Source organism: Schistocerca gregaria, chromosome X, assembly GCF_023897955.1.
Source record: "Schistocerca gregaria isolate iqSchGreg1 chromosome X, iqSchGreg1.2, whole genome shotgun sequence".
NCBI classification, from domain to species: Eukaryota; Metazoa; Arthropoda; class Insecta; order Orthoptera; family Acrididae; genus Schistocerca; species Schistocerca gregaria.
In genome coordinates, this window is record NC_064931.1 from 423,745,710 (window position 1) to 423,817,798 (window position 72,089).

The following is a 72,089-nucleotide window of genomic DNA, read 5'->3' on the forward strand; positions in this document are numbered from 1 at the left end:
CGGAAACAGTAACACAGCCAGTAACAAAAAACACACCACAGTCAGCCAACGCACACAAACAGAAAACAGGGGTGGTGAAATAGCAACAGACAGTACCAGTGAAGTGTTAAACTACCCTCATAATGTAGTCGACAGCATTTTGAACACTTTAGAAAAATGGGTCAAGAAAGAGAAACCAAACGCAATAGTCAATAGGGAGGCAGAAATTAACGGGTTTGATTCTGGTATGGACGAAGATGAGGTAAAAGCTTACATCTTCGACAGTAATGGTAGTCTGAAGGCAAAAGTTGTGGTAGAGAAAGTAGAGTCGATTTTGCAAAGTTTTAAGGTGAAGGAATTGATGAATGAAGGGGGTAGCAATAATAATGAGCTCAAGAAACCTGATAGCTATATTAACTATTAACTTTCCACAAACTGTAAAAGCCGAGGACAGTATTATAGGTAACAATGCAACGTAGGGACGCAGTTGCTTACTGGTAGAAAATAGTTTAGATGATGTTCAGCAAACGGAAGTAGACGCAGTCTTCCAGTGCTTTGACTTAAAATTAGTGGAGAGATTGGAAAAGGCAGCTACAAATGTAGAAATTGATGCAACCCAGAATCTAAGTGTGAATGTACTTGCAACTGAACAAAACTACTTTAGCTGGAAACAAATTGCGAAGGATTTATTAGAAGATGTTAATGAAAGACCTATTCAGAGTAAAATAAGTCACCCTATAATAGAAATTAACATCTCAGGAGTAACAATGCGTTATATTCTTTACAGTGGGAGTTAGCAAGTACTTCATCACAAGCATTTTTTGATTCTATTCATAATAAGAGTAAATCAACTGTTATGGAAGTAGGTGGTTTCTAATTAATAGGTGCTACTGCAAAACTTTCTAGACTAGTGCAGCACGAAGCATTGATACCCACTGGTTCAGGTGACGTGATAATAGATCATCCTTGTTTAATCGTGCTCGGGCTAAGTGTTAAGATATTAATAGGTACAGATTTCTGAAAGTATCAGAGGAGGATTGATTTTGACAACTTACATTTAACCTTACCTGAATCTCAGACAATGAAAGAGCTTTTTATAGTAAATTATATAAGCAACAGTAACGAAACTTAGGAACTGCCTATTTGGGTGAAGAGGAATACAGGCTACTTACAGGAAGATACTGAATTCAATAATAATGTGCAAGATGCTAATGCAGAAGGGAGCTATATCCTAGAAGAAGTAGAAGCAAAGGTAGAGTCAACAGAGCGAATTTCAGATAAACAAAGAGCAGAATTAAGGAAAGTATTAACCACGCACCACAATGTATTCCAGAATACACATAAAGTAAAAGGGTATGAATGGCGTTTGAATCTAAAGCCTGGGCAGGTATTTTTCAAGAAACATTGCTAGATACATGTTTCAAGAAACGAACGGTTAAGAACGAAATTCAACGTATTTTGGCATGGGGTTTCATTAAGCAAGCAGTTAATGAATATAATAATCCTCTTATTTTGCTTAAGCATGATGTAAGTGTTAAATTAGTACTAGATGCGCACTGGTTAAATGAAATTGTAATAAGAAAGGGTGACCGTCTCCATAATATGGATGAGCTAATTCAAAAATCCTGAGGAGTTAGGTACCTTACATCCATGGAAATAACTTCTAGATACTGGAATTTGCCCCAGGCGAAAGAATCACGTAAATATACAGCCTTTTTGTATGAAGGAGTGTGCTGCCAGTATAAAGTAGTCCCATTTGGATAAAATATTTCTGTGTGTACCTTCGTAAGACTAATGGCTCGTGTATTGGCGCAGGAATTGTTAGATCAGGTATCTATTTATGTACATGATATACTTTTGGCAACTCACACATTGGAAGAACATGTCAGTCTACTGGACAGGGTGCTAGGAGTTATAGAAAAAGGAGGTATGAAACTGAAGTTAGAGAAGACTGAATGTATAAGGGACAAAATAAGATTCCTGGACCATGAAATTAGCAGGGATGGTATATTACGTGATCCATCCAAACTATCAGTCATTGAAAACTTTGAAGCGCAACGAAATAAAAGCAGGTCAAGTCAATGTTCGGTTTGTTCAGATTCTACCGCCGTTTTGTTAAAGATCGCTTGTTTAATGCTCCTGGTTACTCAACTTGTTGAAGAATACCCCAAGGGTTTGGACTGTAGAGAGCCAGTCAGCTTTTGAAGAATTAAAAAACTGTTTAATAAATAGTCTGCTCTTACACCATCCAGATTTTTCAAGAGCTTTTGGCATGTCTGTTGACGCAAGTGGTTATGGGACTGCAGTAGAGGCGTTTCAGATGGTAACTGAAGGCGACCAAGAGGTTCATAAAACCATCGCTTTTGCGAGTCGTTCACTGCAACCTGCTGAGCGAAATTATGGAATTTCATAATTAGAGGCACTGGCCATCGCGTTTGGTAAGCAGAAGTTTGGGCATTATTTGTTAGGGCACAAGATGATAATCTATAGTGATCAAAAGGCACTTACGTTTTTAAAAACATGCAAATTGAGACATCCAAGACTAACCAGGTGGGCTATGTACCTTCAGCAGTTTGATCTCGAAATGAAATACGTACAAGGAGAGAACCATCTGGTAGCAGATGGGCTATCAAGAAGTGCTTTGTTATCAGAATTTTCCTTAACAGATAGGAATGAAGAAATTATGTTGGTCATATGTGAGCTCAAGGAGGACAGGGCCTTGAAGAAAATATTTAAAAACTTAATACGGGAGCATAATGATGGTGATGACAAATTGAGGTTAGTCAAAAGACATTTAGGAGTCCCTAATTATCGAAAAGTAGTATAATACTGCTGCTTACATAAAGGAATTTTATTCCGAAAAAGAAAATTAGATCCGGCAGAATGGAAAATTTAGGGGTCAAGAAATGCATTTCTAAATTAAGTGAGACAGTAATTTTCGATAAGATGCACAGTAGAGTAGCAAAGAAACTGGCATCTTGTGTGTTCGTTCTTTAAATAGTACAGTGCGGGGAGATATACACAATGTAGAACCAAGTGAATCCCTGGAATATTGTGCAGCCGATCATTTTGGCACCTTCTCGACAACTAAAAGAGGATGTAGCCATGTTTTTATGGTGATTGACGGTTTTAGCAAATGTGTCACTCTTTATTCAATAAAGAGGGCTAATGCGAAAACGCTTTGTAGACAAGCTAGAGAAGAACTATTTTGCAAAGGCTTGCAAGCCAAAGAATCAGTTAGATAATGGTCCTCTATTAGTACCTGAAAAATTTAAGGAGTGTCTTGGAAAAGCCGGAATTCGCCACATAAGGATCTGACCGTATTCTCCACAGGGACGGATGAGCTAGAGAGGTATGCGCAAATTAAACAGACTATGTAGAACTTGCTGTGCCAGGAAGCATTCGACTTGGGCCGATCATATCAGTAATTTAGAAGAAATCGTCACTAATCTTAGACACGACGCCACAGGCTTTGCGCCTTGTGAACTAAAGATTAATCAGGAACCCTAGATCATCATATCAAGCATAGTTGATTGTCCAGTCCCAACTGACAGCCCTTTCGACAAGAAGAAGGCACAAGCTAGGGCAAACATAAATAAAGAGACGTGGACAGAAAAAGAGGGCATGACGCAAAAGCCTCCTCACTAGTTTTAGCATTGGTGTACTAGTATTGGTCAAAACTAAACGAAAATATACAAAAATTTCGGCATAAACAAAGAAGTTTATGCATGTTTATCCAGAACCATTCAGGGTAATAGGTAAGCCTCATGCAAACGCATACCACTTGAAATACCCGAAGAGTAAGAAAGAACTATTTCTACATAATATTGCAGATTTAGAGAAATTTAAAAATAACAGTGACCAGTTACTGTAGGGAATCTGCCACTCTTTGGTGGATACACGGTTTGGCGTACTATGCGGTCCCAGCTGGCTGAAACTTTATTTCCCTTTCAAGTTTCATTCCCTTCTTCTGTTCTATTATAATAAGTAAATAATGTATGTCTTCATGTCGTATATAGGCTATTAGTTTGTAACGTCTTCATAGTGAATCAGGATGATTCCGAAACATGACTACCCAAATGAAGACTTACAAAAGAATGTGACAGGTAATTTGCAGTAGCAAATTATACAGTTTTAAATAACAATGGGTAATAATAGACAAAGCGTAGCTAAACTAAATAAATAATAAATAACATACGTAAAAAAGAGGAATTAGTAAGTAAGAAACACGGAACACTATGTATTAAGAGAAGTTATGAAAGCTGGAATTTCCTAACATCTGAACCAATAGCCTCCGCATAAAATAATATTGTCATTTGTGAGGAAGGTTGTCTGAAGGTAAAAGAGAGTAATAATTTGGTACCATTGGAGGCAAGCCAAAGCTTTTTAATAATAATTAAAGGAGATGTGTGGAAGTGGTGTGATGATCACCCCAAATGTGTAAGTAAATAATTTCAGTAGGCTGACGGAGGTAAAAGAGAGAGAATCGTCGAAATGTGTGTCTAAATGAGAATCGGGAGAAACAGCAGAAATGAAGTCTGTAGGATGACGTATTTGGTAAAAAGGTGAAAAGTTGATGAGTATCTCCCACATATCTCGTGAAAAGGTTTGAGAAACGCGTAGATGGTCATTTAGCCGATCAATACAGACAACAAAATACAGAGAAACGAAAGTCTTAAGAAATGGAGATCGTAAAGTTGATATGTTATAATAGAAACAGTTTTCTAATGATGCTGCAAAGTAACTTCTGTAAAACAAAAGTCTCTTTACCATACTAGCCGCGCGGAGTGGCCATGTCACTGTCTGCGCAGCCCCTCCCGCAGGGGGTTCGAGTCCTCCTTCGGGCATGGGTGTGTGTGTTGTTCTTAGCATAGGTTAGCTTAAGTTAGTTTAAGTAGTGTGTAAGTCCAGGGAGGGATGACCTCTGCACTTTGGTCCGTTAAGAACTCACACACATTTGTACATTTTTACCATACTAATACGTACGATAATTGAGCCAACAGGAAGGAAAAACTAAAAAAAAGTTACTCAATTTTCTAATTAAAGCAATGTGTAAGCAATAAAACAAATTGCAAACTAACTTCGAAAGCTACAATGTAAGAACGTAAATTGACCGTCAGTAAAAAATACCTATGGTCCAGGTATAAAAGAAAAGGGACCTGCAAAGTTTGTGATTCATGCTTAATAATGAAGGTGAATCTCACGCTTTTCTGATGTAACTTATTGCCAATAGTACTTTCTGGTAACTTTTCAGTTATTGGAACTATTTCAAGAAAATGGATTAGAAAATTTGTTTTGTCCTCCCTTAGATGTAAGTTGAAAACAGAAGCTTAGGCTATGTTATCTGTTTCTCAGGGACATAGAGACTTCATGAAAGGCTGCCTACAAGCTATAGTGGAGAGGGAAAAGCAAGGGCGACACGAGCTTCAGTGTATCTCCTCCTTCCTTTCCCTTCTTGTAATAAGATATAATGGAGCAGTAACTTCCCACCACCTGTTTCAAAGGATTTAGTGAAAGTGTCGTTTGGGCGCTCACATTGGTGTCTATGATTGTGATTCAATATATGAGTACTGATACTGAAAAATTTTGTCTCCCCTCTTTCAGGTACCGACGGAAAAATTTACGTTGAAAAAGAAGAATTCTGTAATTATCGAAATTTTATTCTATGTTTTTATATAATTCATGTACATGAATTGTAAAAGTTCATTTGATCAATAAGTACAGTGTTAAAAAATATTACTATAAATCAAGAGGTCAGCTAAAATAACATCTTATTTCTCATTTTTAATTTTGTTTAAAAACAAAATTTTTCATAGGAATAAATAGGGGTTATGTGGCGAAACAAACGCTGTTATCATAGGAGACAAAGACACGAGAGAGTGTGACGGGACTTACCCCAGTTCACTGCTAGTAGCGCCAAGACACCACAGCGCGTTGGTGCGTAGCACACAAGTATTGCACAATCATTTAAGAATGGAATTAAAAGTTAAAGCTGCTCTCCCAAACTTGGTTAGCATGTGCTTTAGCATATTAATTTGTAAATTGTCAAATCTCAGAATGATCAGGTCAATATTTTTCCCTAAATATATCGTTTGAAGAAAAAAAGTGGCACTAAATAATAAAGCTTGAACAACAAAAATTGGTCATAATGTGCAGATGTGAGTCGAAATTATCTGCTACAAGTCTCAAAGTGATTAAACAATTATTTTTGTCAGAATCCTCATTTTTAACGAAAATTGAAGGAGCTAAATATTGGACTTAGAAATATGAAAATTTTCATGAAGCTTCAGTTCAGCACAAAAACATCAATTATGTAACTCCATTGAGCTACCTCTAATACTTTCCGTTTAGTTTGCAGAAAACTAAATTTGGAACTAAAATATCCTTATTGGCAGTAGATTCAGAATCTATTATATTAATGGTAGAAAGTTTACGTTACAGCACGTGATGAAACCTATAAAATAGTAGAGCTATAACAAGTTTTAAAGCGTGGATGTAAATAATAACAAATACAAGATCTCTTAAAGTTGTAGTTCAGAGGCAAGGTTCTCCAGTCACTTCCGTTGTGAAAATTCTAGACGGCAAGGTTTAAATGCAGGCGAGCTAAATCTTTTTCTGTGATTTTAACCAACTTAACTACATGCATACAAAAATTACAAAGATTATAAATTAATACAAAACAGTGTTATAAAATATTATGAGTCTGAGAAAGCGGCCGTTTGGAGGCTGCTACCGTGGGCATAGACCGGATGACAGCAAGTGTTCCCTTGACCGTCCGCTGCTCCACATGTATAAATACAGCCCAAGAGGCAAGACGAGCCTCCACTTCCCACCAAGCCACTGTACGATCCGCCTTAGTCAAACACTGGAGTGCGTGCTGCCTCGGATAACGTCAGACAGGCTGTTAATAAACACTTATTTTCAGTTAAAGTAGAACGTGAACTGGCGAGGACTGTACAGCGCCATGGATCGCTTAGATTTCGTAGAAGTAACTCTTAATGTGCCGCCCATAAGATTATCAAATCTGCATCACAAGTGGTTACAGTTATTTTCCACTTTTGTGGTGAGCAATTATTTTGATTATCAGGAGTCAGGACGAAAGAAGATTAAATAAGAACTTGCCGTAAAGGTCGCCTCCGAACGTCTCCTACTAATGTTTATGATAGAGAAGTTTATTATTAGTATTAACATAATGAACATTACAATGTTGTACGTGTGAGAATTTTGCAAATACATCTGTCAATTAATCTTCATTTATAATCATAGTCCTGATGCCACTGAATCCCACAGAATAGAAAGATTCCTTTCAGTGGGCTGGACAAGAATGTGGACTTGAAGACTGGGAATTATGGTCAGTATGTTCTCCATCACTTTCTGACTAACCACATATATAGTTGCCAGGGTCTTTTAAAGGTAGTAAACAATACTTCCATTATTTCCTCCTACTACTTATTAAATTATTATTAATATTATTATTATTACAATGGTTGGAACTTTAGTAGTGGCAACTGTTTATTCACAACCGATACAAAAGGTTTACATGTTTGTAGCTGTTACTGTCCTTCAAAGCAGTCACCAGTGTTATGTAGAACCCGTTGCCAGTGATGTGGAAGGCGTAGTATACCTAAAGCAGAGCCTGTTCTGCTGATGGTGCGAATGGAGCGGTCTACTGTCTGTCGAATCTCTGGAACAGTTCTAAAGCGAATGCCACGAATTGCTTACTGTTCATTTTTGGAGTATCACCTGCCACCAGCTTTGCTAAAGAAGCGGCGACACTTTCTGCGCAACCCACCCATCATTTTGCACAACAATGCGCGTTCGCATACAGCGCAAGCTGTGGCTGCTCTGTTGGGCCGATGGGACTGCGGAGTACTGTACCATCCACCATACTCCCCAGACTTGAGTCCTTGTGACTTTGATTTGATTCCGAAGATGAAAGAACCACTTCGTGGCATTCGTTTCAGGACTGTTCCAGAGATTCGACATGTAGTAGGCCGCTCCATTCGCACCATCAACAGAACAGGCTCTGCTAACGGTTTACTACGCCTTCCACATCGCTGGCAACGGATTCTACCCAACGCTGTTGACTACTTTCAAGCCGCATGGGATTAGCCGAGCGGTCTAGGGAGCTGCAGTCATCGACTGTGCGGCTGATCCCATCGGAGGTTCGAGTCCTCCCTCGGGCATGGGTTTGTGTGTTTGTCCCTAGGATAGTTACGGTTAAGTAGTGTGTAAGCTTAGGGACTGATGACCGTAGTAGGTAAGTCCCATAAGATTTCACACACATGCGAACATTTTTGAACTACCTTGAAGGACAGGAACAGGTGCAAACATGTAACTCATTTGTATCGGGTGTCAATAAATAGTTGCCACTATTTAAGTTCCTATCCTCGTATTATTATTATTATTATTATTATTATTATTATTATCAACCCGCCGCCCCACTAGGTGCCTGTGACAATTTGACTCTCTGCACTAAGCTCATGGAGGGCTGTGTTACACTTATCTTCTGTAATACGTCTGGAGTCACCGCTTACAACTAACAACACGTCATCTGCAAATACTACAAGTCCGCTTACGCTACCGCTGTCGAGTAGTGACTTCAGAGTTAAGGGTTCCAATGGTATATCATGAGACATTGGGCCACACAATGATTCCTGTGCAGAGCCATTTGTTATTGTCTTTCCTATTTCCTTTTCTGGGCATATTAAAGATGCTAATCTCTTGCGAAAATACTCGCTCTGGTAGTTCTACAGTGCCTCTGAACCCTCTAACTCTCTAAGGCAGCCAAAGAAAGGTGACCATCATATCTTATCAAAAGTACCAGTAATGTCGATCACAATCGCTAGAGCGCACACAAAATCAGTATTTTTCGCCATTCAGCTCTCCTTGTTAATTGCATCTTCATTTGACTTGCCTCTTCTAAACCTGTAGTAGTCCTTGATCTTGTAATCTCTTACGTGATATTCTCTCAAGTAACTTACTAAGAAAGTTCACAAGACATATTCTTCGGTTACAATTTGGTCTCAGTGTCTTCCACTTTACCAGTAGTCATTGCGTCGGCATTCTTCCACGGCGCAAGAATCCCTCCTTGCCAGAGAAACCTGTAGTACAGTTTACACAAATACATAACTATTTGAAACTTCCTGGCAGATTAAAACTGTGTGCCCAACCGAGACTCGAACTCGGGACCTTTGCCTTTCGCGGGAAAGTGCTCGACCAACTGAACTACCGAGGCACGACTCACGCCCGGTACCCACAGCCAGTACCACAGCCAGTACCTCGTCTCCTACCTTCCAAACTGTACAGAAGCTCTCCTGCGAAACATGGCAGAAGTAAAGCTGTGTGTACCCGACGTGAGTCGTGCTTCGGTAGCTCAGTTGGTAGAGCACTTGCCCGCGAAAAGCAGAGGTCCCGAGTTCGAGTCTCGGTCGGGCACACAGTTTTAATCTGCCAGGAAGTTTCATATCAGCGCACACTTCGCTGCAGAGTGAAAATCTCATTCGGGAAACATACCTATTTGGTCACATGAGGTTTGTATTACTTTGGCAGTGATCCCATCCGGCACGAGAGATTCTGAGTTTCATCCTGAGAATTATTTGCCTTATTTCTTCTTATGCGAAGGGGTACACAAGCTTATTGTGGTATAGTCCGTAATCTACGCTCATCTTCGTCGTCAGGAAGCAATGTTTCCATTATCAGAGCAGTCAACAGTTCAAAACATTCTATTACTGTTCCATAATTTCTTCCGAGCGGCGAAAAAGTTGTTGGTGATAGTATTTTCTGGAAGACTATTTTGTGTAGTATTCCTCAGGGATCAGTTTCTAAGTTAGTTTCCATTAATCCATAATTCCATTTTTGTTTTTCATACCTCTTACTCAAAACTTTGTTAAACGCCCCTGTATCTAGTCAGCTTTCGGATACTGTCTTCTTGGGTCATGCTTTTCTGGCGTAGCTTCCTCGCTCTTCATATTTCACATCACAATTTTGGCAGCTCCTCGATCCAGATGGAAGGTACTGGTCTTCGAAGCACCTCTACTGATAGGTATTGACGCATACGTTGCAGTATGTATGGCTGCAGTCAGTCTATACGCTTCAATATCTACATCATCACCCAGTGATGGACATCTTGGACACTGAAATACTCTGAGTTCTTCCCAGGTAGCCTCCTTGGCGTCGTATTTGGGCCTACAGCGCACGTTTACTGAAGTACGTTGAATTTTCCTTCCAGTCATAAAATAGCGCGTGATACTGTGATTCCTCTATGTCATTCCACTCTCAATGTTCCACCCTTTGACGCGGCCCATCGCTGCCATATGTGCTTGAGTGACGTCTGTGTTTGACGTTGTTCTGACTCTCCCGTCACACGATGGCGGGTTGTGAGGGGTATTCAATACCTGTGTATTGAGTTCAGTGATGGTTTCTTCTACACTCCTGGAAATGGAAAAAAGAACACATTGACACCGGTCTGTCAGACCCACCATACTTGCTCCGGACACTGCGAGAGGGCTGTACAAGCACTGATCACACGCACGGCACAGCGCACACACCAGGGACCGCGGTGTTGGCACCACCGCCGTCAGTGTCAGCCAGTTTTCCGTGGCATACGGAGCTCCATCGCAGTCTTTAACACTGGTAGCATGCCGCGACAGTGAGGACGTGAACCGTATGTGCAGCTGACGGACTTTGAGCGAGGGCATATAGTGGGCATGCGGGAGGCCGGGTGGACGTACCGCCAAATTGCTCAACACGTGGGGCGTGAGGTCTCCACAGTACATCGATGTTGTCGCCAGTGGTCGGCGGAAGGTGCACGTGCCCGTCGACCTGGGACCGGACCGCAGCGACGCACGGATGCACGCCAAGACCGTAGGATCCTACGCAGTGCCGTAGGGGACCGCACCGCCACTTCCCAGCAAATTAGGGACACTGTTGCTCCTGGGGTATCGGCGAGGACCATTCGCAACCGTCTCCATGAAGCTGGGCTACGGTCCCGCACACCGTTAGGCCGTCTTCCGCTCACGCCCCAACATCGTGCAGCCCGCCTCCAGTGGTGTCGCAACAGGCGTGAATGGAGGGACGAATGGAGACGTGTCGTCTTCAGCGATGAGAGTCGCTTCTGCCTTGGTGCCAATGATGGTCGTATGCGTGTTTGGCGCCGTGCAGGTGAGCGCCACAATCAGGACTGCATACGACCGAGGCACACAGGGCCAACACCCGGCATCATGGTGTGGGGAGCGATCTCCTACACTGGCCGTACACCTCTGGTGATCGTCGAGGGGACACTGAATAGTGCACGGTACATCCAAACCGTCATTGAACCCATCGTTCTACCATTCCTAGACCGGCAAGGGAACTTGCTGTCCAACAGGACAATGCACGTCCGCATGTATCCCGTGCCACCCAACGTGCTCCAGAAGGTGTAGGTCAACTACCCTGGCCAGCAAGATCTCCGGATCTGTCCCCCATTGAGCATGTTTGGGACTGGATGAAGCGTCGTCTCACGCGGTCTGCACGTCCAGCACGAACGCTGGTCCAACTGAGGCGCCAGGTGGAAATGGCATGGCAAGCCGTTCCACAGGACTACATCCAGCATCTCTACGATCGTCTCCATGGGAGAATAGCAGCCTGCATTGCTGCGAAGGATGGATATACACTGTACTAGTGCCGACATTGTGCATGCTCTGTTGCCTGTGTCTATGTGACTGTGGTTCTGTCAGTGTGATCATGTGATGTATCTGACCCCAGGAAGGTGTCAATAAAGTTTCCCCTTCCTGGGACAATGAATTCACGGTGTTCTTATTTCAATTTCCAGGAGTGTATTTATCTTTCACGGTCATCAGTCTGGCCGTACAGAAGAGGGATAATTCGTTCTAGGTGATGAATATCCTTTAACTTTAGCAGATACTCAATGATCTCGTCACCAAATTGAAAATACGTCGAAACCGGGATACAACTCTCCATTCCGGTTAACTCCTCCACACAGATTACGTGTTCTGAAGAATACTGCGATATTTTTTTCACTGTGATGGTCCAGATAAATACTATTATTGCTGCCCTTAGGTGACTATCTGTGGAGTCATCGCCTTCCAGTGACCTTTCCAGCCTTAGTATGCTGTTCTTGGAGACACAATACATCTAATTGCAACTCTTCTGTCTGTCTTCTTCTCTAGTGTATTATGCTGCCTCTTCTCTTGACATTAAGCAGTCCTAATATTACTCGCATTGGATGGTGGTATGAAGTATATGTCTTCGAGTCGCACCCCCGACATGATTTTCATGTGACAAGTCAGGCCTGTAAGGCTAGTCAATGATTTGCATATTTCGCAATGGGTTTGAGGTGTGAAATGCAGTGGAGGATCCCGCATTATTTTGGTATAATATACCAAAACAGGGTTTACAGTTATTCGCCAGCTACAGTCGAGCTTTCACCCTCCATTCAACAATTACCGTATCACGCGGGGTGATCTGAGAAGTGGGAGACATACGGGCCTCGAGAATTACAGCTTACTGTGATCTATCATATAGTCGACATAATTGTTAACATCAATCTGAGCGCCACAAACAAAAGCCAGACTCATCATTGAATACCGTAGTATTACACTCAATGTTCCAGTACAGTGACTTCGGACTCAACTGTCACCGATTAAGAACGTTCTATATCTGAATTTATCTTCCAACAAATTGTACTCGACGGTTAATGGTGAAATGTAACCACTGGAGTGTAAGTTTGATAGCGTTCGGTAAGGGCATTTGTGCGTTTCCGTCAGACGATATGCTACTAAATCTTTTCATACTAATTAATGTAACTGACCACCCATTTCGGCAAGATGTGCCACTAATGTTATCAGAAACTATTACCACGCTACCAGAAGTCGTCTTCAACTTACAAATGTACAGCATTTTGATGTTTAGGAATAATGTCAAAACCAACTATAGAGGAAGGAATTTTTATTAGTATGTAGTTGGTATGGAATAATTTTATAGAACCTAATATACTAGGTAGCTGCATCCGCAAGCTGCTACGCACTGCAGTTTTTCTTTTAACCCTGCCAATATGTTGTTTGGATCATTTCCCACCGTCACCACCTCGCCCGTTTTCCAAACCGTAGCAACTGGCAGACTGTATGTGCTACCAGTTCGCCCGTTTTCCGAGGCGTAGCGACCGGCAGAGTGTACGCGATACCCGTGAATACTTTACTCAATGGCCCGTCTTTATCGTCAGACTAACTTTCGGCGTCTCGGTAACTTGAGCGCAATATTGTGCGCAGCTTCAGTCGGTGGGCGAGCTCAGTACCTTTAAAGGTCTCGTTATCGAGGCACTATGGCAGAATAAGGGCTTCCTCTGCAGCAAACTCCGGGACAGAGACGTGGCTAACATTTCACCCTTCCCTGCAGTCTCAATAGGTGGTTCGCTTTTACGACTATAAGCTGAACCTGCGCCCGAATACTTTTCTTTTCAGAGGTGAAAAACCTTGCTGCGTTACGTCATCAGCAAAAGAAAGAAATCTAATTTAGAAACAGGACTGCAGCTCGGCTCCCTGCCTCAGGAATCTCGTAATTGCATGTTGTGTTATTAACTTTCACGCAGCAGCTCCAATGTACAGAATTAAACAAAATCGATTTAATTTGGGTTTCTTGTAATTTCAGTTTTTTGTGGCTTTCTTTGAGTTTTTACGACGACGATCACAGCGTTAGGAATATGCAGTCCGTGACGAACAAAGATCCTGACTGCAAATCTTAATCACGGCTAAACCTAGTCCCAAGACGACTAGTCACATTTGAATACTGATACCAAGAAGGACGGTACTGCATTTGTAATTAATGTTGTTAGTTACTAAAATTTTTATTTTGTAAGGCAATCTAATAATATTATGTAGTGTCTTTTTCTAATAACTCAAAGTAACAATCGACGGTGAAATTTCTGAGGCACTACTGACAAAAGAACGTAATGTTTCGTCAAAGTGTAGCTCACTTCAAAGCAAATTGCATGCAGTTGGTTTATAAATACAATTATTTATGCCCACACATTTGACAAACTATTGTTTCTCATGCAAAGAAAGTGACTCTACATCACTTCAATCTTTCTGTTAAACTACCGAAATACTGCTACATTACGTTCGAGTCTGTAATCTTCTTACTTGTTTGCAAAATTAAGACAAACATTGGGGTCTGCAGCTCGTGGTCTAGTGGCTTGCATTGCTACCTCTGGATCACGGGCTCCTGAGTTCGATTTCCGGCAGGGTTAGGGAGTTTCTCTGCCTGCGGACTGGGTCTTGGTGTTGTCCTCGTCATTTCACCGTCATTCGTGACAGTGACTAGATTGAACTGTGTAAAAAGTGGGACTGCGTAAAATTTGAGAATTTGTACAGGCGTTGATGGCCACGCAGGTGAACGCCTCACAAACCAAACATCACCCACACTGGGGAGCCAAATTTTAGCGGAAATGTTTGGTTCTTTTATGTACGAGGGCGTGCTGAAAAGTACAGCCTCGGAGAATTTTTATTTGTCAATAGTATCCCAAATTGGCCCCATCCGATTTTCATCTGTTGGGGTCTTCGGGAATACCTTCGAGGGCGCTACTTCATTAGTGATAAAGGCTGCAGGTAGAGGAAAGCTTGTGGCTCCGTCAACAAAGTCAGACATTCTACATTAACGGCATCAACAAACGGGCCTCTTCTTGGCAGAGATGGGTTTGTCGCCAGAGTGACTACGTTGAGAAATAAATATGTAGACATGAAGAACAAAGATGCAGAATGTTTATAACTTTTGTTTTATTCAAAAAACTTAATGAGTTTAGACATTAAAAATTCTAAGGTATTACCTCTCAGAAATCCCTCGTATACATCCTTGGGTAATTCAAAAGTGTTTCGCCGAGCAGGGTGGCGCAGTGATTAGCGCACTGGACGCGTATTCGGGAGGACGACTGTTCAAACGCACATATGGTCATCCTGATTTAGGTTTCCCTTGTATGTTTTGTTTTGCTTTAGGGCGCAAAAAACAGCGGTGAGCATATGAGCTCAAGTCACAACTAGAGAGCACGAACACAGAGTGGAGTTAAACGACTATGCGTCAATCCCAATGGACAGAATGGGAGACAGCTAATAACTGGCAAGGGGGGAAAACGGCTAAAAAACCATAGTGTAATGGAGGTGCTAAACAAAAAATAAAATTGCCTTCGCCATATTGCTCCGGCGGATAAAAAGTAAAACGTTGTCGACAGCCCGCGCGTCATTCGCTAAAACGGCTGATAAATCAGGCGGCAAACCCAAGCTGGAACGCAAACGAATTAAAAAAGGGAATTCCAGCTGGAAGTGGTGGACAGTTAAGATTTGTGAGCAATGTGGACAAAGTGGTGGGGTAGCGCCACTGAACAAATGACGATGGCTTAAAAGGCAGTGCCCATTACGCATACGAGATAAAATAATCTCCTCCCGGTGGGAGGGCCGAGAGGAGGGTGTCCAAGGCGCTGAGAGAGGCTTAATAAGCCGAAGCTTAATCCCACGAAGGGAGGACCATTGGTGATGCCAATGGGACTCCACGTCCTGACAGACAGCAACGCAGACGTCATTGGAGGGAATAAAGGTGCTCGTGGGCTGAGGTACGAGGGCTGCAGCCTTGACAGCAGCGTCAGCAGCCTCGTTTCCTGGCAGATAGACATGACCAGGGACCCACAGAAACATGACACTGGCTCCACGAAGAGTGAGCAAGGGACAGGTTTCCTGGAATCACTGCACTAAGGGATGGGCGGTGTACATCGCACATAGACTTTGAAGGGCACTTAGTGAGTCAGAGCCGAGAACACAATTGGAAAGGCTGTGGTTATGGATGCACTCTAAGGCCTGATACAAGACGAAGAGCTCGGCTGTAAATACTGAGGATTGTGCTGGAAGCCGATATCTAAAGACACGGGCGCCAATGACGAAGGTACATCCTACCCCACGGTCAGTCCAAGAGCCATCAGTGTATACAAACGTACTATCGCGAAATTATACGCGAAGCTCGTGAAACTGGAGGCGGTAGACCGAGGCTGGAGTAGTGTCCTTAGGAAGTGGATGGAGGCCAAGGTTAACGTGGGCCGCTTCATGAAACCAAGGTGGCGAAAGTTTCACACCCACTGGGAAAGTTGCAGGTAGTGTGAAGGTAGACAGCCACAGTAAGTGACGAATGCGGACTCCAGGACGTACCAGAGAAGAGGGACGATCACCATTCTGATGATCAAAGGATTCATCAAAGAAGGAGGCATAGGATGGTTGGCAAAGCATGGCAAACAAACGGCATGCATACCTGCTGAGGAGAAAGTCATGGCGATAGGACAGTTGTAGTTCAGCAGCTTCAGCATGCAGACTCTCAACTGGGCTGGTGCAAAAGGTGCCCACGGCCAAACGAATGCCGTGATAGTGGACAGTGTTGAGATGGCATAAGAGGGATGCGCGTGCCGATGCATAAACAAAACGCTCATAGTCGAGTTTCGAACGGACAAGGGACTGGTACAAAGCCGCGCGGGATTAGCTGAGCGGTCTTAGGCGCTGCAGTCATGGACTGTGCGTCTAATCTCGGAGGAGTTTCCAGTCCTCCCTCGGACATGGATGTGTGTGTTTGTCCTTAAGATAATTTAGGTTAAGTAGCGTGTAAGCTTAGGGACTGATGACCTTAGCAGTTAAGTCCCATAAGTTTCACACACATTTGAACATTTTTGAACAGGTACAAATGTTGGGGGACATGTAAGAGATTGAGGGGCCACATACAGCGAGCTGCCAGGCAAGACACATGGGAGGACCAAGAATGTTTGCTATCGAGCAGGAGCCCCAGAAAAGACTTAGTTTCAACATGTCCAAAATGTAAAGATGTGGAAGAAACAATTTGAGCCGCCAGAAATTCAGGCAGTTTTGTCGGTGTAAAAGCAAATAACCATTGTCGATGCTCCAGGAGTAAAGACGATCAAGACAGCGCTGAAGACGCCGGTCATTGAGACCGGTCCGTGTAGAACTGCAATAGATGGCAAAATCATCAACAAGAGAGCCGGAGATGCCTGATGGGAGACAGGCCATTATAGGGTTAATGGCGATAACAAAGAAGATGACACTTAGTACGTAACCCTGAGGTACACCATTTTCCTGGATAAAGGTGTGGGACAAGAACCCACACGCACCCTGGAAACTCGGTCTTGTCAAAATGCCTGAAGCAAACAGGGCAGGTGCCCACGGAAGCCCCACGTGCAAAAAGTACGGAGGATACCAGTTGAACAGCAGGTGCCGTAGGCCTTCTCCAAATCGAAAAACACGGCCACAGATTGGAATTTCGCAGAAAAACTTTCCTGGCATGAGTGGACAAAGTAACGAGATGGTCAACTGCAGAACGCCCCGCACCCGCACGAAATCCACACTTGTGCATTCGTTAGTAAATGGCGAGACTCGAGCGACAACACCAGCCAGGCATGAATCATACGTTCCATCGCCTTGCAAACGCAGCTGGTAAGAAAGATGGGTCGGTAGATAGAAGGAACGTTTTTGCCCATCCCAGGCTTAGATATAGGTATGACGGTTGCTTCACGCCAGCGTCTGGGAAATGTGCCCTCCGCCCAGATGTGGTTGTACGTGTTAAGTAGAAAGTGCTTGCCCACAAGAGAAAGGTGCTGCAACATCTGAACGTGGATGGCGTCTGGGCCTGGGACAGAGGATCGGGATGAACTGAATGATCTAGCTCCCTCATAGTGAAGGCAGGGACGGCGAAGAGAGGGGTATCGCCCCAGCCTCCTCGACTCGTTTCCAATGGAGGAAGGCAAGGTGATAGTGGTAAGAGCTCAAAACGTCGGCAAAATGGCGGCCCAAGGTGTTGGAGAAAGCAAGAGGGTCCACGATAACTTCGTCAGCGACTGTCAGGCCGAGAATTGGGGAATGGATCTCTGTGCCAGAGAGCCGTCGGAGGTTGGCTCACACGACAGATGAAGGTGTGGAACTGTTAAAAGAACTAGTAAATGAAAGCCAGCTACCTCTTTTGATATCCCGAAAAACGTGACGACAATTCGCACGCATCTTTTTATAATGAATGCAATTCACCAGCGTAGGCTGGCGGTTAAAAACGCTGAGAGCTCGTCGACGTGCGCGAATTTCGTAGCGCCATGCCTCAGTCCTCCAAGTTACTGGGACACGACGTGGTAAAGAGAAAGTGCGAGGAATGGAACGTTCTGCAGCAGTAAGGATAACGTTGGTGAGAAAGTCTACATCTACATACATATTCCTCAACCCACCATACGGTGCGTGGCGGATGGTACCTCGTACCACAATTAGGTTCTTCTCTCCTTGTTCCACTCCCAAACATAAGGAAGGAAGAATGACTGCCTATATGCGTCTCTACGAGCCCTAATGTCTCTTTTCTTATCTTTGTGGTCTTTCCGAGAAATGTAAGTTGAAGGCAGTAAAATTGTACTGCAGTCAGCCTCAAATGCTGGTTCTCAAAATTTCCTCAGTAGCGATTCACGAAAAGAACGCCACCTTTCCTCTAGAGACTCCCACGCGAGTTCCTGATGCATTTCCGTAAGACACGCGTGATGACCAAACCTACCAGTAACAAATCTAGCAGCCCGCATCTGAATTGCTTCGATGTCCTCCCTCAATCCGACCTGATAGGGGTCCCTAACACTCAAGCAGTACTCAAGAATGGGTCGTATTAGTGTTTTATAAGCGGTCTCCTTTACAGATGAAGCACGTCTTCCCAAAATTCTACCAATGAAACGAAGACGACTATCCGCTTTCCCCACAACTGCCATTACATGCTTGTCCCACTTCATATCGCTCTGCAATGTTACGCCCAAATATTTAATCGACGTGACTGTGTCAAGCGCTACACTACTAATGGAGCACTCAAACATTACAGGATTCTTTTTCCTATTCGTCTGCATTAATTGACATTTATCTATATTTAGAGTTAGCTGCCATTCTGTACACCAATCACAGATCCTGTCCAAGTCATCATGTATCCTCCTACAGTCACTCAACGACGACACCTTCCCGTACACCACAGCATCATCAGCAAACAGCCACACATTGCTATCCACCCTATCCAAAAGGTCATTTATGTAGATAGAAAACAACAGCGGACCTACCACACTTCCCAGGGGCAATGCAGATGATACCCTCACCTCCGATGAACACTCACCATCGAGGGCAACGTACTGGGTTCCATTACTTAAGAAGTCTTCGAGCCACTCACATACTTGGGAACCAATCACATATGCTGGTACCTTAGTCAGGAGTCTGCAGTGGGGCACCGAGTCAAACGCTTTCCGGAAGTCAAGAAATATGGCATCCGTCTGATACCCTTCATTCATGGTTCGCAAGATATCATGTGAAAAAAGGGCGAGTTGCGTCTCGCAGAAGCGATTCTTTCTAAAGCAATGCTGATGCATGGACAGTAACTTCTCTGTCTCCAGGAAATACATTATATTCAAACTGAGAATATGTTCGAGAATCCTGCAACAAACCGATGTTAAGGATATTGGTCTGTAATTTTGAGGATCCGTCCTGCTACCCTTCTTATATACAGGCGTCACTTGCGCTTTTTTCCAGTCTCTCGGGACTTTACGTTCGAATAGAGATTCGCGATAAATACAGGCTAAGTAAGGAGCCAATGCAGTAGAGTACTCTCAGTAAAACCGAACTGGAATCCCATCAGGGCCATCCACCTCGTCATCACAACTGGGGAAATCTTGTTTTTCGAAGGTCGCCAGGGAGAAGTAAAGCTGCCAGCCAGCTTTAGCAAGCTGCCATTTGGGAATGCACGCAGGTGAGGTAGGAGTCAACAAACGGATAGCACACGGGAAATGACGCTGGAGTAGGTGTCAGAAAGAACGGACCACTGAAGATGATGGGCTAAATGGCTCTGAGCACTATGGAACTTAACATATGAGGTCATAAGTCCCCTAGAACTTACAATTACTTAAACCTAACTAACCTGAGGACATCACACACATCCATGCCCGAGGTAGAATTCCAACCTGCGACCGTAGCGGTCGAGTTGTTCCAGAGTTAAGCGCCTAGAACCGCTCGGCCACATAGGCAGGTGAAGATGATGGGCAAGCTGGGCAGTGCAACAGAATAGTCAAAATGGGAATAGGTGTTCGAGGAGTCAGAAAGGAAAGTGGGTGCTAGAGTATTAAGGAAGGAAGGAGAGGTTAAGTTGGTTAAGAAGGTCAGCCGAGACGGCACATCCATGGCAGATCCTGGGAGAACCCCAAAGTGTATTATGCACATTAAAGTCACCTAGTAGCAAAAATGGGTAACGTAGCTGCTCAATAAGCTGAATGAAGTATGCCCTGGTGACGTCGAATGATGGAGGTACATGAATGGTACAGAGGGAAAAAGTCAGACAGGGAAGGAAACGGCGAACTGCAACTGCTTGAAGACTGGTAGTCAGTGAAAAGGGTTGACAGTGAAGGTCATCCCGTATGAGCAGCATGACGCGCCCATGAGTTGGAATGTCAACCTCAGGGCGAAGGTGAAAACGAATCGGTAAGTAATGTGAAAACTCAAAACAGTCATGAGGAAGCAATTTCGTTCACTGAAGGCAGAGTACATGGGGATGCTGCGATGCTAAAAGCAACCATAAATCCTCTTTGTGGGACCGAAGGCCGCGAGCGTTCGATTGAAGGAGAGCTATGAGGGGGACGAGATGTAAGGGTGTCAACTCGGCGGCCGCCGAGTGACAGCCGATGTGGATTCGCTACTACAGGGCACAGAGGCAGGGGGATGCTGCTCCATGGGGTCCACAGAAGCATCGTCATGCTTGTGCGGTTGGTCCGTGAAGTGCAACGCTGAAAAACTGTTGGTGGTGCGCACCGGCGAGACAGAGGCCGACCGGGCTAAGGTACTACACATTGACACAATCGAACAGGATCTTCAAGTTGTGAAAGTAGAAGACCGTTTGCCTTTAGCGGACTTCTTCAAGCTTTTCCGGTTAGAGGAAGACTCGAGTGATGTTTGGCAGGAGGGATGGAGGCAGTCTTCTCAAGAGTACTCCTTCTGTCTTTTCCTGCCTACTGATTATGTAGCTGGTGGCTTCACCTTTGATCAGAGAGTTTGACGGTTTATTGCACAGTGGGATGGGGGGATGGCAATGCTACCTTGACACTGGGTGACTTCACAACCTCAGAGCCGAATTTCAGGTGTGACCATGTCTGTGTGGCGATGTCCTTCAGGGAGCGAGGGGTAACAAGAACAGACCTATAGGTTCCACAGAATAGACCACAGGGTTTACGACTAGCCAATAACTTGCGAGTTACTGGGTAAGGCACCTGTTCCTTTACCCAAATCTCTTGGCCAGCCTGCTCCTCTAGGTACACGGAACAATCCCGAGAGGAGGCAGCGTGGCCGCCATTGCAGTTCATACAGAGAGGAGAAGGAGGCAGACAATCATGTGCATCCTTGCCACAGGTTAAACTTTTGGCTGGATGTCTATAAAACGTTCTAGTGTGATTGAACCGTTGACACCAGTAGCAGCGCATCGGCATTGGAATGTACGGCCGAACTGTGATAATTTCATAGCCTACTATGATCTTTGACAGCAGCACCACTATCAAAGCTGAGGAAAAGAGTGTGGATTGAAAGGGGCACTAAGGAAGAATCTACCTATTTCAACACACGATGGACGGCAATGACATCCTAATCGGAGAGGTAAGATTGTATTTCGGCATCAGTTAGACCGTCGTGCAGCCTGGTGTAAATTACACCACAGGAAGAATTCAAAGAGCGATGGGCCTCGACACGAACAGGGTAGCCATGAAGAAACAAGGCAGCAAGCAGTTGTTACGTTTGAGAATCAGAAGCTGTCTCCAAAAGCAAAGTGCCATTCCATAAACGAGAGCAGTATTTCACAGGGCCAGCAACTGCATAAACACTTTTCTGAATAATAAACGGATTGACCGTGGTGAAGGGCTGACTCTCTTCATTATGTGGGAACACAAGGAACCGTGGTGCAGCGGGAAGGGCCTTTTAATCAGTAGATCAGTAGCAACATTAGGTTTACGTTTGATAGACGTTGAATGGGGAGATGATTGACTCATCGTGAGAAAATCCACCATGATTGCCAGAATTTCTGATGGCGTGTTCCTTCCAACTGGGTACTCCTTTCACAAGGGGGCGTACCCACCTTTGATGACTGTTCACAACTCGGGTCACACCTCCCAAACATCTGACAGAGGGACTAATCGGCAATTTGGGAAGGTTGCAGCTCAGGCAGTCATCCCTCCCTGGGCCTGGCCTGTACCAGGGGGTATGTGCGAACCCCACCTGTCAACCAAGGGCTGGGAATTACGCGTTACCTTGTCACCTATTACTTATCAGATGCGTGGACCTGCCTTCGGAAGCGCACATGGAGGAAGGAGAAAAAAGAGGACCCTCAAACGCTGAAGCGGAGGAACGAGAGAAGAAGGTAAACAAAGAAAGGAAAAGGGATTCGAAACAAAGGTGAGACTGATCGTACGTCAGCGACAGAATACAGAATATTCCCAAGAATTCCCCAGACACGTTCCCCAGGGGAGAGGAAAAGAATATCAAGACGATAGACATGCTGCACAGAATGGAAAAATGCTGCTAAGGCTGGGGCCCTATGTAGCGAAGCACATACCTGCCAAAGAGTGGCGAGCCCCCTGAGGGGCGGGGATGATTCCTTTGAAAGGGCACAGCAGATTTCCTTCCCCAACCTTGAAACAAGCCGAGTTTTTGCTCCATCTCTAATGACTTCGATATCGATGGGGCCTTAAACCCTAATCTTCCTTCCTTATTCATTGCTTTGGCATATCACCTGAGGAGCATTATATGAAGGGTAGGTTTGTAGGCCTGTGTACAATTATGTCAAAGAGATAACAAAACGAAGTGATGGAATACTACTGATGGCGACTATCGGATCTGCTGTCCTAACTGTAATTCCCAACTGCTATCTTCAAATAAATAATAGATTAACAGAGATATCTCCTATGTCCTTGACCGTTGTGACATCGAAGAATGTAACCTACAGCTGGTGTGTCGACTGGAAGGAGCAGTACAATCAGGGATTCAGGGAAGGACGGCATACGCGGCAAATCTCATCAAATCAGCATCGGCATGTGGTGTAAAGTTGGTTCAGCAGAGCTGGCGATGTGCGCGCCTTGTGTCGGTGATTGCGGTAGCCGTGTTCATCCTCTAACACGACAGGTTTCCTACTGTGAGTACTCTATACACATCTGACTCCAAGGTGGTGAAGGTCAGAACATAATGACAGCTAAGATGGTGGAAGGCTTCCACGCTAATTTTAACGAACTCTCCAAACAAAAGAGCATCGACGGCAGCCAGCGTCAGAGTATTGCCTAGGTGATGTACCTCCACCAGGAAAACACAGTCCGCGCACTCATCCTTACAGAAGAGGCGCCCTGACCACGCTTAATGTTTTTTTAAGTGAGGCTGGACGGAGGGGATTTCCATGTTATTAGTTTGGCCATTCTAAATTGAAACCGTTCGAGGATACAAAAAAAATTAATGTCTTCCTATGTGCCAGCTCGGCCTCTGAGCCAATCTGAATCAAACGGTTCTTTTTCTTTCATCAGTCCACATATTTTGGGGACATTGTTAACAAAATTCTTGACAGGTATTAAAATTATTAAAAGCGGTTCCTTGTTTTTATTTAGCCTCATTGGTGCAGATATTTCGATGGATAGATTAATAAGGAGGCTGAATGAATAGGCTAAGCAAAGATTATCTCTAACACTGTTTTTGCTCCAAAACCCTAACAGTTATTATCGCCTAATCGGAGCAAGACACTGCTTTCACCACATCAAGTGGATTTCACTCACGACTCTGAGTGAGCCATGACCTTTCATTTACCTCGGGAATGAAAGAATATGACTTGCTATAGGCGGTTCCGCAAGTGCAATGGTCGAGTGGATCTCACGAAACAAACGCAGCACTAATTAGTAAAAGCAAGAGAGAGACCCGCACGACCTTACGGGAAGCTGCCTACGTAATTCGTCTGACTGTCTACTAAATTTGCCAACAAAAACGTTTTTCTACTGAGGGCTTTTCGAGCCATTCTTATGTGGGAATGTAGTGCAAATTTTAATGAAGGAAGCAAAGCAGATTGAAATTATCACCACATTTTTATTACAAAAAAGGCAGAGAAAATGAGTCCTTTACAAATACAAAGAAGATACCTCATATGTTGATTCTAATAGCATCAGAAATCTACCCTCTCCACAAGGACGAGGAAAAGGGATGATTGGAAAATAACATGGAAACTGATCGCTTTCTCAAAACGTTATGTTACTCCTTAACAAGAGAGTGGAATTAGCCACATTCAATTGCTACTACTGTAAAAAAGACGGAACAAGTTATGATGCTTGAAAAGAAAAAGCCGAAGTGGCCTCACGTCCGAAAATCAAGTAACTGTCATTAATTCCTGTGATAATTATTTTCGCAAAAATCAACGAGCTCCATTTATTGCGAAACTATGGCTATGAAATCATCATACTGTGTGAACAACCGCTCTCCATGTGGCTGTGTGACCCAGCACAACGGATCCTAGGTTCATTCCATGAAAGCGACAAGTTCATAAATTTTAACTTCGCACACATATTACGATAAAACAAGAGCAAAGTCACCGACAGCGGAAGTATGTCTCCACTAGTGGTAGTTCTTACCCTAATATAAGCTATGGCCGACTTCGCGATCCTTACGGACAAGAGACAGACGCCAAGTGAAGCATGGCAAAGAAATCTTTACATTTACGGGATAAAAAATCGCACAAAACCAAAGCTATTAATGCGTCTTAAATCACGGAGTTCCTATTGTTCTTACTGCCTTGCAGGCACCGAAGTTGGTCCTCACAGAGAACACACATGTTTATCTACAACAGGAACTCATCACCATGCTACCAGCCACGGTCAACAGCAGGCTAGAGACGACAAAGATCCCTCGCCTTCCGAGGGGAGCCGGGAACGTTGGACAGCGAAATTGGTGCGCTCTTAAACTAGCCAATCAGAAGACCCGAAATTGCCGTGGAACTGACAGGGAGGCTACTTCACGCAGTTAAGAGAGAGTGAAAGTGAAGTTTAACAGTTTGGAGTACTACTTGTGAGACTGAGAGGAGTGTTACCTTTGGCCTCTAGAAAATACTCAAACTGGTAGCCTACGCTTAACGAAAGCAACGATCTTGGAGGTAAAGGAAAACCAACATGGCTATGCAGAGGAGATTGCTCAGCAGAGTATCACATACATCTTGCACCCATACCCTCTTACTAATTAGCGTGATCGTAAAGTGAAAAATTATTGAAGCAACTGAGGTCTTCCAATACAATTATAATAGCATAAAGAGAATTTGATTTCGTTATTAAAATAATTAAATATGAAAGGCGTGCTAGTGGATGAGAAAGAAACGAACGTGTTTCATTATTCTGGCCTTATGATCCAATGATCAAATCAGTAACTCATTGGTGGGTCTAGAACAGCGGAAAAATTTGTTAACATAGGAGAAATCGGCGTATTAAGTTTTTCAGTTCATTTAACAAGCCCAAACTGGACTTGTGATTGTGGTCACTTTCTTCGTAACTTTTCCTTCTGTACGAAATTGAGAGTCAATCTATAGCAGTTGGATAATTCAGCACTGTTTCTTTGTATAGGCTGGACCCAACATACACTAAGACGTCTCCATGTGTGTGTGTGTGACACATCTAGGAAAGGTCTCATGTATATAAACTGTGCATTGTTTTATTTCTCAACAGAGTTCTTACGAAGTGAATCTGCTAAGTCACGTTTGACAACTGCAATTGTGGGTAGGCGACAATTTAATTATCAGGAGAGTCCAAAAATCACTGCCGTCGTAACATGTCAGAATGAGAACTCATTTTGTGATCAGTGTAATTGGTGGAAGTGCACCAATTGTCGTGATAGCAGTGTGGTCCTAGGCGCCTTGCCACGGTTCGCGAGGCTGCCCACGTCGGAGGTTCGAGTCCTCCCTGGGGCATGGGTGCGTGTGTTGTCATTACCGTAAGTGAGTTTAAGTTAGATTAAGTAGTGTGTAAGACTAGGGACAGATGACCTCAGCCGTTTCGTCCCATAGGAACTTATTTACCGTCTAGTATAATTATCAGACCATCATTCCAATTAAAAAACGATCTACAGAGAATTTCTGTATGGTGCGAAAAGTGGCAATTGGCACTAAACAAAGAAAAGTGCGAGGTCATCCACATCGGCACTAATAGAAATCCGATAAATTTTGGGTATCCGATAAATCGCACAAATCTAAGGGCTGTCAATAAGACTATATACCTAGGAATTACAATTACGATCAACGTAAATTGGAAAGACCACATAGATAATATTGTGGGGAAGGCGAAACAAAGACTACGTTTTGTTCGCAGAACACATAGAAGAGGCGACAAACCCACTAAAGAGATTACATTACGCTTGTCCGTCCTCTGCTTGAATACTGCTGCGCCGTATGGGATCCTTACCAGGTAGGATTGACGGAGGACATCGAAAAAGTGCAAAGAAGGGCAGCTCGTTTCGTGTTATCGCGCAGTAGGGGTGAGAGTGTCACTGATATGATACGCGAGTTCGGGTGGCAGTCACTGAAGCAAAGGCGGTTTTCTTTGCTGCGAGATCTATTTACGAAATTTCAATCATAAACTTTCTCTTCAGAATGAGGAAATATTTTGTTGACAACCACCTAATTAGGGAGAAATTAACATCACAATAAAATAAGAGATATCAAAGCTCGAATGGAAAGATTTAGGTGTTTCTTTTTCCCAAGCGCCTTTCGAGAGCGGAATGGTAGAGAAGCACTATGAAAATGGTTCGATGAACCCTCTGCCAGGCACTTAAGTGTGAATTGCAGATGAACCATGCAGATGTAGATGTACATGTAAATGTACACTCCTGGAAATTGAAATAAGAACACCGTGAATTCATTGTCCCAGGAAGGGGAAACTTTATTTACACATTCCTGGGGTCAGATACATCACATGATCACACTGACACAACCACAGGCACATAGACACAGGCAACAGAGCATGCACAATGTCGGCACTAGTACAGTGTATATCCACCTTTCGCAGCAATGCAGGCTGCTATTCTCCCATGGAGACGATCGTAGAGATGCTGGATGTAGTCCTGTGGAACGGCTTGCCATGCCATTTCCACCTGGCACCTCAGTTGGACCAGCGTTCGTGCTGGACGTGCAGACCGCGTGAGACGACGCTTCATCCAGTCCCAAACATGCTCAATGGGGGACAGATCCGGAGATCTTGCTGGCCAGGGTAGTTGACTTACACCTTCTAGAGCACGTTGGGTGGCACGGGATACATGCGGACGTGCATAGTCCTGTTGGAACAGCAAGTTCCCTTGCCGGTCTAGGAATGGTAGAACGATGGGTTCGATGACGGTTTGGATGTACCGTGCACTATTCAGTGTCCCCTCGACGATCACCAGAGGTGTATGGCCAGTGTAGGAGATCGCTCCCCACACCATGATGCCGGGTGTTGGCCCTGTGTGTCTCGGTCGTATGCAGTTCTGATTGTGGCGCTCACCTGCACGGCGCCAAACACGCATACGACCATCATTGGCACCAAGGCAGAAGCGACTCTCATCGCTGAAGACGACACGTCTCCATTCGTCCCTCCATTCACGCCTGTCGCGACACCACTGGAGGCGTGCCGCACGATGTTGGGGCGTGAGCGGAAGACGGCCTAACGATGTGCGTGACCGTAGCCCAGCTTCATGGAGACGGTTGCGAATGGTCCTCGCCGATACCCCAGGAGCAACAGTGTCCCTAATTTGCTGGGAAGTGGCGGTGCGGTCCCCTATGGCACTGCGTAGGATCCTACGGTCTTTGCGTGCATCCGTGCGTCGCTGCGGTCCGGTCCCAGGTCGACGGCACGTGCACCTACCGCCGACCACTGGCGACAACATCGATGTACTGTGGAGACCTCACGCCCCACGTGTTGAGCAATTCGGCGGTACGTCCACCCGGCCTGCCGCATGCCCACTATACGCCCTCGCTCAAAGTCCGTCAACTGCACATACGGTTCACGTCCACGCTGTCGCGGCATGCTACCAGTGTTAATGACTGCGATGGAGCTCCGTATGCCACGGCAAACTGGCTGACACTGACGGCGGCGGTGCACAAATGCTGCGCAGCTAGCGCCATTCGACGGCCAACACCGCGGTTCCTGGTGTGTCCGCTGTGCCGTGCGTGTGATCATTGCTTGTACAGCCCTCTCGCAGTGTCCGGAGCAAGTATGGTGGGTCTGAGACACCGGTGTCAATGTGTTCTTTTTTCCATTTCCAGGAGTGTAGATGTAGACCATAGATTTCCAGATTTGCACCAATTCCACTACGGTCATTGAATCCGAATATAGAGATAAACTCGTACAGAGGTTGGACACAGACATGGAAAGAGCAAAAGCAAATCATATTACCATGCCTAATACTGTGTAGGAAACCCGTTTACATTCACAATAGCTTTCAAACGTCTGAGGATGGTTGAATACAGGTCCTGTGCGATTCTAAAGACAATCTTGTACCATTCTTCCCATAAAATAGTGGCAGGTTTAGGTAACGTTGATGAAGGAGGATAGCGATCACATTCCCTTCTCTCCAAGATAGACCTAAAAGGCTAGTGACTATGGTAACCGGGGGGGGGGGGATGTGACAGTTCTTCCCCGTGCTCACAAAACGAGACGTGGACGATGTGAGCTGCGAGAACAGAGCCTCTGTAGTCTTCCAACACAGTAACGCAACGGGGGAGCAAACGTGGCGCCATGGACGTGATCAGCCAGAATGGTCACATAGTCCTTAGCAGTAATGTGATCTTCCAGCGTAACCATGGGGCCCATGATGTACCATGGTATGTCTGCCCAAATCAACGCCGGATCTCTGTTATGTTTCACTCTTAGGACATAAACGCTGCTACAGGTGGGACACAAGGTGAAACAAGATTCATCTGAACAAATGACTTTCTTCCATTGCTCATTGTACAGTGCGACGGGTCAGGCTCTTATCGCGCAGTTTCCTTTCCCTGAAAGAAAATCCACCTACCTCGTTTCTTAGGTAGTTGCTGCACTCGCCTCTCCTGATAGCAGCTACTGGAAAAATTGCAGAAAAGCAGTGTTGAAGAAATTGCAATTTAATAGCCGCTCACCGGAGGCCGCGATACATGTTTGCTGAAATACAATCTATGAGCAATCTTCCTAAATAAATTGAGTTATTGGAATGGTAGTAATTGTTTACTCAAACGAGAACGCGAAGTTGGTAATTCTATTTAAGCTCTTTATTGTCTTTAAGCCTGATCATCAGCCCGCTAATCTACGTTTGAAGAAAGTTCAGTTCACAATTCTATCCACACTCAAACCCCGCCAGAATTAGCTTTCAAAGTTACGGAATTTACTTAACTGCAACACAGACGATTTTCTAACATACACGTTTGCAGTCGATGTTCAATAATAGTTCGTTTTTTAACGTTAATGCTCGCCATAAGCACTTAGTAAAAGTTTACGAAGTACCGCCACGCTTTTAATTATTAAAGTTACTCGCGTCTTTCGCGGAACGAAAAGTCACAACTCGCTCAAACTCACACTACGCGTTACTGGACTCTTCCAGTCTCAAATCGCACAGTACCGAACCGATGAAGCCGTTTTATGACTTCATTTTACACATTATTCGCGAGGACACATCAAGCATGTCTCTTCTCGATCACAGTTCCTTCGCGACTCCTCCTCCACTCGCGACTCACTCTCCTAGTCTGCTAACCGTCCTCGCATCTCATTGGCTCACACATCACACAGCCAATCAGAATTAACTCTTTGGGTGCGCCTCGCGCCAAAATCTAGCACGCACCAGTCATGACTTCTGAATCATTTACGTCATGATTTCTTGTTACACAAAATTTACTGTATAATTTAACAAACCGAAAGGAAAACTAGACTTTACTTTATTTCCAGAAATTATTTAAATACTCGCGAACGTTCTGGCTGCTTGTACAATACCATACACTCTTGGACATCCGACATTCACTAAGATGGGGAACCACTGGCGACTCTGTTCCCACGGTTACATCGTCTGAACACTTGCGAGTTCCAACCTAGATTTTATACACTTGCAAAGAATGGCGAATGTCCCTCTTTCATTCACTCAGGCACACTCATTCACTCTCACCTACTCATATAAAATAACTGTTCACAAAAATTCAAAACATTTATGGTTTTAACAAAGTTATAGGTGAATTTCTAAAAGTAAAATTCTCAAAATAAATACAAAAGCACGGAAGGTGATTTTGTTTCATAGTTGGATGGTCACTGAAGGTGATCTATACATAATGGTATTTATTTAGACTCGAAAATTGTAGAAATTTGCGTTTTCTGTAAGATTTTTCTAATTTCCAAAATATGCAGGTTTCAAAGCTCAAATTTGGATGACTTATTTTTATTCATAACAGAAACTAGTATATTAACTTTTAATTTCCTCAGGTTCCTCAGTTAGAAGTTATTAAAGATGAAAGTTCCACGTTATACACTCGGCTAGTTAGCGCACAGGTCTTACATTCTCACGGTACAGACATGCCATATGGTCGTGACGTCAGACGAACGTACACCGGTAATCTGCCCGCTACAGCACATATGCTAATCTGATGGCTACTTTACAGTCTGTCTACATTTCACAGTAAATATTTGATAGAAAACTGTGCGCTCGCACTAGTTGCGACGCCACACACCTCCTGAGGAAACTAAATTTTTTCATTCATGACAAACTTTTAGTTTTCTAAAAAAATTTCTATTAAAGATTTACTCAAACAGCTATTTAACATTTATAGTTCCTGTACATCAATCATCCACTTATACCTAGGGCTGACGACCTACAAAACATCTTATATCTAAACATGCACTTTTATCATCATTCAAAAAAAATTTTTCAGATTACAAAATTCTATTTACAAATTCCTGAAAGAGAAAACAAACCTAAATACTATCTTGATGTACGTCACACGCACACTAACACTACTATCGCTATGGTGAGCGTCACTTTTTTACCACTTACACTTAAGATTTTGATAGCACTCGTAGTTCGACCGGGTCCTGCTTGGGAGGTCCATTTCAAGTCTCGTGCTACCACCTCTGTTTACTTCGGCGCACCTGAAACATCAGCTGGCCTCAGTTCCCTTTCTAACTGCTACGTCTTAACCTACAGCAGCGATAAATGGCGCTATCTGCTTGACTCTAAAGTCTCATATTTTTGATAAAATTTACTTTACAGTATGTACAATTTTCAAATTTTTTTTTTTTTTTTTTTTTTTTTTAAGTGAAAAGTGAATTGACTTTCCTAATGCAGTACCGAAGTGGCACATTTACTCTTTAATTACTTCTTCATCTCAAAATCAAACAAGTTATGGTTACATAAGAAATACTAAGAAAAACAATTCCTACAAATAGTTCACAAATACATAATAAATCTCCGCCAGCACTGGTGACTCTCCAGTTCCTGTACAATACACAACAATATAAAATATACACAAAATTATCAATATTACAATTCTGTCTCCAGGCAATCTCCTGTAGTCCTGTATCACAAAATAAACACTGAAAAATACATATTTACTTATTCATTTATCAACACTACAATCCTTATACTAATCTCTACGACAAACTTGGGGAGCTTTGTGTGTCTCTGGTCAAAAATGGAATCGATGTCATGGGTACTTTCCTCATCTCACATATCTGGAGTTACTTCAATTTCTTGTCAACATCAGGTTTTCTCTAGTCACATTCGGGTTTAATTTACAACTCTCATACTCATACTTCACACACTCAGGTTAGTATTTGTTAAAGCGTTTCCTACTAATCTGTGAAACCTCGTTACCCATACTTTCTAACATACATCCACCTCCTGAGTTACCAACGTCGCCTCAGCTCTGTTTACATTCGTAGCCTCACTTCCTTTTGTTTACAAACATCTCCTCTGTTTACCAACAAACGCCACCTCTGGTTACCAACATTAAGCTTTTTATTTACTCACCTTCGTAGCCTCACTTTTTCCTAATATCGAGCTAGCCAAACACTATGCTCATTCTTTCTCCTTTTCTCACATATTTCTCTTCATTTGACAGTCAGTCCTGCTGCACTGTCCCTTTAACTTAACTTCCTTTACCCCTTTGACAGTCAACCTTGTTGCACTGTACCTTTACTCATTTTACCACTAAATCACCTCCTGAGGCTCTGACTTCATTGAACAGACAGTTTTGCTGTACTGCTCCATTTCCTTTCCTAAACATTAGCTTAATGCTACGTCTTAACATATCGTTCTGTTACTTAACAAACAGCTTCAATGTTCGTCACCATATTTTCTGAGGCTCTTACATTTCTTAGTTATTTTACCTTTCTAAGGGCATTACTCACACCTTAGGCCAAACATTTACTTTACTGAGACTTATTACTTATCTGAGGTATCTTAATCCTTTTTGATTTTCTCTTACACTCATTCCTTACGCTTAACCTATACTGCACTGAGGTTCTTTCCTACTCATTACTTAAACACTTTATCACTTAAAAACTACGATAGAGAAGAAGGAAAGACGATAGAATTTTAGTTCTGAATGAAAGAAGAGGTAGGTTGACAATACGGAAAAGAAAGTGGAAGAAATATTGTCAAACGACTCGAGACCTAGTGCTCGTCACGCACTTAGCTCTGCAAAGAGTGCAAAGCTCTCTGAGGTATCTACTCACTCCTGGCCACGTCTCTCTTTTGAACATATCTTTTCAAATCCACAATGTTCCTAAGCCCTAACACCTTATGTGATTTCACAAACTCCAGTCTATAAGCATTTGGGTGAGGCTTCTCTACGATTCTAAATGGGCCCACGTACTCATCGGTAAACTTCTTTGTTTCTGACGTAAGTTTCTTAGATCTTTCCCTAGTTTTCACTAGCACTAGATCCCCTACCTGAAAACTAGTGGGATCAGCTCTTGCGTCATGCCTTCTCTTTCTTTCCAGGGCCTTCTTTCTTATATTAATACGTGCCAGTCTCTCCTTCTCTTCGATGGCTATGTCTGTGAGATTTGGAAACTCGACCAGGTCGAATAAAATATTATTCGGCCTAATGTCACACATTAGCTCTACTGGTGCATATCCTGTGGCTTCATGCTTCAGATGGTTTATTACTTCTTCGAAGTATTCAATATAATTGGCCCAAGCGGAGTGTTTTTTATGACAATATGTTCTACACAATCTGTTTAACTCCTTCATAATTCGCTCACACATGTTCCCTTGAGGAAAGTACGCGGAGATTTTTATGTGATCGATACCTCTCTGTTGTAAACATTCACTAAATTTCTTAGAGATAAACTGGGGCCCATTGTCTGACAATATTGCCTTTGGCACTCCTATCTTCCCAAAATAGTCCTTCTCCAACTTATTCACTAATACTTTAGAGTTGGCTTTCTTAATTGGGTAAAATTTTACGTACTTAGTAAACCCATCCACCATCACAAACACATATTCACATCCCCCTCTAGACACTGGTAGTGGACCAAATAAATCTACAGCTACTAAATCCAGCCGATTTTGTGGTTCTACTGAATACATCTGTCCTTGGATAGTTCTATTGTTGGCCCTAACTTTCTGGCAACGATCACAGGATTCTAATCGCTGTTGCACCCTTCTCCACATATTATCAAAAATTACCACTTCACTTAACTTAGCTATACATTTACGAGCGCCATAATGCCCATACTTACAATGTACGTAGTCTATAAGTGCATCTACATGTTGCTCCGGAAAACATATTTTCCAATTCTCCTCACTGTCTTTCCTGCGCCTAAATAAGACATCTTTATGCACTTTATAGTAGACCAGTAATTTTGGGTAGTCTGGATGACCTAATCTACTCTTTACTAATTTAATGTTGTCATCCTGGTTCTGTTCCCTCCGTAGGTTCTTACAAATGCGCTTAATTAAGCCATCGTCCTGGAGCTGCATGATGGCCAACATTACTTCATTATTATCGGTATTTCTTAAAGATTTCCCTTCTTGTCCTGTATCTTTCACACTTCTTGATAAGGCGTCCGCCACGATGTTCTCGGAACCCTTAATGTATATCATCTTATAATTAAATTGCTGTAAATACAGGGACCACCTTCTTAATCTAGCATGTTTTAGCTGACATGAGTCTAAATATGTAAGGGCACTATGGTCTGTGTAGATCCAAATTTCATGTCCTAAAAGGTACTTTTCAAATTTTTGCAGGCCGAAAATAACAGCTAATGCTTCAAGTTCAGATATACTATAATTTTTCTCGGATTGTTGCAATGACCTGCTCGCAAAGGCTATGGTCTTGTGGACTTCCTCTTCTCCTTCTTTTTCCAACTGAAATAGTTCAACTCCTAACCCGTAACCACAAGCATCAGATCCCAGACAAAATGGTTTCGAAAAATCGGGATGGTTCAAAATCTTACTATTAATAAGAGCTTCTTTCAATTCTTCAAACGCCTTCTGACACTCAGAAGTCCATTTATAAACTACATTTTTCTTTAAGAGTTCTCGCAGGCACGGTGCATTGAATAATTGTCCAGACACAAATTTTCTATAAAACCCAAACAAACCAAACATCCCCTTTAATGCTTTACGTGTTGTAGGTGCAGCATAATCCCTTATTGCTCTAATCTTTTCTGGATCCGGCATGATACCATCGCCACTCACTATGTGCCCCAAGAATTTAATTTCTTTCTTCACAAATTCAGTTTTGTCTAGCTTCAATTTCATACCCCCCAATTTTATGGCCCTCAATACTTCATCCAATAACATACAGTGTTCCTCCCACGTTGGTGTCGATATCAAAACGTCGTCTACATACACTGTAATTCTTCTTAGTAGATGGTCCCCTAATACCTGCGACATAGCTCTTACAAAGGCACATACACTTATATTTAAACCAAACGGCACCACCTTATACTGATAACATCTACCTTCGAATAAGAATGCCGTGTACTTTCTTGATTCCTTTGCTAACGGTAGGTTCCAATATCCACAGGTCACATCCATGGATGTAAAGAACTTAGCACCTTTAAACTTTTGTAGCAGTTCTTCAATATTCTCCGGACGGTCACTCTCAGGTAGTACTATTTTGTTTAATGCTCGAGCATCCAACACTAGTCTAATTGAGCCATCCTTCTTAGGAACTATGACTAGCGGGTTATTGTACACACTAACAGCCCTTTCAATAATTCCCCACTCTAACATATTTTGAATTAAGTCACGTACTGCCTCCTTATGTACTTCTGGGATTGCAAATGGTTTTTTGAAGAAATGAGCGTCTTTCTGCACTGTCAAAAAACACTCATAATCCTTTACTAGCCCTGGTTGATCTGAGAAAACCTCGGCATGTTTGACTAGTATTTGTCTTAAATCGTTTTTCCTTGCTTCATCAATATCAATTAATTCTAGTAATTTCTCCTCGATCCTATTTCTGACACTCACAAGCTCAGACGGATCCTCTACTTTTTTGCCACCGTACTCATTATAGCCCTCCAAGAATTTCTCTGTTTTACAAATACATATAGGAAAATCATTCTGCTCAGGATCCTCACATAGCTGCTTACCGATGAAAGGTATAGTAATTAGTTTACCCTTAATTTTTACCAAAACATCATTGGTAGAAAAATTCACCCATCCTTCATATTTATTCAAAAAGTCAGCCCCCACCAATATGTCTACACTCAGTCCATTTATCACTAAGAAGTTCTGTCTTATTTCTACTTCCTTAAATGCTATGGGTAGAAACACTTCCTGTTTTACTGTCTTCTTAGTCTTACCGGTTGCTACTACAATGTTCAAGCCACTTACTGGCATCTTAACAATCTGTTTACTGTTAGGGAGTTCATTTACCAAGTTCTGGGATACTGCACAGACTTCCGATCCAGTATCTATCAAACATTTAACTGGTTCATTTAATACTCTTAGCTCTACTATCGGTTGCCCTAAGTACTCTTTATTTATTTTGGGTTCTGCTTCCTCCAATAAATCTTGCACAATTTCTCTCCTTTCGAAGCCTGTCTTTTGGGTGGCAATCACATTCACACTTACAGGGTTTATTTCATGCTTATTATCACCCTCAATTCTAGTGGCAGCTCCTATTAGCCTATCCACTATTGCTAAGTCAAAACATTTTTCCAATGTTTCCCCCTCTTTCTCATTAACCTCCTTTTCTACGACCCTATCCAAGGCGTCGTCATTAACCTCTACCTCCTCCTCCAATCTATCCTCTTCTTCGTAACTATCTACAACATCAATTATCTTATCAAGCACAGTCACAACCCTGCCATTATTACTGTTCTCACCCCTATCCGACAGCTCTTCATTAGTTTTACTGTGCATAATGTCTTTCTGATTATTACCCTTATAACTAGTACTTAGTTCTTCAATAAGTGGCTTCTTATGATTATTCTTACAGTTAATTGGTTCATTAACCTCCACTTGACTTAAAGCTACTATCTCTGTCTGTTTTACGTTATCCTCCCTAAATTTTGTAGCAACAACATTTATGTTAGGTGGTCGTTCAGGCTGCTTTCTTATGAATGGTTTTGCCAGCGGATTTAACTTTAAACGCTGTTGCCTACGATCGCCAGCACACTCGTAGACAATTAATGGTTTTCCGAGCGCGGTGCGTCATCACTATGCCTCCAGCTGACCGCCTCACCTCCTGACATCTGTCGGCCGCTGTCATACTGCTCGCGTTCATTGAACCTGTTAACATATGTTCTTCCTCTACCACGTGAACTGCCACGGTATCCGCCGCCTCTCTGAACACCCATCCTATTAATGTTTACATCCGCGCGATTGTCATTCTGCCTAGCAGGCGGGCGATGCTCCCTCCTCATGTTTTCTTCTTCTTTTTGGACGGATTCAACCCTTTCTAAATACTGTACGAACTTGTCAATGTTATCTCGGGGCGCAGATATGATCTTAGTTTTCCAGTTCCACGGTAGCTTATTTTCTACCCCTAATATGATCTGTTCTGTTTCTAACTTATTACTAAGGTAGGACAGAGTTGCTACCCACCTTTGAACAAATCGTTTGATGCCCTCTCTCTTGGGGTCATACTTCTCTCCCGACCAGAACCGATTAAGAACATCCATCTGCTTTCTCTTTCCCCAGTATTCCTCAAAGAACGCTAATTTAAATTCTGACAATTTCGCGTATTTTTCAGAGGCTAAATTCCCCCATACTCTGGCCTCTCCCATCAAATTTGAAGTGATAAAGCCTATCTTTTGTTTATCGCTCCATACTTTCGGCAAAACGTCTTCAAAATCGTTCCAAAATTCTCTGGGGTGCATGTTCTTACTTGGGTCAAATTTTAAAAACTGTCTGTGGGTAACATACGCAACCTCGGTAGATTCAATTATTCCACTGGAAATTATACTACCACTATGGTTAGAAACACACTGTTCTACTTTGGTTAGTCTGCATTCATGCCCACAAAGTTGCTCATTCACACTTTCACTGAAATGGCTTATGTGAGTCTCTAAATTATTGACCTTATTTACAACTTGCTCTCCAAGTTTCTCACACCGGATTTTGGTATCATTTACTTTACATTCTAAGGCGGCATGATTAATTTCATTGGAATTCTCTACCACTTTTATGTGCTCACATACTTTATCTAATTCTGCATCAACATGGGATTTAAATTGCTGTTGATCCTCAGTAACCTGTTCGATTCGTGTCGTCAATTCACTTTGCACTTGAACAATATTTTCTGTACATTCTAGTTTAACCTGCTGTATTTCAACATTTACTTTACTACTGAGCACTGCTAAATCTTGCTTCCAACAGTCTCTGAGATCGGATATTTTGGAATCTAAATCAGCGCCCATTTTAGTCATCTCATTACTTAAATCAGATCCTAATTTAGACATTTTTGAATCCATTTTACTTGACATATTATTTTCCATTTGTGACATACTAGTTTCCAATTTTGATATACTGGAATCCATCTTACTTGACATATTGGAATCCAACACGTTCATCTTAGTTAATAGATTCATCAGCATACTGGCGACATTATCCTTCGCCCCCTCATTTGCTGATACAATGTCCCTATTAACATTAACTACCGGCATGGGTAACTGTAACTCACTGGGCACTGACATATTTGGATCTGACTCCAAACTATAATTAACATAGGATGAATCAGTCAAACTACTACTGAAATTGGGTTGAGACACGTCTAAACTAAAATTCATGGGGTCATTTTCCCCTGTCTCCATCCCACTATCACAACTTAGTTCCGCCTTTTTGTCACTTGGTTGAAACTCAGCCATTTTTCTCAGTTTGACTCCACAAACACACAAAGTTTTCAAAAGCACTGTACTTAACTTTGTGCTTCGGCGTGCTGCGTTGCTGCTAGATGAAACTGCGGGTCCGTTCACCATACACTGCAATGCTGTACCAGTTTCCGGGCCCCCGCTCGAATCAGCGCTGCCAACTGCCACTGCTGTCGTCGCCTCTGCGTAGTCTCCGTAGCTCGTCGTCTGCCAGACGCCGTCGTAGACTGCTATTCCAATCGGCGCGTAGTCACCGAAAAATTCTTCCGTTCCGTACAACACATTACAGTTCACGGACACTTTCACTGTCCTTCCTATTCACGTGGCGATATCAATTTGTACGCTACACAGTTCCTACACATAGCGAGCACTTCTGTATTGTCCGGTAATTGTCACTACTGCTTTTTTTGAAATTCACTGGAATTTACTATTTTTATTTCCCGGCCGATTGCACCACTTGCGACGGGTCAGGCTCTTATCGCGCAGTTTCCTCTCCCTGAAAGAAAATCCACCTACCTCGTTTCTTAGGTAGTTGCTGCACTCGCCTCTCCTGATAGCAGCTACTGGAAAAATTGCAGAAAAGCAGTGTTGAAGAAACTGCAATTTAATAGCCGCTCACCGGAGGCCGCGATACATGTTTGCTGAAATACAATCTATGAGCAATCTTCCTAAATAAATTGAGTTATTGGAATGGTAGTAATTGTTTACTCAAACGAGAACGCGAAGTTGGTAATTCTATTTAAGCTCTTTATTGTCTTTAAGCCTGATCATCAGCCCGCTAATCTACGTTTGAAGAAAGTTCAGTTCACAATTCTATCCACACTCAAACCCCGCCAGAATTAGCTTTCAAAGTTACGGAATTTACTTAACTGCAACACAGACGATTTTCTAACATACACGTTTGCAGTCGATGTTCAATAATAGTTCGTTTTTTAACGTTAATGCTCGCCATAAGCACTTAGTAAAAGTTTACGAAGTACCGCCACGCTTTTAATTATTAAAGTTACTCGCGTCTTTCGCGGAACGAAAAGTCACAACTCGCTCAAACTCACACTACGCGTTACTGGACTCTTCCAGTCTCAAATCGCACAGTACCGAACCGATGAAGCCGTTTTATGACTTCATTTTACACATTATTCGCGAGGACACATCAAGCATGTCTCTTCTCGATCACAGTTCCTTCGCGACTCCTCCTCCACTCGCGACTCACTCTCCTAGTCTGCTAACCGTCCTCGCATCTCATTGGCTCACACATCACACAGCCAATCAGAATTAACTCTTTGGGTGCGCCTCGCGCCAAAATCTAGCACGCACCAGTCATGACTTCTGAATCATTTACGTCATGATTTCTTGTTACACAAAATTTACTGTATAATTTAACAAACCGAAAGGAAAACTAGACTTTACTTTATTTCCAGAAATTATTTAAATACTCGCGAACGTTCTGGCTGCTTGTACAATACCATACACTCTTGGACATCCGACATTCACTAAGATGGGGAACCACTGGCGACTCTGTTCCCACGGTTACATCGTCTGAACACTTGCGAGTTCCAACCTAGATTTTATACACTTGCAAAGAATGGCGAATGTCCCTCTTTCATTCACTCAGGCACACTCATTCACTCTCACCTACTCATATAAAATAACTGTTCACAAAAATTCAAAACATTTATGGTTTTAACAAAGTTATAGGTGAATTTCTAAAAGTAAAATTCTCAAAATAAATACAAAAGCACGGAAGGTGATTTTGTTTCATAGTTGGATGGTCACTGAAGGTGATCTATACATAATGGTATTTATTTAGACTCGAAAATTGTAGAAATTTGCGTTTTCTGTAAGATTTTTCTAATTTCCAAAATATGCAGGTTTCAAAGCTCAAATTTGGATGACTTATTTTTATTCATAACAGAAACTAGTATATTAACTTTTAATTTCCTCAGGTTCCTCAGTTAGAAGTTATTAAAGATGAAAGTTCCACGTTATACACTCGGCTAGTTAGCGCACAGGTCTTACATTCTCACGGTACAGACATGCCATATGGTCGTGACGTCAGACGAACGTACACCGGTAATCTGCCCGCTACAGCACATATGCTAATCTGATGGCTACTTTACAGTCTGTCTACATTTCACAGTAAATATTTGATAGAAAACTGTGCGCTCGCACTAGTTGCGACGCCACACACCTCCTGAGGAAACTAAATTTTTTCATTCATGACAAACTTTTAGTTTTCTAAAAAAATTTCTATTAAAGATTTACTCAAACAGCTATTTAACATTTATAGTTCCTGTACATCAATCATCCACTTATACCTAGGGCTGACGACCTACAAAACATCTTATATCTAAACATGCACTTTTATCATCATTCAAAAAAAATTTTTCAGATTACAAAATTCTATTTACAAATTCCTGAAAGAGAAAACAAACCTAAATACTATCTTGATGTACGTCACACGCACACTAACACTACTATCGCTATGGTGAGCGTCACTTTTTTACCACTTACACTTAAGATTTTGATAGCACTCGTAGTTCGACCGGGTCCTGCTTGGGAGGTCCATTTCAAGTCTCGTGCTACCACCTCTGTTTACTTCGGCGCACCTGAAACATCAGCTGGCCTCAGTTCCCTTTCTAACTGCTACGTCTTAACCTACAGCAGCGATAAATGGCGCTATCTGCTTGACTCTAAAGTCTCATATTTTTGATAAAATTTACTTTACAGTATGTACAATTTTCAAAATTTTTTTTTTTTTTTTTTTTTTTAAGTGAAAAGTGAATTGACTTTCCTAATGCAGTACCGAAGTGGCACATTTACTCTTTAATTACTTCTTCATCTCAAAATCAAACAAGTTATGGTTACATAAGAAATACTAAGAAAAACAATTCCTACAAATAGTTCACAAATACATAATAAATCTCCGCCAGCACTGGTGACTCTCCAGTTCCTGTACAATACACAACAATATAAAATATACACAAAATTATCAATATTACAATTCTGTCTCCAGGCAATCTCCTGTAGTCCTGTATCATAAATTAAACACTGAAAAATACATATTTACTTATTCATTTATCAACACTACAATCCTTATACTAATCTCTACGACAAACTTGGGGAGCTTTGTGTGTCTCTGGTCAAAAATGGAATCGATGTCATGGGTACTTTCCTCATCTCACATATCTGGAGTTACTTCAATTTCTTGTCAACATCAGGTTTTCTCTAGTCACATTCGGGTTTAATTTACAACTCTCATACTCATACTTCACACACTCAGGTTAGTATTTGTTAAAGCGTTTCCTACTAATCTGCGAAACCTCGTTACCCATACTTTCTAACATACATCCACCTCCTGAGTTACCAACGTCGCCTCAGCTCTGTTTACATTCGTAGCCTCACTTCCTTTTGTTTACAAACATCTCCTCTGTTTACCAACAAACGCCACCTCTGGTTACCAACATTAAGCTTTTTATTTACTCACCTTCGTAGCCTCACTTTTTCCTAATATCGAGCTAGCCAAACACTATGCTCATTCTTTCTCCTTTTCTCACATATTTCTCTTCATTTGACAGTCAGTCCTGCTGCACTGTCCCTTTAACTTAACTTCCTTTACCCCTTTGACAGTCAACCTTGTTGCACTGTACCTTTACTCATTTTACCACTAAATCACCTCCTGAGGCTCTGACTTCATTGAACAGACAGTTTTGCTGTACTGCTCCATTTCCTTTCCTAAACATTAGCTTAATGCTACGTCTTAACATATCGTTCTGTTACTTAACAAACAGCTTCAATGTTCGTCACCATATTTTCTGAGGCTCTTACATTTCTTAGTTATTTTACCTTTCTAAGGGCATTACTCACACCTTAGGCCAAACATTTACTTTACTGAGACTTATTACTTATCTGAGGTATCTTAATCCTTTTTGATTTTCTCTTACACTCATTCCTTACGCTTAACCTATACTGCACTGAGGTTCTTTCCTACTCATTACTTAAACACTTTATCACTTAAAAACTACGATAGAGAAGAAGGAAAAACGATAGAATTTTAGTTCTGAATGAAAGAAGAGGTAGGTTGACAATACGGAAAAGAAAGTGGAAGAAATATTGTCAAACGACTCGAGACCTAGTGCTCGTCACGCACTTAGCTCTGCAAAGAGTGCAAAGCTCTCTGAGGTATCTACTCACTCCTGGCCACGTCTCTCTTTTGAACATATCTTTTCAAATCCACAATGTTCCTAAGCCCTAACACCTTATGTGATTTCACAAACTCCAGTCTATAAGCATTTGGGTGAGGCTTCTCTACGATTCTAAATGGGCCCACGTACTCATCGGTAAACTTCTTTGTTTCTGACGTAAGTTTCTTAGATCTATCCCTAGTTTTCACTAGCACTAGATCCCCTACCTGAAACTCGAGACTTTCCCCTTTCGCGGGCAAGTGCTCCTGGTAGAGCAGTAGCACTTGCCCGAGAAAGGCAAAGGTCCTGAGTTCGAGTCTCGGTCCGGCACACTGTTTTCATCTGCCAGGAAGCTTCATATCACCGCACACCCCGCTGCTGGGTGAAAATCTCATTCTGGAAACATCCCTCTGGCTGTGGCTAAGCCATGTCTCCGCAATATCCTTTCCTTCAAGGTTCGCAGAAGAGCTTCTGTGAAGTGTGTAAAGTAGGAGACGAGGTACTGGCGGAAGTAAAGCTGTGAGGACGGGGCGTGAGCCGTGCTTGGGTAGCGCAGATGGTAGAGCACTTGCCTACGAAAGGCAATGGTCCAGTGTTCGAGTCTCTGTCCAGCACACAGTTTTAATCATCCAGGAAGTTTCATTGTGTTCAGTATTTTCAGTTTCAGGGGCTTCATTACACATCAGTAACTACCTGAAACGTATAGTGTGTTGAGAGTAAAAGCCAACAACAATGAACCTAATTTGATTTTTTAAATCCTTTTGTGGAGATTGCAAAGTCTGCAGAAGATATTGAAAGTACATTGATATTGCTAAAAGTCAGCTAACAGGTATTTTTATGTTCTAGACACTACTTACACATTAGTACCTTTTTAAAAATTATGTTGTTAATACAATACAACAACAATTAACGCATTTTCATTTTTAAAATTTTCTTATGGTGGGCATAAAGTACTCCCTTTGGGAATTTGTGTTATGGAAAATGCCTTGACTCTTCTAGGGTGAATGTTCAAGCAAGCATTTGTCGTGGTGTTGCTAAATTTTGGCCAGACCCTATACAGTAGCGGTTGGCGGTGTTTCGATGCTGTATGACGACTCCGGGTGGCAGAGCCAGTTTCAGCGTAACGGAAGGTGCTGTGCCGGTACCGCGCAGACGATAGCTGAGAGCAATTCAGGGAGGTTCAGAGTAGCTGCGTGAGTGGACTTACAGATGCTTTGCTGCATCAGGCGCTCCACCAATAGCAAGCAAGGAAGTACCGGACCGTCAGCAAACCCAGGGGCGAGTTAGTTGCCGAACGCACCCAGGTATGGGCTACAAACCCCGAACCCCGTGGAGACATCGAGAAGTCTTGACGATAACTAGGTGTAGACCCCATGCAGATGGCGCCTGTTGAGACACTGGCGACATCAGGCTCTTGACCGGCCCATAGACAAACAGCTGATAGATGTGGCGGCTAGTTGTGGATAGGTATATGTGACCCACATCAGGTCGACGGCTAGTGGGGAACAGTTCACAGCGTAGGTAGTGTGTCATGAAAGACAGTGCTACTTGGAGCGGCTAATACTTGTACTTGCTCGCACCGGTTCTCTTATGACTAGACGACACGTCTGAGCATGTTTAGAGATAGCATCAGCGTTGGCAGCTCAGAGGCGTGCACATTCCGCCATTAACCACCCAATGCTTGCCTGTTAGCCAGTCAGGCAAGCTGCCTCACACTACCAGTACAACGGAAAGACTGCTTATCTCCCACTCAAGGCAAGCTTTGTCCAACCCAAGTAGACTCCAGTAGTCTTGCCTACCTGATCCTCTTCCCGCTATGCTACGCTACGTAGCAGTTTATTCTTATGCAATCACTGGACTGTTATTAGAAGGATTCAGAACTTGATGAAAAGTCTTATTCTACCCCAGTATCACAAGATTAGACTTAATGTAATATACATTCATTTTGGGCCATCGTAGACCAGAAAATCGTGGATTCTACTTGTCCTTTTTTCCTTTTCGCCGTATTTATGGCTTCTTGATTGACTTATTTTAATAGAAACGCTTTTGCCTGGAAGTTCACCCTCTTTCGTCTAGCATGACTGTTCTCCATTCAGACCATCATAAGGTCATCTGTAATACAAAGTTTCAGTAGTAAACAGAGCCAACACTTAAAGTCGAGATTCTTTGTAACTAAGGATGTCAAGATGTACACTCCTGGAAATGGAAAAAAGAACACATTGACACCGGTGTGTCAGACCCACCATACTTGCTCCGGACACTGCGAGAGGGCTGTACAAGCAATGATCACACGCATGGCACAGCGGACACACCAGGAACCGCGGTGTTGGCCGTCGAATGGCGCTAGCTGCGCAGCATTTGTGCACCGCCGCCGTCAGTGTCAGCCAGTTTGCCGTGGCATACAGAGCTCCATCGCAGTCTTTAACACTGGTAGCATGCCGCGACAGCGTGGACGTGAACCGTATGTGAAGTTGACGGACTTTGAGCGAGGGCATATAGTGGGCATGCGGGAGGCCGGATGGACGTACCGCCGAATTGCTCAACACGTGGGGCGTCAGGTCTCCACAGTACATCAATGTTGTCGCCAGTGGTCGGCGGAAGGTGCACGTGCCCTTCGACCTGGGACCGGACCGAACCGACGCACAGATGCACGCCAAGACCGTAGGATCCTACGCAGTGCCATAGGGGACCGCACCGCCACTTCCCAGCAAATTAGGGACACTGTTGCTCCTGGGGTATCGGCGAGGACCATTCGCAACCGTCTCCATGAAGCTGGACTACGGTCCCGCACACCGTTAGGCCGTCTTCCGCTCACGCCCCAACATCGTGCAGCCCGCCTCCAGTGGTGTCGCGACAGGCGTGAATGGAGGGACGAATGGAGACGTGTCGTCTTCAGCGATGAGAGTCGCTTCTGCCTTGGTGCCAATGATGGTCGTATCCGTGTTTGGCGCCGTGCAGTTGAGCGCCACAATCAGGACTTCATACGACCGAGGCACACAGGGCCAACACCCGGCATCATGGTGTGGGGAGTGATCTCCTACACTGGCCGTACACCTCTGGTGATCGTCGAGGGGACACTGAATAGTGCACGGTACATCCAAACCGTCATCGAACCCATCGTTCTATCATTCCTAGACCGGCAAGGGAACTTGCTGTTCCAACAGGACAATGCACGTCCGCATGTATCCCGTGCCACCCAACGTGCTCTAGAAGGTGTAAGTCAACTACCCTGGCCAGCAAGATCTCCGGATCTGTCCCCCATTGAGCATGTTTGGGACTGGATGAAGCGTCGTCTCACGCGGTCTGCACGTCCAGCACGAACGCTGGTGCAACTGAGGCTCCAGGTGGAAATGGCATGGCAAGCCGTTCCACAGGACTACATCCAGCATCTCTACGATCGTCTCCATGGGAGAATAGCTGCCTGCATTGCTGCGAAAGGTGGATATACACTGTACTAGTGCCGACATTGTGCATGCTCTGTTGCCTGTGTCTATGTGCCTGTGGTTCTGTCAGTGTGATCATGTGATGTATCTGACCCCAGGAATGTGTAAATAAAGTTTCCCCTTCCTGGGACAATGAATTCACGGTGTTCTTATTTCGATTTCCAGGAGTGTATATCACACTGCAACTGCAACTGAAGTATGATTTTAGCAGTCTAGTTTCCATAATACTATGTTTCAGTCAAAAAACTACTTTTCCCAGGATGTGTATTACATGTAAGCTCAATGGATTCTAGGGCCCAAAATAGTTCGTTCCAAATTCCTCAGTGAGGGAGTTCCATTCCCATGTTATGTCAATCTAACAAAAAAAACATGTATGAGAGATGATGCATTTCTTTCCTACTAAGCTTTTAGCACTACCACCAGAATGTCTTTTTTTTTTTAGAATCCTCTGAGCCATATTTTCTTCCTATTTCAATCAATGTTTGCTCTAATTTCAAAAGTCTACATATTGCTAAATAATTTCAAGTCCTCAGTACACATTTCCACAAACTTGTATGCCTCTATGACTATCTTCTTTCAAAATATTTATAGGTCATAATAACAAACATGTAAGATACTCAAAGTTCCTGAATGTGTTTCAGTAACATTTGTACAATTTGCATTGGGAGACACCTGCTGATTTGTCTGCACCCACCTCATAAACCCACGGAAACTTTTCTTCTGGTGGACTTGGGCTCTGTTTCGGGAATGGTGTACTTATTTCTAAGTTCATAATTCCTCGTCAATCTCTTTTAAGTCTGGTTTGTTCATTTTGCTACTCCCATCGTTATGATAAATGATCTGGAGTGGAACTATCTATCCACACGTATACCTGGACATTCACGGTGGATTGACAGCTCAACATGCTGTCAGCTGCAACAGTCTTAACGGGTACCGTAAAACTCGCCAGGCTTGCGGAAATCCATGATGGCCTCCTTCAACCACGGTGTTTCAGTTCACGTGTACTCTTCTGTCTATTGCGGCAGGTTGAGATGCTTTAATGGTAGCTGCGGATATAGGGCAAGGTAACTTCCTGGCAGATTAAAACTGTGTGCCCGACCGAGACTCGAACTCGGGACCTTTGCCTTTCGCGGGCAAGTGCTCTACCAACTGAGCTACCGAAGCACGACTCACGCCCGGTACCCGCAGCTTTACTTCTGCCAGTATCCGTCTCCTACCTTCCAAACTTTACAGAAGCTCTTCTGCGAGACATGCAGAACTAGGACTCCTGAAAGAAAAGATACTGTGGAGACATGGCTTAGCCACAGCCTGGGGGATGTTTCCAGAATGAGATTTTCACTCTGCAGCGGAGTGTGCGCTGATATGAAACTCGCAGAAGAGCTTCTGTAAAGTTTGGAAGGTAGGAGACGGATACTGGCAGAAGTAAAGCTGTGAGTACCGGGCGTGAGTCGTGCTTCGGTAGCTCAGTTGGTAGAGCACTTGCCCGCGAAAGGCAAAGGTCCCGAGTTTGAGTCTCGGTCGGGCACACAGTTTTAATCTGCCAGGAAGTTTCATATCAGCGCACACTCCGCTGCCGAGTGAAAATCTCATTCTGGAAACATCCCCCAGGCTGTGGCTAAGCCATGTCTCCACAGTATCCTTTCTTTCAGGAGTGCTAGTTCTGCATGTCTCGCAGAAGAGCTTGTGTAAAGTTTGGAAGGTAGGAGACAGATTCTGGCAGAAGTAAAGCTGTGAGTACCGGGAGTGAGTCGTGCTTCGGTAGCTCAGTTGGTAGAGCACTTGCCCGCGAAAGGCAAAGGTCCCGAGTTCGAGTCTCGGTCGGGCACACAGTTTTAATCTGCCAGGAAGTTTCATATCAGCGCACACTCCGCTGCAGACTGAATATCTCATTCTGGATAGGGCAAGGTGGCTGCAAGGAGAATCTGTGCAAATTTAGTGCAACTGCTCCGCACTAGTGTCCTGCCTCTGACAACATCAGTACTATTTCTGCAGACGCACTGGAATTTCTCTGGCCCTAGACTGTGACATCTGCTATTGAATGTGTTGACGGAACGCTCCTCCCCTTTATAAGATTCGATCCATAAAGTCTTACGTTGCTAATAAATCTGGATTGCTGAAACATTACGCTGTACATTTTCTATCTTCCCTTTGTACAGCTCTTTACACTTTCCACACTCATTGTCCTTCTGCTAGCCCAGTCGAGTCCACAGTGTTCGATGAGTTGTGTACTCGAATTACTGATACTCCAGCTGTGATCCACCCAGTGACTTACATTGTCCGTACTCTTACGGAAATCGCTAGATTGACTGCTGAGAGTAATGAGTATAAAGGGCACTACAAATGTAGTGTGTATAAAGTAAGTTGGGAATATGAGTCTCACGGAGAGCGTGACAGAGGTAAGTCCCTGCAGAACAGAGGTGTCCTCGGTAGCTCAGATGGACAGAGCGTCTGCCATGTAAGCAGAAGATTCCGGGTTCGAGTCCCTGTCAGGGACATATTTTCAACTGTCCCCTTTGATATTTATCAAAGCTTAAGGTCTGGATTCAATTGTAATTTCAGACATTATATATTCCGGAGGGTGGGCGTTTATCTGCCACAGGTGAACGTAGGCTGCACAAGTGAGAAACAGAATTAGGGTGGTACCTGAAGTTCAGGTTCCCGTAACGATGATTTTGTGGTGGAATCTACTGCGATAGTGTTGAATGCGTTGAGGTATCTGGCCTGCAGAAGTCCGCCACTTCTGCGCTGCTTTGAGTTACTCTAGTGAACCGAATAAGGTGGGATCCAAAATATCTTTCGTGAAATCAGATTCTTGGCTGAAGATATTACCAAAGGTGGGTAAAGCAAGTACAGTAGTGGATATGTTAGATTCAGAACTGTAGCTCCAGAAAGAGTTGCAGAAAGCCGAAAAATTGGCCTTGAAATATCACACATTCCCGTAGTTAGAAACTTATGCACCCTTAAATGTACCACTGGATCATATACTGATTATATACAGTGGAGACTAGCCTTCTGGCAATAAGGTTGTGTTGCGAGGATGCCCTGTGGGCATCTGTCTGCTCCTGTTCCCCTTAAATCAATTCAACATACTTCATACTTCCCTGTGGGACTTAGGACCATCTCAGGTGCCCATTATACAAAATATTCACAGTTGGTTGCTTCCTATCCCACTGTTCCTTGACTAGGACTGCCACAAACTAAACCAATACGGAATTATTTGCAACAGACTTTCCCTCCACTTAATTCATCTCCCCACAAATTTTGTACAGAATTCTCTTTCCCTGCATTTTCTGCCTTCAGAAATGAAACGACTGTTGCCACAGCTGTGACCACAGTCATACAACCAGTAAACACTCACTGATAAAAATACTTACTGATACAGTTTAAGACAAAATGCACTATCGAGCCGTATACATACAGTGGCATAACCGTCCTCAAACCACACTTGACTCTCCACCCGTATTGATATGATGCCGTAACCCTCCATCGTTTCGATACTTCTATATCGTTTCGCGCAATAGGCATACAAAAATACAGAAACAAATATATTCTCGAGCAAAATGCATACTAAAATATAGAAACAAAACCCATCATAAACAAATTTACTTTAATAACTCAAAAATCCTTCATCATCTGTACAATCCCCTCTTCACATACTCTCACTACCGATATTATAACATGTAGTAAACAAAAATAAACCTAGTAACTCCGAAATTATTTTACACTATCACTGCCTAAGCATAAGGCATGTTGGTGCAGCTTATGTGAGTGTGGTCTGCTCTGCCTTCCTCTTACTATTTCCATGCCACAGTTTCGAGGGTGAGGAATTTAATTTACGCTGAAAAACATGTACAAATTTGACATGTACCGCCACTGTATGTGTCAACAACTGTAGCTGAACATTCTTCTGTGAACTTACCGCAACTACCCGAGCGGGAAGGCGTGCCGGTCCCCTGCACGAATCCACCAGGGCGATTACTGCCGAGATCCGGTGTGCCGATCAGCCTGCTGATGGTTTTTAAATTGTTTTTCATCTGCCTCGGTGAATCGGGCTGGTTCCCCTTATTCCGCCTCAGTTACACTGTGTCGGTGATTGCTGCGCAAATACTGTCTCCACGTAGGCGTACACCATAGTTACTCTACCACTCAAAAATTTGGGGCTACACTCGGCTTGTAGGAGACATTCCAGGGTAAGGGGGGGGGGGTTGGTTCCACTGGGGGCCGAACTGCACTATAACCCTGGGTTCGCGGTAGTGAGGTGGGTGGACTGCTGGACTGCTGTGGCCTGTTGTGGGGTTCTGAACCACAGAGGGCTACTGCGGGACGACGCCTCTCTGTCGTTTCTAGGTCCCTAATTCAATACTCAACACACACACCTGACACAGACATTGGCACCAACTGACGGATTTCTTCATTTTATCCTTTGGTGTGTAATGATTTGTTAAAATCGCCCACTGCCCTGCAGAGCACTCGGGTAGCTTCGCTTTCTTCTGTCTCATTTCTGCCTTGACATTTGAGGGCCTTTTTATTGGTCTTCTGTACCTGCTTCCACACTTCTCGTAACCTCCTGTCAAACTTCCGCCTTCACTCTTCATTCTTTCGTTAAAGTGATTTGAAATTTCAAACGATGATGGCGAATTGTGACCGGACGCCACTTCATACGATGATAGGCCTGTACTTCCATGTATTTTAGAATTATAAATGGCGACAACATACAGAAAATATTCTCCCATCTCTTGTGATGTCTGTTTACGTAGTGCCTTAGAATTTTTACTGATGTCCGATTCATCTACTCTTTTTCCCCGCTAATCTGGGATGTAGGGCACTTGTCCTTAACTTATGAATACATAACGAGAGACAGCTGTTTTATTACGCTCCCTAAAATTGGTGCACTATCTGTAATTATCGTTTCTGGAACACCAAACGTAAGTAACCAGCTATTCACCGTTACCTGTACCATTGTTTCCGATTGCAGATTAAGGATAGCTATGACCCCAATGTTCACGAAGACTGGTCCGTTATATGGGGCAGACAAATAAAAACGTAACAGGTAGTAAAAAGTAAGTAAACTGTTCATTATTTCTAAAGTATCGCCATAGCTGTTAATACATCTATCCCACTGTGAGACACTATGGTCAATGCCATTATGGAAAAATGTCTGTGGTTGTCTATGGAACCATGATTGTAGGCAAACTTGCACCTCTTTATTTAAAGCTAATTGATGGCCACGAATGTCTCTCTTGAGAGCTTAAAAAAATATGGAAATTGCATATGGAGGTGTTGGGGTTGTGTGGAGCATGTGTGAGTGCTTCTCAGTATACTCTTTCGGCATACTTGAAACTACATTGGCTACATGTTGGCCCACAAAATTTTTTCCATAAAGGCTCTGACCGTCTTGTTTCCAACTGGAATAATTGTATTAACGGTTATGGCCATCACTGTCAAAATAGTGGACTGTTTACTCATTTTCTTCCATCTGTTGCATTATCATTTTACTATCCCCTGTATTTTGAGTATATAGCTCACCTGTACTTCTGAAAGGGACCTAAGATATAAATACTACGGTTCTCAAAGGGACCTAGGATATAGACGTCACTCAATTCAAAAGTCTTTCTATCTTCCAATAGCGTTTGCAGTGGAGCATGGTGAAGGCTTAATTCAGGGCATTGTGTGAATGATTCACAGTTTTTCCCTTTTTGTCCAAATTTTCTATACATATACAAACAATTCTAGAGTTCTACAAACACCATAGCCTAGAAGACATGTAATCACGCACCTGTTTTGACACATCCTACCGCAACGTGACGGGAACTACAACATGTAGACCGAGTTTTATTGTCTTGCGTAACACGCCATTGTGCACAATGAACTGTAGCTGCACTGTGAATTGTTTACAATCCACAGCAGCTGCCTGCACTGTTTGCCACTCCACAAGGGGGTGACTTCCTGTAATACACTGACTTTCCAACTAAGATCATCTGCATTATCATGACTTACCAGATTTATGGATCACTTCAATACGAAATTCGCCAGAGTTAAGTATCTACCAAATTAAAATACTAGTTGGTTAGTTTAACCTACATAACTGTTTCACATTCCTCTGACCCATTATTACCTTAAACGTCCTACCACGTAGATAACAATGGAAGGATGTCATGCCGTAAATGAGGTTCAACATCATCTCCTTGGTAGAATAGTCCCTCTTAATCTTATTTAATAGACACGACAAATAGGCGACCTGGTGTTCCCTTCCCGCTGCTTCTTCACTTGTCACATAATAGTTCGTGTCAGGAGACAGCATGTACTCCTTTTCATGATTTGGAAAGACCAATACCAGATTTGATATGAATAACTCCTCCAGTTTTTCAAATGCACCTTCACATTCTGATGTCCTCTGGAACATTATGCACCTTTTCCATAGATGAAAACTTTGGAATAAATTTCGTATGATAATTGCCTAACCCTAAAACTGACTATTTTTTCCATTGCACAGTGTTAGAAAACTTTATACAGCATTAGCAAGTCTTGGATCTGTTTGCATCCTGTTGTAACAAATAACATGTCACAAATAATTCACCTACTGTGGTGCAGAGTGGCACTTTTCTGTTCCGAGAGGCCGGTGTGCGGCACGCGGCCTCAGAATTGTTATGGATACTCTCACGTATATTTTATACAACAATTATATCGTCCTAATAAAACTACAAATTGTCGAGGCTTCAGTCCTCTCAACACTAACAACCGCTGAAATGTAGCTGGTGCGTTGTTTAATTCAAACAGTATACAAAAATATTGGCAATGTCCTCGAAGAACTGTAAACATAGTTTTAGACCGGGGTGGCAAAAGTCTACGGATAGTGATATGCACATATAAAAATGGCGACTACACAAGGTATAAAAGGACAATGCATTGTAGAGGATGTCATTTGTGCTCAGCTGGTTTACGTGAAAAAAGTTTTCTATTTCTCTGTGGCCGCACGACGGGAGTTAACAGACTGACCGTGGAATGGTAGTTGCCGCTGGACACATGGGTCATTCGATTTCGAAAACCGTTTTGGAACTGAATAATTCGAGATCCACAGTGTCAAGAGTGAGCAGGGAATGCGAAATATGAGGTGTCACCTCTCACCCCAGACAAAACAGTCTTTCTTTTTTATTTACTTGGCCTTCCGAGTAGCAACTTGATTTAATCATCAATATCACACAGTTACAATGAACATAGAATTGAATAAAAGAATACAGACATACGTACTTACAAATAGAGAAAACTCAAAACCCCACAGCTCCGTCTACTACATTTTTTCAGCAACAATTAGATTGAAAGGTAGTTAAAATTGTGTTTAGTTACAGTTCGCACCATTTCCGAAATATCTTGAGAAGACAAAAAAAAGAAAGAATGTGTACACGATTAAAGCCTACTACAAACAATGTCCAGTAATTTTAAGGAACTTAATCACTTTATAAATGCGAATGAATGTCTTTGGTAAATAAAAGAGAAATAGCTGATTGAGGGAGGTGGTGGTATCCCATACTCAGAAATATCTTCAGGAAATCCAACAGTTCTCAGTGAAATTTGGGACACATAAAGAAAATGTGCTTGATATCAGCTTCCGACTCAGGATCACAGTTACAAGCGGCTAAGCCTCAACGTCGATCCGATGTAGATGTTGAGGAAAAGAGGCCTGATTGAAGCGAAGTCGCATGATTTTAGAAATCGTGGATCGGTCCAGATGTGCCCTCACGAACCACGGCTGTGAGTGAATCCGAGGTTGGAGCATGGCGTAGTAACCACCTTTCGTTTGTATTCTGTGTAAGGTGATTTCAGCTCCAGGACAGTGCCTAAAGATGTTGCTTGCTCTGCTAGTGCATCAGCTCGCTCATTATTTCGGGTACCTGTGTGGGAAGACACCCATAGGAAATGGATTGTGCGACCCATCCGTGTGCTGCTAACGTATTCCGGGAAAACATCCAAAATGTAGCGGATAGCTGTTTTGTTCCATCTCCGGTGTTGCCACTTTGAGAGTCAGACACAATGATTATCTTGGGGAAAGACTTAGAAGAGACAAACGTAAGAGCTTGTGGAGGTGCCACTGTCTCCGCGGTGAATACTGAAGCCGCTGGGGGCAGTTTGAAGGTTTTCCGGGTCTGAATCTGAGGGCAGAGGACTGCACATCCAGTATACTCTTCCTTCGGAATTTGACTCCATCTCTATATACAAAGATCTGCAATCCACTATTGACATTAGTGCTTTGCAAACAGTTAATATTAAAATAATATACTGGAATATGACATCTGAGTGTATGAAGATCGTAGTCAAATCGAGTCAAATGCCATGAACATCGTATAGAACGTAAAAGAAGTGACCATTATCAAAGATGGTATGAACGGCCCGAGGTTTATTGATACCGTAGGAGGCATTCCATAGTCGTTAAATGCAGCGTTTACTTCAGTAGACAGAACTGTCCATGAAGGCCATGACTTGACTGCAGAATTTATCCGATAAAATTTGGAGTCTAATGGTCATGGGTATCTCCCCTGTTTCCTCTAAAAAGCGTTGGTGGGCGTCTATCGCGTGGGTCCAAGGTAGGAACGAAAGGCTCTGTATTGAAGAGTATGTAGTTTGGTGAGATGAATCTTTGGCGCTCTGGGCTACAGTTGACACCCATAGTCTAGCAGAAAACGAATAATCCCCTGGAACATGGTGAGTAAACTACTCGGATGCGCTCAGCACCACACACGGGTAATAATTACATTTAAGCCTTCTTCACACTTGCTAACAATGGATCGGATGTGAGACGCCCAGTTTAACCGAGAGTCAGAAATCATCCCATTAAATCGACCTTGAGATTGTATGTGGAAAATGTACTTCCCACACGTAGTGTGACCATCAATACGAGCGGATCTCGCCTTGTAAAAGGGGACGATTTCTCAGCCGAAATCAAATGGTTCAAATCGCTCTGAGCTCTATGGGACTTAACATCTGAGGTCATCAGTCCCCTAGAACTTAGAACTACTTAAACCTAACTAACCTAAGGACATCACGCTTATCCACCCTCGATGCAGGATTCGAACCTGCGACTGCAGCGGTCGCGCGGTTTCAGACTGAAGCGCCTAGAACCGCTCGGCCACTGCCGGCGGCCTCTGCCGATATCTCCAGCCCATTAATAAATAGCCACTCATCAATGTATGCAATGGTTGTGAGTAATGTGGTTTTGGCCTGAACGTACGAAGCGACAGTGGAATAAACACAGACATCGTCGGCATACAGCAATATTTTTGTGGGGGGAGCCATTATGAGCTCTAGATCATGGCTCTGAGCACTATGGGACTTAAGATCTGTGGTCATCAGTCCCCTAGAACTTAGAACTACTTAAACCTAAGTAACCTAAGGATATCACACACATCCATGCCCGAGGCAGGATTCGAACCAGCGACCGTAGCAGTCGCGCGGTTCCTGACTGAGCGCCTAGAACCGCTAGACCACCGCGGCCGGCTAGATCATGCGTATACAGAGTATACAGAAGTAGGCTTAAAACTTCACCCTATGGCAAGTCAAGGGAGACAAGACAAGGTCCGATCATGTTTGCTTTGTAACGGAAGTAGATGGTTCTTTCAGCGGCCAAGCTATTGATGCCGTAAATAATCCGTGAAGGAATTCCGAACCCTGCCAGTTTGTCCAAGGGAATTGGTATATGAACGTTATCATACGCTAGCTTAACGTCCAGAAAGACAGCGACCACATTTTATTTCTTTTGAAAGGCCGACATTCTATCCATAGCAATCAAATACCGATTTTCCATACTTCCTTTGTCCTTTCTGAAGACATTGACTCCGAGGCATCAAATCACGTTTTTCAAGCCACCGTTTCAACATCTTTTTAACCATTCGTTCCCACGTTTTGGCAACACAAAAAGCGACAAAGTAATCGTTTGATAACTAGACGACATATTTGGATCGTAGCCAGTTTTCAGAATTGGAATTTTTACTTGTGTCTTCCCTGTTGTAAAGAGGTCGTTGTGCATCCAGTACCGATCAAAAATGCATAACAGCAAATCATTCGCTTCTGTAGGCAGATTCGCAAGCATAGAATACTGAAAAAATCAATACCAGTGCATCTGTCACTCGATGATTTAATAGCTTCGTTGAGTTCTTCTGTGGAGAAAGGACGAAGGAGAACATGGTGCCGGTTTACCTCAACAGGAGACGGATGATTCAAGAATGGGGCCATGGGAGGACCAAGTGTATCTATAAATTCCTCTAGCCAGGCAAGAAGGGGGGGGGGAGACAGTCGGTTGGTTGTGAAAGCCTTTGTTTTATGCCACATGCTTGCTATACTGGTTTAACTATTGTGGGAAAAACTAAATTTATATCCTACTTTTTTTAGGAATTTGTTAGCTCACGCATTCGCTTTATGAACAGCTAAGGAGTTATCCAAATTGGGATTTTGACGATAGGTTATCAAAGCAAGTCTGCGTTTCGCAACTTCGAGATCATCCGGGATTCCACCAAGGAGGGTAACGGTGTTTCATAGCGGTGAAGCTTTTCTATTAGGAATGCTGACATCCGTCGCAGTATTCTTAGCGATGATGAAAGCTTGATACCAATCTTCATGCGATAAGTCCCGTCTCAGATTTACGAGCGCTTGCCGAACTGTCCCTTCATATAAGTTTCATTTGGCTTCTTTGATTTTCCATGTAATATTTGTGTGATATATTTGCGTAGTATCAACGTCAATATTGATATTAGGAGATGATCGGCTCCCACTGAAACTGTTTTAAGGCGGTAATTAGATAATTCAGTAAAACAGGGAGTGCAAAGCGTTACATCGACCGACGAGGGTCTCTGGAAAGGTGAAGATACCATTTTAGAAATGCCATCATTGAGTATCAATGGGTTATTGTCTTCGACAGCATTCATCAGTGTCCTGTCATTCGTATCAGTCGTGTCTCCTCCCCATGCTACATGATGGGAATCCATGTCTCTAGCTAGAATAAAGGGAGGCCGAAGCTGGCTTAATAAGTGTCTCCATTCATCTTCGACGATACTATGATGGGTAGCGTTACACAAAGAGGCAACTTTACAGGTTTTGTGGGCAGTTTCTTTCTGCACAGCAACTGATTCGATGTTGGCGTTGTCGACGTATAGCGGGTGTGGGTGATGCGGCAGCGAAGTTTTTACTAGTATAGCAACGTCTCCCCACTCAACGAGCCGGTCGTCTTGAACTATGAAATAATTTTAAAAGCGAATAACCCGCTGAAACTTCAACTAAGTTTCTCACAACAAAATTATATCTGGCTGACTAATGAAGAGTTCTCGTAGCAAGATTTCCCTATTAGAGTTTGCTGATCTCGCGTTCCACTATAATACCTTTACAGCAGTTATAATTTAGGCAAAGAGAGACAAACGTGCCGGTGACAAGTTACCGGATATCCGAATCATTCATAAGATTGCGTTGTCTCACATTTTGCAGGATAGTATCAATAACATTCATTATCTTATCGATGAGTTCAGCATGAACTGGGGGCTGTCGTTCTTTCAATACTTGTGGAGTTACTAATCTGTTAGTTTACTTCCGCCTGCCACCGGGAAAGTCGGTAAGCGATGGTAGTCTACCGGGGCACATTCACACATTGCGTTCCGTCCCCACTTCCGCGTTATTGACTCTGCATGCTTGTGGTGGGCAGCGAAGGGAAGAATTAGGAGTTTTGAAAGCCCGGAGCGCTGAAGTTTGTTGCAGCAGCAATGATCGGTGCCGGAAAGAAGTAATGTTGACTCCCGGTGACAGATGCATAGGGTGGCATACGAATAAGAGACAGAGCATCCCTGAAGTCAATATTGTTGACAGCAGCTAATTCTTGAGCTCGTCCCCAATATATGGTATTCAGGGCAGGACCGATCCGTGGCTGTGTGTAATCTAGTCCCCCGTAGGGAACGCAAATAGTGTTAGGAGAGGTCCAGGATTCGACGTAATGAGGCTAACTACATTTTACGCATCTGCGGTCAACATTATTTACTGAGGTGCAAATAACGAAGGCAATTTAAGCACTGCCTGATAGTTGGCTCATAAAGATCTCCAGGACACCTTGTGCGATAAACAGAAACAGTTTCCGACAATGTTTGACAGTCTGAGGTTAAGAAGCATATGTGTAAGTTGACAATATGGTCTTTACCAAATCTCTTCGCAAACCCCTGAACGCCTATAACAGTGAAGGGAGATTTTACAGCTTCGAAAATCTCCGTTTCTTCAACGTTTACGTCTACTAGCCTTATTAGTTCCAGTTTGTGAACAACTAAAGATGAAATATAAGCTTCTAAGTTTTTAGACCTCATTACCGCACTGGCAACTAAGAAATTAGCTTTGCCTGGAGTGCTCACTTCCAACTTAAGTTTGGTTTTTCCTGCCGAAGAGAATTTTAGCACTTTTAATTTCTGGATAGGAGAGATGCAAGAGTTTCCCGAGAGCTACATGGTGCTAACGGTCTAAATTTTTACCAAAACTTTTCGTAAAAACAACTTTCGGCCCACCATGTGTACGTCTGTAAAAGTTGAGAAACCGCTGCGTAGGTACAAACCCGACAGGAGGAGCTTTGAGTGTTGGGTTGTAAGGACTGAGACTGTAAGCAGTTGCTGCAGGGGGATCAGTTACATCTGAAACATCATTTGCAGATTAGACTTGACTGGCGTCCGGTACAAAGGTTTTGTAATTCCTTAAATTCAGACTAACATCACTTTCTCGCTTGTTCCTTTTGGTGGAGAAGGCTGAGGATTCCGGTTCCGACAGCTCCATCTGCTCAACTGCCGGGTGTATCGCAGAGGCACCCCGAGCAACCGCTAACGGGCGGCTGATTCCTGCCACCATGTTGTCCAGTGTACGTCCTGAAGAAGCTGGATGCTGCCACTGGGAAGTCGGTTGTTGTTGATGTTGTCCCGCGGGAGTGACGAAATCACCTCCCCCTTCTCCACATACCACACCATACACGGCGGGGCTTGTAGCCACGGAAACTAAAGTCGTGTTAAGGTACGTTGCAGATAACGGTACCGAAACTAGAGCTGTAATCGACACACATACTAAAAGGTAATCACAAGCATCACAAGGAACATCGATGGCGGAGCATGTCTGAACACTTTCGTGTTTGCGAGCGAATTGTTCCGTAGAGTTATCTGTGCTAGCATACAAGCACCACTACGTGAAATGAGCGCAGAAATCAGTGTGCGACGAACGACGAACGTATTCATTCGGAAGGTATCGCAAAATATTGGAGTAATGGGCTGTGGCAGCAGTAGACGACCAACGCGAGTGCCTTTGCTAACAGCATGAAATCGCCTCCAGCGTCTTTTCTGGGCACATGACTATATCGGATGGACCCTAGACGACTGTAAAACCGTGACCCTGTCAGATAAGTCCGCATTTTAGTTGGTAAGAGCTAATTGTAAGGTTTGTGTTTGGTGCAGAATCAATGAAACCATGGACTCGTCAACAAGGTACTGTGCAAGATGATGGTGGCTCCATAGTGGTGTGGGCTGTGTTTACATGGAATGGACTACGTCCTCTGGTCCAACTAAACCCATCATTAACTGGAAATGGTTATGGTCGGCTACTTGGAGAGCATTTTCCGCCATTCTTAATAACGGTGGTATTTGTATGAATGCCAGTTCACCATGTCATGGGCCCACAATTGTTCACGAGTGGTTTGATGAACTTTCAGGACAATTCGAGCGCAGGATTAGACCACCCAGATCGCCCAACATCAATCCCATCGAAAATTTGTGGGACATAGTCGGGAGGTCAGTTCGTGCTCAAAATCCAACACTTTCCCAATTATGGACTGATGCAGATGCAGTGTGACTCCATAATTCTGCAGAGAACTTCTAACAACTTGTTGAGTCCATGCCAGATCGAGTTGCTGCAGTACGCATAATGAAGTCCGATGCGATGTTAGGACGTGTCCCATGACTTATCACCTCAGTGTGAGCCACTCCTCTGTTTCTACTTGTATCTGGTGACAACCACTCCGCATGTTACAGTGGCATTTACTTAAACTGACCAAAATTGTCCAATGTTTCTGTTGTATTTTGGAAGGGATATGTGTCCCTATTGGAGTGATTACTGAGATACCTGCAGTCGCAGCAACATTCATGTGACTTTGTTCTATCTTTGCTTTTCTTCCTTACGACCATCTCCACTGCGCGCCAAGGGTTGGTACTTTTTCCATAAACACAGTCGTGCAATTGTTGATTAATAAACTCCTCCATCACCGTTTGAAGATGATGAGGTGCACGAAATGGGTTATGGTACACAGTTGGGATTCTACAGGGTGTTACAAAAGGTAGGGCCAAACTTTCAGGAAACATTCCTCAAACACAAATAGAGAAAAGGTGTTATGTGGACATGTGTCCGGAAACACTTAATTTCCCTGTTATAGCTCATTTTAGTTTCGTCAGTATGTTCTGTACTTCCTCGATTCACCGCCATGATTTCATACGGAACACTCTGCCTGTGGTGCTAGAACATGTTCATTTAAAAGTACGACACAACATGTGATTCATGCACGATGGAGCTCCTGTACATTTCAGTCGAAGTGTTCGTACGCTTCTCAACAACAGATTCGGTGGCCGATGGATTGGTAGAGGCGGACAATTTCCATGGCCTCCACGCTCTCCTGACCTCAACCCTCTTGACTTTCATTTATGGGGGCATTTGAAAGCTCTTGTCTACGCAACTCCGGTACCAAATGTAGAGACTCTTCGTGCTCGTATTGTGGACGGCTGTGATACAATACGCCTTTCTCCAGGGCTGCATCACCGCATCAGGGATTCCATGCGACGGAGGGTGGGTGCATGTATCCTCGCTAACGGAGGACATGTTGAACATTTCCTGTAACAAAGTGTTTGAATTCACGCTGGTACGTTCTGTTGCTGTGTGTTTCCATTCCATGATTAATGTGATTTGAATAGAAGTAATAAAATGAGCTCTAACATGGAAAGTAAGCGTTTCCGTAGACATGTCCACATAACATATTTTCTTTCTTTGTGCGTGAGGAATGATACCTGAAAGTTTGGCCGTACCTTTTTGTAACACCCTGTATATTGTGTCACGGGGTTAATGGTAAATGCCACACGATGACTTAACCGGTCCTGCGATTACATCCCTTCTAAGTATCTCATCCTCACACAATTCCGTTACACTGGCGGCTTGCTTAAGGTTAAAGTTGAAATTAATGCTTCCCAGACCACATTCATCTAAAACATCCAAATTAATGGCGAATACTTCCTTAGACAAACCAACGCCTTCAGTCCCAGAATTATCTGTACAAATGTTTCCAACCTGTGGATTCGCAAAGTCTTGCTAGGCGGAGTCGAGACAGCAGGATTATCTGCTATGATAGAAATGCCGTACAGAAGTGACATGTTTTCGTGAAAGCGCATTATAAAGCCGCTCACGTTCGCATGTGGCACTTATTTGTAGTAATAAATATTAATTTCATTTTAACCTGTTGAACACTTCAAATACGGAAAGACTTGCAGCTGTGAGAAGTGTCACGATGTTTCTCGAACTCTTATGGTAACTGAGGAACGGAACTAGGGTTTCATGGATCGCTAAGTCCTATACAGTCGGTATTCACGAGTAAATCACTGTGAGGTTCGTGGGTGGGAACGGTGGTCCGGGGAAAAAACGTGTGCAGTACTGAGGACTTAGTTTTCGTGTCGATTATCTGCTGCGGTAAAAGTATCAAATGGAACTATAACAATTCGTTACAACTTATTTAAAAGATGATTTCTTTGAATGACATACAAAATGGGTACAGTAAGTCACACACACAGCTGACGTGTGAGACTTCGCAACGTGGATAGTAGAATGCATTTAAGTAATAATCATGCTTCGAGTCAAACAATAGATAACTAGGATTGGCGCCAGTCAAAGAAGGTACATAGCAAAGCACTTTCTCAGTTGAATATATAAACTGTAAATGAGTCAGCGATCGTCTTATGGCACTTTACTTACAAAGGGCCGTCTTGATCACACAAATTTTACAATTCACAGTTATGGTTTCGGCTACTGCCATCTTCAAATCTCCAACAAACAGAAGAACAGGGATTTAAGCAACTACGTTCAATTAACTGAAGCAAAATCTGTAACAGGCGTATTGATACATAATAAAAATTGACACATGAGAAAAATAAAAAAAAATATTTACATGATTAACAGCCATGCATATCAGCCAAACATACTATAAAATACTCTGATGTAGATATCAACGTCAATATATATATATATATATATATATATATATATATATATATATATATATATATATAAGTACATATTAAGTGCTGGTGATGGTGTGTTTGCGTCTAGTATTTATACAAATAAAAGAAGCCAACAGAGGGAATTATAGCTAGGGAACAAAAGTAACTAGTATCGCAAAGTTAATAGTTAAAATGCAGTATGCGTAGTCGTGAGCTGAAATTAAATCATATAGCAAACTGAGCGTCTGACACTAAAACATGAATGACGTACAATATGTGAGATTAGATTCATACTTAAAATCCACACACAACGGGTAAAGAGTGATAATGGGAAGCTCCTGACCTGTCAAAGTCAGTAACACACAGTTGTGTAAAAGCCAGAATAATAAGTTTAAAAGAAACATGACGCTGATAATTAGAAATATTTCAGAGTGACAAAATTCATAAACATAAATGTAAGAGCAAGGTAATTACAAAACAGTGACGTAATGAAAATCTCGAAGGATGCACTAGATCAAGAAGGCAAAACGTTTGTTGCAGTGTCATAGAATTGGGCTTTTCCAACAGAATCGCACAAGTTTTCAGAAAAACCGAAGTAAAAACTCTACTTCGAATGAAAAGTATAGTCGGTGTAACGCCATGCAACAAATTTGGCGACAACAGCAATAAATATGTTGAACCTGGGGTCTACGAGATCAACTGCCAAAACTGTGACAAGTTTTGTATCGGTCAGTCGGCAAGGAATTTCAAGAGGCGTTTTAGAGAACATAAATATAGCCAAAATATGAGCGCTTTCGGTACAAATTTCGATAAATAAAAGCATGTGGCAGGAAACTTAGGAGGTAATATGGAAGTGTTGGATGAGGCACGAAAAGAACAATATACTGAACTTACTCGGAGAAATAGAAATTTTCTTGCACAGGAAACGGCAATCGGGATCAATGCTGAACGAGTTTAACTGGAATGCTTATTCTGATGTATTCAGGAACCTACTAGTTCGAGCAGAGTCGAGCGCCTCAGCATCTACGCGAGCGATTATGTGCGGCAGCCACCAGTGTAGAGGAGATTGGGCCTCTTCCGCAAACTCCGCCACAGGAAACAAGAACTTCATAAAGGGAAACCACGAAACTGCGCCTCAGATTCCAATCTGGACCCGTTATCGGCTATTAAGGTTTTATTGATAGTTAAAAAATGGCTCTGAGCTCTATGGGACTTAATTTCTAAGGTCATCAATCCCCTAGAACTTAGAACTACTTAAACCTAACAAACCTACCGACATCACACACATCCATGCCCGAGGCAGGATTCGAATCTGCGACCGTATTTATTAATAGTCATTGTTTTGTTATTTACCTTGCATTTACGGTTATGTTTAATTGTTTTGTCATGCTGAAAGATTTCGAATTATTAATGTGATGTTACTTTTAAACATTTTATTCTGGATTTTACACACTTGACTGTTATTTACTTTGCCAGGTCTGGAACTATCCATTATTATTCTCTATACGTTTTAAGTGTCGATTTAATCCCACATATTGTATGTCACATCATGTTTTAGCGTCAGACGCTCTTTTTGCCATATGAAGTAACTGCAACTAATGATTAGGTATACTAAATTTTAACGATTAAATTTACGATACTGGTTACTCTTGTACACTGGCTATAGTGCTCTCTGATGGCTTCATTTATTTCTATAAATACTAGACCCATCTACACCATCACCTACGTATATAGATTTTGACGTTGATATCTACATCAGAATATTTTATGGTATGTATGGCTGGTATGCATGGCTGTTAATCGTGTAAATATTTTTTTTCATTTTTGTAATACATCAATACGCCTGTTACTTATTTTGCTTGACTTAATTGGACTTAGGCGGTTAAACCACTGTTTTCCTATCAAAAACTCACGTGCTCACCTAAGATCGTAATTGACACGCTGTGTGTGTTGCCATTCTATTTCCGTAGCTCTGTGGCTTGCTTCCACACAATGCTTAATACCAGGCTCATATCTCATTTCATTCATGTTGTCAGTCGTGGTTGCCGCGATGTTAATCATTGTTATTTTGACAGCGCTTTATAAAACATTAGCAAAATACCTTCTAAAAACCTAGTACAATAATTTGTAGTACAATATACCAAATATTTTCATAATTAACTGAACATAAATATTACATCTTTCCAATCTGGATGAAAGTAAAAGCAACAGTTAGCCCAGTGTATGTCTGAATACTAGAGGTTCGGTAAATTACAGATTGAGTCACTAAGTATTGCCACGAGAATAACTGAGAAGGTATGATCGGATCTGAAACGTTTGTGGTACCAAAGATGCTTGGGTACTTATTTTCTGATAGCGGCTATCGAGACGAATCCAATGACATGTAACAGTAAGGTCTTTGAAGGTCAACGAAGGTCACGAACGCAGCATCAACTTCCATTTACAGAAGGTGTACGAAGTGATGAGCATTGGTATCAATGCAGTGCTCCAATCTTCTTATCATGGATTAAGTGGTATTCCATATCACATCGGCACTTATAGAAGCACATGCTCCGACAATTCTCTCTCGTATATCTTCAGGTATAGTTGGAACGTCTTTATAAACAATGTCTTTTAAGAATCTCTACATGAAAAAATCCAGAGGCGTCAAGTCTGGCGAGCGAGCCGCCCACGACACACCTCCTTCGCGTCCTAATCAAAGATTTGAGAATTGTCTCTGCAACTCATTTGTAGCGATCAGCTAAAAATGTACCGTACATCCATCGTCTTGATACGGTCTGTTCCTTGTTCCTAAAGGTATTTCTTCCAATAGCAGACCTAATGTTTCTTGCAGGAATGTGGTGTACTTTTAGCAATAATATTTCCTTCAACGAAATAGGAGCCTATAATTCTTTCCTCCAGAATCCCGAACCATACATTCACCGACCACGATTTTTGGTGTGCAACTTGCCGCAGCCAACATGGATTTTCAATTGCCCAATAATGCAAGTTATGCCAATTAACATTTCCATGGTTCCTGGATGTAGCCCCGTCAGTAAATAAAATCAAATTAATAAATGTGTCATCCCTCTGAATCTGAAGATGAACCCTTCAGCAGAATTCAATGCGACGCATACAATCCGTAACAGTTAAGTCTTTGTAGAGACTGATATGGTAAGGATGATATTTATGGCGATGCAGTACACGAACAACATTTCTCTGGCTCATGAGATATTCCCTTGCGATTTGACGCGAACTAACACAAGGGTCTCAAATTACAAGAGTACCAATTTCCGTTTCCTCGTTAATAACTTTCCTCTGCCGGATTTGTTTCCCATGAGTTAAAGGTCCCTTTGGTTTCAATTTATCATATACATATTTAAATGTACAACATGTAGGGTGAATACGCTGAGGATGTCTTTCAGCGTATGTCTCTAGCTCTCACTGAATTTCGTTGGCATTGTCGGTAAATCAGAAGCAAATCGAGTTGTTCTTCGAAGGAATACATCATTCACATTCGCTTGATTGGACGATACTAGTCTTACCGTTCCTATTAGTGTTGTATTGAGAGACCGCCTAATGGTGTTTACATGTCAGTGATACATTAGATGGATACGTCGTATTCGGCGAATATTTACTATACCCACGATATACGAGAGAGAATTGTCAGAGCATGTGCTTCGATAAGTGTCGACGTGATAAGGAATACCACTCAATCCATGATAAGAAGATTTCGGCACTTTATCGATACCAATGGTTATCAGTTCGAACACCTTCTGTAAATGGACGTTCATGCCACCTATCTGACCTTCGTTGACCTTCAAATATCTTACTGTTACACATCATTGACTTCGTCTCGATAGCCGCTATCAGAAAATTAGTACTAAACTATAGCATCCTATTACAAAAAAAGTTGACCATATCGTCGACGCGACCCCACCTTGCAGCAAAAAACCGACGTCACATTATGGACCCCGTTGTCCCATACAACATTTGTCCCAAAAACGTTTCAGCTACTATCATAATTTTGGAGTTATTCTAGACGTGATATAGTTAGTGACTCACCCTGTATAAACATAGCCCTAAGGAAAACGAAATTTATTTTTTCTTGGAATTATATTATACCTTGTTCAACATTTGTTCTGAATGATTAGCACATAGACTGTTTTATATTAAATAAAGCGTGTTAACGATGAATAAATGCAAAACCTGAAAACAGTTATCGGAACGCGATCGATAACTAAATGAACAACATCCAGTAAGTAAAACTGAGAAATTCGAAAAAGAATCTACACTCCTGGAAATGGAAAAAAGAACACATTGACACCGGTGTGTCAGACCCACCATACTTGGTCCGGACACTGCGAGAGGGCTGTACAACCAATGATCACACGCACGGCACAGCGGACACACCAGGAACCGCGGTGTTGGCCGTCGAATGGGGCTAGCTGCTCAGCATTTGTGCACCGCCGCCGTCAGTGTCAGCCAGTTTGCCGTGGCATACGGAGCTCCATCGCAGTCTTTAACACTGGTAGCATGCCGCGAAAGCGTGGACGTGAACCGTATGTGCAGCTGACGGACTTTGAGCGAGGGCGTATAGTGGCATGCGGGAGGCCGGATGGACGTACCGCCGAATTGCTCAACACGTGGGGCGTGAGGTCTCCACAGTATATCGATGTTGTCGCCAGTGGTCGGCGGAAGGTGCACGTGCCCGTCGACCTGGGACTGGACCGCACCGACGCACGGATGCACGCCAAGACCGTAGGATCCTACGCAGTGCCGTAGGAGACCGCACCGCCACTTCCCAGCAAATTAGGGACACTGTTACTCCTGGGGTATCGGCGAGGACCATTCGCAACCGTCTCCATGAAGCTGGGCTACGGTCCCGCACACCGTTAGGCCGTCTTCCGCTCACGCCCCAACATCGTGCAGCCAGCCTCCAGTGGTGTCGTGACAGGCGTGAATGGAGGGACGAATGGAGACGTGTTGTCTTCAGCGATGAGAGTCGCTTCTGCCTTGGTGCCAATGATGGTCGTATCCGTGTTTGGCGCCATGCAGGTGAGCGCCACAATCAGGACAGCATATGACCGAGGCACACAGGGCCAACACCCTACATCATGGTGTGGGGAGCGATCTCCTACACTGGCCGTACACCTCTGGTGATCGTCGAGGGGAAGCTGAATAGTGCACGGTACATCCAAACCGTCATCGAACCCATCGTTCTACCATTCCTAGGCCGGCAAGGGAACTAACTGTTCCAACAGGACAATGCACGTCCGCATGCATCCCGTGCCACCCAACGTGTAAGTCAACTACCCTGGCCAGCAAGATCTCCGGATCTGTCCCCCAATGAGCATGTTTGGGACTGGATGAAGCGTCGTCTCACGCGGTCTGCACGTCCAGCACGAACGCTGGTCCAACTGAGGCGCCAGGTGGAAATGGCATGGCAAGCCGTTCCACAGGACTACATCCAGCATCTCTACGATCGTCTTCATGGGAGAATAGCAGGCTGCATTGCTGCGAAAGGTGGATATACACTGTACTAGTGCCGACATTGTGCATGCTCTGTTGCCTGTGTCTATGTGCCTGTGGTTCTGTCAGTGTGATCATGTGATGTATCTGACCCCAGGAATGTGTCAATAAAGTTTCCCCTTCCTGGGACAATGAATTCACGGTGTTCTTATTTCAGTTTCCAGAAGTGTATATCTTTACAGATTGGCTGTACAGCGAAACCTCGTTTAAAGAGCGTAATTCACTTTTGAGTCTTACCTGCAATGTGAAACATCCCAGGGCGTGCGAAAAGTAATGCCTCCGAATCTTTTATTCTGTTCTCAATATCGGTTAAGGTATTAACTTTAATGCATATTACTCGCTCTAGTTTGCCCCTTCGCTGACGGAAGTTACAACATCATGTCGCAAGAGGGCTCCGAACTGGAGCCTGCAACATGACCGTGTGTAACGTAACTATTACTGTCCTTGGGAGGTAGTGTCTTCTAATAGAGTTTTTAACAACTAGAAACGTTTATTCACACATGGATCACCCTCTCCTTGAACACGACAATGCCAGACCACACATTAGCTCTACGATATATCGAGCTGTCTGACACCTTGGTTTCACTTTCATCGATCGTCTTCATGGCCCCACCCGATTTCTATCTGTTTACAGAACTTAAAGAACACATTCGAAGGCTTCACTTTGATAGTGATTAAGCGGTGAGAGCACAGGTAAGATTGGGGCTTGTCAACAAATTCATTGTACAGTGATGATTTCAATAAGCTGGCCTTTTAGGAATGAAAACGTTTACAAACCTGGTGTAACATTGTACAATACTTATTAGTTATTTCATGAACTAATTTCCGGCTGTTACGCCATCATTACGTACAAAGATAAGTATTTGGTGCAGTGAAATTTTGTAGGATAAAAGATTTTAAACTTGTGCTTCTACAGAGTATCTCCATTTGCAGGGACGAAAAGTGCTAATCTTAGATTTAGCAAAAAAAGAGAGGAATTATATCCATGTAAATATGATGGCTATTTAACAAAGAAAAAAATTCCTGAAACAATGCACTGCAAACTGGTCTCCTTTTGGGAGAAATGTATTAATCACCATGGTGACTGTGTTGAGAAACAAATATGTAGACATGAATAACAAAGTTCTGTGCTGTTAATAAAGTTTATTTTATTCCAAAAACATTAATAGTTTTTACATTAAAAATGCCGATGCATTACTCTTCAGCACGCCTTCGTATTTGTCTCTAAGAATTCATTTCAAAATAGGATCACACTTTCCATCCATAAAAAATACTAAAACAGTTTATAAAATTGTAGCGTAATGTAGAATACGGCCTACTATTCAAAGTGAGTGCTAAACACGGAAGACGGCTAGTTTAATGAAAAATTTCTCAACCTATTGGTTAACGGGCAACTTCACTGAATTCTTGTTGCTACGCAACGACAGGTCTAAAATTGACTTCAGCGCTTTATCAGCAGAGCTGCAATTTGATGAAATGGCTGGATTGGGTTAAAATCGGTTTGATCGTACGCGAGAGGGAGCGGCTTACATTGCTGCTGCAGATGAGGCGAGTACACTGTTTGCTTGCGAATTATATTTACGAACTACAACCAGGAGCTCCTTATTTTCAGTCATCTCTGTGGATAGTAATTTATTTTCTCTATTTTTTCGAGTTTTTGTGCTTACCAGGCACAACCGAGCAACCTATTAACTGCGTAGAATACAGTTTTGCTGTCTTTGGTAGGGATAATTACTGAGATTACTGTGCTCAGATGCGAGCTGAGTTTGTGAGTCTTCGAGCACAATTCCTGACAATATTGACTTCGGTCACACGGTTTGAGTTTGTTGCCAATGTCCATCGCTGTATTGGGCCGGACGTGAGGATCCAGGGGACGTCCAGCAGTCCTACGTATCCACCCACCCCTCTCGGTCCACTGCTGTGGCCGCCCTGCCTCCCCCCCCTCTACTGCCTGCACTGAAGTTGACCCCTCAGCCGTGGTCGATTGGGAGGTCACTCCAAAGATAGGAGGACGGCGGGACCGATCGGAGGGCCACCTCGGTTTGTCTGAAGAAAAGGCTTCGGGAGCTATTTGTGTGTGACTAATACGATATTGCAGAGCCTGTGTTATTCTGATTACGATGCAAAGTTCCTTTGGACGCGCATGCATGTCCGAAGGAACTATGCATCGTAATCAGAATAACACAGGCATCGCAATATCGTATTTCTCTGGCGATACCGGGCAAGCGACTTTCAAGTACAACGTCCGACCTGTACAGGAATATACATAATTGATTTACGAGTACAGGTCGTAGACGCATGAATGATGGCATTTGGAAGTTTGGGTCTGGTTGTGAGTTGTGCACGGATAGCCAAATGGTAAGACGACCACTCGCCAAAAGCAGGAAATCCAAGTTCGAGCCCTGGTCCGACACGAATTTTCATTGTAGCCATTCCATTCTACAGCTGATGGTAGTCCTTATACGCAATTTGGAAAACATTTAAAGCTTCTGACAAAGTCCCTGACCCAGATGAATCGCTCAATCGGTTCCAGAGAAAGCCTCTCGGCTAGCAAAGTCTGGGCGTGTACAAAGAGTGATTTAATGGTAGTTGGAGCTTCACAGGTACTGGCACTATGGGGCCTTTAGAAATATGGCTCCTAGCGAGCGAAGGAATCCATTGTGTACTCTTTCTGCGTACCGGGGGGAGTCATTTCTGACGGGGAAAGGGTGCTTCTGCATGCCATGAAGAGCACAGGGTGCAGCCGACAGCAGGTAGTGGCTGATGTCAGAACAAGAGATTTGTGTCACTTTGGATCAGTTCATATTCGCTCTGGTTTCGGGTGGCTAGCTGAAGTAGTAAAGACCGCCAGCGTTGCTTGTGAGATGAAGGCGGAGTTTGCCATCTGTAGAATCGTCAATAGTACCGGTCCATTCACAAAGAGCCAAGTGGAGGGTCTGAGTCACAGGCTCAGATGTTTCTACAACTATGTAGCTAGCATATTCCTCGACTGGCGCCGTAAGGTAGTGGGTTTCCGAATTCTGCTTGCTGGATCAGGCTTCCACTGCACAGAAGGAGTGGTTACACGAGTATCGTAGCTTGTGGAGGACACTGTGTGGTTTCTTAGGTTAGAAGGTCTTTGGGAAACAACAGAAAAAGCGTCAGTCTAAAAGGGTGTAGGACAACCACGAGAAAATAGACCTAAAAACAGTCGACACTGCAGTTGTAAATTATCGTGTGTTGGAAAAGAACAAGAGCTCCTAGCACTAATAGAAAGCACTGAGCCTCAAATTGTTATAGGTACAGAAAGCTGGATAAAGCCGCAGATAAGTTCAGCCCAAATTTTTTAGAAAGGACATAACTGTGTTCAGAAAGAATAGATTAAATACTGTTGTTGATGTAGTGTTTATCGGTGTCAGAAGAAGTTTACCTTGTAGTGAAATCGAAGTAGAAAGTTCCTGTGGGTTAGTGTGTGCAGAGGTTGTACCTGACCATTGGAATAAATTAATAATTGGACTCAGACGATGGAGTTGCTGAAATATTCAAAGAAAAATAGAGTTTCATTTCAAACAGGTCCCCACTCATACAATTATTGTTGGTGGTGACATTAATCTTCGCTCGATATTTTGGCGAAAATACTTGTTTAAAGTCGGAGGCAGACATAACATGTTCTATGAGATCGTTCTGAATGCGGTCTCAGAAAACTAATTTGAACAGTTAGTTTATGTGCCCACTCGAAGTGTGAATGCTTGTAAAAATATGCTTCACTTCTTAGCAACAAATAATAATGAGCAAATAGGAAACATCAGAATGGGTACAGGGATTAGTGACTACAAGGTTCTTGTAATGAGACTGAATACCATATCATCTAAACCTCGCCAAAAATATACGTCATATACATTATGAAAGGTTTATCTAAAAAAGAACATATAAATCGTTTGAGGCCTTCCTAACAGACAGTCTCCACTCCTTACAATCTGAGTATGCGGTAGTAGAGCAGATGTGGTTTAAATTCAAATAAATAGTATCGACAGCTATTGAGGGACATATACAATTGCTCGTTGAAAGATCCGTACCAAAAGACTGGGAAGTTGAACAAGTTATACCAATACCTAAAAAAGCAGACAGGAGAAATCCGCTGAATTACAGACCCATATAACTAACGTCTATTTGCGGTAGTATTCTGGAACATATACTGTGTTCAAACATTATGAGTTACCTCGAAGAAAACAATTTGTTGACAAACAGTCAGCACTGAATCAGAATTAATGAGTGCTACTGACGGGTGACGTCAGATTGATTCTATATTTTTAGATGTCCGTAAAGCTTTAGACACCATACACTACAAGCGACTTCTAATGAAATTGCGAACCTATGGACTATCGCCACAATTGAGCAACTGGATGAGTGAATTCCGATC